The 72,089-nt window shown below is 33.1% G+C and overlaps 4 protein-coding genes and 2 pseudogenes across 6 annotated transcripts; 2 read left to right on the top strand and 4 right to left on the bottom strand.

Moving 5' to 3' along the window:
- Positions 1 to 12,996: 12,996 nt before the first annotated feature.
- On the bottom strand, positions 12,997 to 17,630 carry LOC100794112 (G-type lectin S-receptor-like serine/threonine-protein kinase At4g27290). 2 transcript variants are annotated; one of them, XM_003526098.5, is made up of 7 exons: positions 16,281 to 17,630; positions 15,718 to 15,837; positions 15,385 to 15,539; positions 15,060 to 15,270; positions 14,729 to 14,966; positions 14,499 to 14,649; positions 12,997 to 14,423 (listed from the first exon to the last, which is right to left on the bottom strand). In XM_003526098.5, exons 1-7 carry the CDS (start codon positions 17,587 to 17,589, stop codon positions 14,118 to 14,120), a joined length of 2,490 nt encoding a protein of 829 aa, XP_003526146.1. In that variant the 5' UTR covers positions 17,590 to 17,630; the 3' UTR covers positions 12,997 to 14,117. The 2 variants fall into 2 exon arrangements, with proteins under 2 accessions (XP_003526146.1, XP_006582215.1); XM_006582152.4 differs by having other exon boundaries at positions 13,094 to 14,423; positions 15,385 to 15,536.
- Positions 17,631 to 21,148: 3,518 nt separating this feature from the next.
- Positions 21,149 to 27,985, top strand: LOC113001890 (uncharacterized; annotated as a pseudogene).
- Positions 27,986 to 31,076: 3,091 nt separating this feature from the next.
- On the bottom strand, positions 31,077 to 34,747 carry LOC121175012 (26S proteasome regulatory subunit 8 homolog). The gene is made up of 6 exons (XM_041016167.1): positions 34,677 to 34,747; positions 33,422 to 33,488; positions 33,006 to 33,082; positions 32,699 to 32,834; positions 32,494 to 32,627; positions 31,077 to 31,467 (listed from the first exon to the last, which is right to left on the bottom strand). The coding sequence occupies exons 1-6, from the start codon at positions 34,745 to 34,747 to the stop codon at positions 31,077 to 31,079; spliced, it is 876 nt and encodes a 291-aa protein (XP_040872101.1).
- Positions 34,748 to 46,472: 11,725 nt separating this feature from the next.
- LOC100792537 (G-type lectin S-receptor-like serine/threonine-protein kinase At4g27290) lies at positions 46,473 to 51,838 on the top strand. Of its 2 annotated transcripts, XM_006582150.4 has the most exons (8): positions 46,473 to 47,002; positions 47,264 to 48,051; positions 49,312 to 49,437; positions 50,217 to 50,365; positions 50,475 to 50,685; positions 50,774 to 51,011; positions 51,103 to 51,253; positions 51,325 to 51,838. In XM_006582150.4, the coding sequence occupies exons 1-8, from the start codon at positions 46,473 to 46,475 to the stop codon at positions 51,622 to 51,624; spliced, it is 2,493 nt and encodes an 830-aa protein (XP_006582213.1). In that variant the 3' UTR covers positions 51,625 to 51,838. The 2 variants fall into 2 exon arrangements, with proteins under 2 accessions (XP_006582213.1, XP_040872128.1); XM_041016194.1 differs by lacking the exon at positions 51,103 to 51,253 and having other exon boundaries at positions 51,325 to 51,465.
- Positions 51,839 to 57,484: 5,646 nt separating this feature from the next.
- Positions 57,485 to 61,142, bottom strand: LOC100792011 (G-type lectin S-receptor-like serine/threonine-protein kinase At4g27290). The gene is made up of 7 exons (XM_041016195.1): positions 59,767 to 61,142; positions 59,236 to 59,370; positions 58,749 to 58,864; positions 58,425 to 58,635; positions 58,101 to 58,338; positions 57,869 to 58,019; positions 57,485 to 57,794 (listed from the first exon to the last, which is right to left on the bottom strand). Exons 1-7 carry the CDS (start codon positions 61,136 to 61,138, stop codon positions 57,495 to 57,497), a joined length of 2,523 nt encoding a protein of 840 aa, XP_040872129.1. The 5' UTR covers positions 61,139 to 61,142; the 3' UTR covers positions 57,485 to 57,494.
- Positions 61,143 to 71,096: 9,954 nt separating this feature from the next.
- LOC100790954 (G-type lectin S-receptor-like serine/threonine-protein kinase At4g27290) overlaps positions 71,097 to 72,089 on the bottom strand; it is a 9,371-nt pseudogene continuing 8,378 nt past the window's right edge.

Genomic DNA, 72,089 nt, shown 5'->3' with positions numbered 1-72,089 from the left:
CTGCCATGATCGCCTCCTTAAGCTTCTGGAATGCTTCAGTAGCTGCTGTGGACCACTGGAACTGCGTATGGCATAGTAACTTTGTAAGGGGTGCCGCAAGGGTTGAGTACCCCTTTATAAACCGTCTATAGAATCCGGCGAGACCCAAGAACCCTCGTAGTGCTCTTGGTGATCTCGGAGTTGGCCATCCCTGAATGGTCTGAATCTTCTCTGGCACCGGTCGAACTCCATCTCCCGCTACCACGTGACCCAGATATTCCAACTTTTCTTGAGCAAACATGCATTTGGAGAGTTTTAATGAGAACTGACCTGTCACTAGAATTCGAAAGGCGCTCTCCAAGTGAAAGAGATGATCTGAGATAGTTTTGCTATAGATCAATATATCATCGAAAAAAATGATGATATACTTTCGCAGGCACAGCCGAAACAGTTGGTTCATTGTGGATTGGAAAGAAGAAGGTGCATTACAAAGATCAAAGGGCATTACTCGAAACTCGTAATGCCCTTGATGCGTCCGAAATGCTATTTTGCTAATATCTGCCTCACGCATCAGGATTTGATGATAGCCTTGCATCAAATCAAGTTTCGAAAACCACCGCGCTCCTCCGAGCTCGTCCAATAGCTCGTCCACCGTGGGAATTGGAAAACGGTCCCTCACCGTAACCGTGTTCAGTGCTCTATAATCCACACAAAAGCGCCACCCTCCATCCTTTTTTCTTTACCAGTAGCACTGGGGATGAAAAGGGACTTGAGCTTGGTTGGATGAACCCTTTTTCTAGCATGGCGTTTACCTGGCCCTCTATTTCTTGTTTATGAAAATAGGGGTATCTGTAGGGTTTAACATTGACGGGAGCAGTATTTGGAAGTAGGGTTATGGAGTGATCTGTGGATCATGATGGTGGTAAGGTTGTTGGAGGTTGGAACAACGAAGAATATTTGGTGAGCAAGGATGCAATCACCGAAATCATATGTGTTGTGGGTTGAAGTGAAGTGTGATTTTCCAGGCGAATGTGGAAGAATGAGCTTGTTGGGTTTGTGTGAAGTAAACGACGAAGCTGCGAAGGTGTTACCTGTTCGAGGTCCCTCTCACGATCTCCTTTTAGTTCGATGAGCTTGCCTCCCGTGATGAACTTCATGTTTAATGAAGTGTAGTCAGTGAGTATTGGGCCTAGTGTCTTCAACCATTGCACTCCCTATACTACATCAGCACCGCAAAGTGGAAGGATATGGAAGTCTATCGTAAATGAGTGTCGCTGGATCTGCACCATGACATTGCCACAACGTTGTTGGCATCTAATTTCGTCACCGTTACCCACTGTGACTCGCAGTGGAACTATGTCTTGCGTAGGGAGCTTTAGAGCTGTGACTACCTGATGATGGAGGAAATTATGTGTACTTCCTCCATCAATTAAGATGCTAACATGGAGGTCATTAATAGTGCCTTTCATTCGTAGAGTCTCGGGGGCTAAGTGTCCAAACAATGCATGTAAACTAAGTTGCGTCGGGGGCGATTCAGAGAGCAATTATGGTGGTTCCGGTGGTAATTCTGGGTTACTCCCTTCGTCAGGTACAGGTTCATCGTCATCTGCTATTAATAGGAATAGAGATGATGAACACTTGTGACCCCGCGAAAATTTCTCATCGCAATGGGAGCATAATCCTTTCTCTCGACATCGTGCTAGCTCTTCCGGTGAGAGGCGTTTGAACGGAATCGAAGGACTTAGTGTTTTCTGCGGTGTAGGTAGTAATGGTGGTGTGGAAGTGCTTGACGGCGATCGTGATGCTACCGTCGATGCTGGGAAACGCTGTGACGATGACCTTCGCGCGTCTAGCAATTTTTCTTCCTGTAGTCTCGCGTATGCTACTGCTTGAACCAAGGATACTGGTTGCAGAACCTGCACCTCGCGGCGAATGGCCGGCGTTAATCTTGAAATAAAGCAACTTAAAACAAACTGAGCAGGTATTCCGACTATGCGGTTTGCTAACGACTCGAATTCCGTCAAATAAGCGTTCACCGATGATCGTTGCTGCAACTTGCATAGCAATCCCGTAGGATCCTTGTAAGTTGATGAAGCAAATTGAGTGTGTAGCGCGTGTAAGAATGCTGACCACGACGATAACTGAGCGTTGCGGTGCATCCATTGGAACCACGCCAACACGGCCCCTTCCATGTAGAACGATGCAATCGTCAACCTCTCATGATCTGGCATGTTGTGGTACTCAAAAAACTGAGTTATTTTGAAGGTCCAACCCGTAGGGTCCGAGCCATCAAACCTCGGGACATCAAGCTTCAGGCGATGAGTGGAACCAGTCACAGTTGGTGTTTGTCCCGCCGAAGAAGACGGTGGCGTCTGCGGCAGCTGTTGATTAGCTTTGAGATGTGTCATCCTTTGCAGGAGATCATCTATCTTCGCGTTCATTGCTAGCTGCGATGCTGATAACTTTGCAATGGCGTCTTCCAATCGGTCTGCGAAAACCCTAGAGCGTGTAGCTTCCGCCATTGAGGCTCAATGAAAGCACCAATGTTATGACTTGGAATTCGAGGACCAAGGGCCTCCGTGGGCAGAGAGAAGGAAGGGACGAGAGAAAAGGAATTGCGTTTAATTGCTTATTATTTCATGTATGAACATTTACAAGCTTTTATACTTCCCGTAGTTGAGATCTAACAGAATTTGTTAACTACCCTCACATTCTAACTGAACCTAGAATATTCTCGATACCCTAACAGAAGTGGTTACTCGTTCCCTACTTCCATGCATGAATCTTCACGCTCTCACGCTTCATACGTAGTCCTCCATGTACGTTGGGGCCTTCGTTTTCCTTTTGGGCCTCTCCTCGCGCTGCTGTGCTCTTACTTCCTGCAACCCTTCTTCTCTATTCGTAACAATAGACTACTAAAACTAGAAGGAATAAATTTTTTTAAAGGTACAAGATAAGACAAATAATGAAGATAAAAGTTTGGAATCTTTTATTAATTTATTAAATATAATTACAACTCATAAATGACACTGTGAAATAACCTAGTAATCCAAAATGAACAATTTAATATGGTTGTTTTAAGTGGTAACAATTTTGCTACACTTCCCAACCTCAAGAAGCTTTCCAAACTGGTCTGTTTAAAGTTACAACATTGCAAGCAGTTGAAATATTTCCCTGAGCTCCCTTTGCGGATTGGCTTCGTAACTGATTCATCGTATTGTTCACTAAGAGAAGCAGGATTATACATTTTTAACAGTATAAATATATTCATTAATTACATATTTAAATGTTTTTATTTTAAATTTTATTTTTATAAAATTAAAATTTAGTATGTGCAATGCATGGACTAAAATGATAGTTTCTATGCAATCTCTATTAAATTAAATCATAAAACAATTTGGACCAGTAATTATTATTACATTAAATTAATTAGTAAGTATTTGCCAATTTTTAATTAAAGGTATATTCATTTTTTTTTCTACACGGCTTATTCAATTCGAATTCTAAAAATTTTAAATTTTTTAAAAATATTCAATCAAGATTTAAAAAAAAAAATTTGTGATATCTAGTCAAGATAAATATTTTTTTAAGGAATATAATAAACTTCATCCGTATTTAATTGAGATTTTTTATAATTTATAAAAACTATCATGATATTAAAAATTAAAAAATATATAAATTTGAATGAATTTTTTTTTAATAGAATGTAGTTAATATACAGGCAAACTATTATGTTATTTTGTTTCTGATAGAGTGGAAAGTGTCAAATGCTGAGGTGAAGAAATACGGATATGGCTGGGTATATAAAGGGGACATAAAAGAGCCATCAAATCCGTTGGCTAGGAAGCGCAAATTTGGGGAAATTGAAGAAAATGAAGGAAAAAGAAAGAAAGGAATAATCAAGTTGTTGCAAATTTGGATTATATGATTCCGGTCAACGCAAATTATTTTGATTAAAGAGCTAAATTAACGAACTAAAAAAAATCTTCACGTCAATAAGAAAATAATCTTCACGTTAATAAGATAATGTCATATGATTCGGTCAACAATTAAAGTTTACTTAGTTATAATCATTTCCTTATAATATAAAATAATTTATTTTATTTTTTAAAATTTTTATCAAATTAAATATTTTGATTCCCATATTTAAAAAAATTATTTTCGTCCCACAAATTTGAAAAAAAAATCAGTTTTAGTCCTCATATTTAGTTTGAAGGGACTAAAAATGATTTTGAAAACAAATAATTTTGTCCCTCAAATATACTATTATGTAACTGAAAATATATATTTTTGAATTTGAGAAAATAAGTTTTTAAAAAAAATAATTGAAAGATCAAGATAGGATTTAACCCAAATTTGAGGATTAAATTAAATGTCTAACTTTTAATAAATAATATCTTTTTAAAAAATTATTATTTTTACACATAAAATTGAAACTAATTTTTATATTAAATGATGATGATAATAAACACATAATTAGTTTTAAACTAGTTCTCACTTTATACATTGCAAAAAAAATATTAATTTTACATAATTTTGAACAAATTAATCTTAATCATTATTATAATAACACCGTATAAAAATAATTTATATAATTAATTTAAAAATATATATACATATACATGAAAAGTTCATAAGAAGCGAATCTGTATCATGTTAATGTTGATTAACATGTATCATATGTTTATTTATTTAATTTTTATTCATAGAGATTAAATACAATTGAGGTTAACAACATATGTATACTCTGCTAAATCAAATAAGTTAGACTGAATTCTCTTGAATTTGAAAAACTGCAAAAATCGATTAAGCTTACCCAATAGCATACTAGGCCTCAATTCTCTTAAATATCTGAATCTCTCTTGCTGTTCAAAACTGTACAACACCGAGTTATTAAATGAACTAAGGGATGCAGAGCAATTGAAGAAGATTGATATAGATGGAGCTCCTATTCATTTCCAATCAACATCTTCCTACTCCAGACAACATCAAAAATCAGTTAGTTGCTTAATGCCTTCCTCCCCAATATTTCCATGTATGCGTCTACTTGATCTAAGTTTTTGTAATTTAGTAGAAATCCCTGATGCTATTGGAATTATGAGTTGCTTACAATGGCTAGATTTAAGTGTTAACAACTTTGCTACACTGCCCAACCTCAAGAAGCTTTCCAAACTGTTGTGTTTAAAGTTACAACATTGCAAGCAGTTGAAATCTTTGCCTGAGCTCCCTTCACGGATTGACTTGCAAACTGGTGCAGTAGGAGCAGGATTATACATATTTAACTGCCCAGAATTAGTTGATAGGGAACGCTGCACTGACATGGGTTTTTCATGGATGATGCAATTGTGTCAGGTTTGCATGTTCCTCCTTTGCTCCTCTCATCTCTTTCTCTCTCCTTTTTTGTGTATAGGAATCAGGAAATAACATATAGATGTCTCTACTGTACCAGGTGTTATACTCACATCCTTTATACGTTGTTAGAAGTGTTACTCCAGGAAGTGAAATACGAAGGTGGTTCAATAATGAGCATGACGGAAATTGTGTAAGCTTAGACGCATCTCCTGTTATGCATGATGATAATTGGATTGGCGTTGCGTTTTGTGCAATATTTGTCGTACCTCAAGAAACAATCTCAGCAATGGGGTTTTCAAGTCAACATTGGAGTCATTTTGGTTATATTCGAGTGGATTTTTATGGAGATGTAGATCTAGAACTTGTTTTAGACAAATCAGATCACATGTTGTTATTCTTTCGGAATCGACAAGACTCCATTGAAGAATTACATCTCAATCACAAATATCTTGGCAGATCACATGTGGCTATTTTGAAATGTGATGATAAGTGGAAAGAGTCATATGCGGAGGAGAAGAAATACGGATATGGCTGGGTATATAAAGGGGATATTGAACAAAGGAAGCGCAAATTTGGGGAAATTGAAGAAAATGAAGGAAAAAGAAAGAAAGGAATAATGTCAGCAGAAGGGAGAAAAGATGATGCAACCTCCTCCCAGGAAAAGACAATCAAGTTGTTGCAAAATGAATTTGAAAATCTTAGGCTGTAGAATCATCATTTCTTCTGTCATTTTTAAAGTGGATTGGATGCTTGTGTAGTTTTGTTTGTTGGTTAAGAATATTGTTTTTTCCTTTTTTTGGTTTGAGTATTTTTTTATTAGAGGATGATGCAATTTCTGGTTTAAATAGCTGCTATGCTTTTAGTGTATCCAAATCCATGTTTTATCAGAGAATATTGTTAGCGCAAATTTGGGGAAATTGAAGAAAATGAAGGAATAATATGAGCAGAAGGGAGAAAAGATGATGCCTAAGAAGAAAAGGAGTAAATATATTTTGAGGCAGAGTCACTATATGGTAGTTTTCTTAATCCACCATATCTAAGAATAAAATTCAATGTCTTCTAAAGTCATAAAAAATTTTCGGGCTTTAATCCGCATTTGTCTTTTAAAAGAGAATCTGAATACATTTATAAAGAATGAGCTGTTTATTAGTATTTGTTTTAGTGGGAATTTCTTATAATTAAAAATTGCATAAGTAGATTTTAAATTTTTTTGTGAGTTTAAAATTTTTAATTTTTATTTGTTTGGGTAAGCTTACAAATTAATATATTAAAATATAGCATATACGAATATTAATTTCTTATATTTTACATTAGAGTATTATCTTAATATTATATTAATATTTTTCAATTCTTAAGACAATAGTATTATTTTAGTAATATTGTTTGTTCGTTTTATGTTAAATTAGTATTATTTGTATTCACTATTACTGTTATTTTTATTCAATTCACATTTGATTGAAGATTATATATAAAATTAGTTTATATATATGATTTTTGGTATTGTATTTATTAATCAACTTATTTTTAATGATATTTTAAATAAATTTTATAATATTATCTTAATTTCTATTATTTGTTACGTGTGGCTTTAACGGTAATACACATAAAAATTATTTATAATTTATTTAAATTTTTAATATCAATTAGCACTAATGTAGTGTTATTATTGATGATGATATATATTCCCTCCATTCCTTTTCATGTTATTTTAAAGGTTTTATGTTTTAATCAAAAAATACAATAAAGTTTGATACGAGTGCTAGTGTTCTGTGTCTGGGCTTCGAGGGCCAGGACCTCCAGTGAGGAAGAAAGGTCTAAAATAGATAAAGGAAAGGAATGAGAGGAGTGTAATTGTTCTTATTGATTTTGCTAGTTATTTACATATGTATATATAATGCCTGCTGCTAAAGGAATTATCCATATCTTCTAGGAATATTTGCATAACAGAATTGGTTATGGATGCATCCTAGCAGGGGACAACTAGAATCTAGCAAATCCTGCACTGCCAGCTCAGCTCCTCATCATTTGCATTGCATTTCAGGCGTAATCCCTGAGGTATGCAGGTCTGGTAACTCTCCTCTTTACTTTTGCTATTTGTACTCCTGCATTATCTATTTCCCTTGTTTGCCTTTCTGCTGTTGTTGCTACACTACTATCAAAGTTTGTTGAATATGATAAAATAGTTGTAAAGTTTCTTATTTTATGTCTTTTTCTTTCCACTTCACAAATAAATGCATGGATAAATTAATTAAAAATTAAAAGAAGTAAAATATAATTAATAAAAGAGTATTTGATGTGAACTTTAAGTTTGTAGATGATGAATAAATAAAAACATTTTTATTTTAAAAGATCCAGCAATTAAAAGGTAAAACACAAGGAGTACCTTTTATAATAGGATAAATTTTAATTTTACTCCTTTTGTATGTTGATTATCCAAAGCGAAATACTAACTTTATTGTGACTTATTGCTGCCGACGTGGAGCTTATATTGAAATAAATTAAATGAAGTGAAAAATTAAAAAAAATATCTAAATCGAATTTGAACTCGTCATAAATAAAATAATAAATCATTAAGACATTTTCTTTTTTTAGTTAAATATATAAATATTATTTTTCATCTATCAATAGACAAGAGTTTTTTTTTCAAATTATCAAAAATTTTAAATTAAATTTTTTTGATATATAAATTTAATTAATCTTTATTTTATATAATTTTATATCGTTTTATTTTAAATAGTTTACATATTTTTATTTTTATGTTACCAATATATAATTAAATTTCATAAATTAATATGAAAATATGTACATCGTTTTTTTTGTAAATTCATTTTAATATATAAATTATTTTTACTCTAATTATTTACGTAAAATCATTCATAGAAAATGTAATAAAACGCTTGTTTGGTTTAATTAACTATATTAGCATTATTTTCTATATATCATTAGTCAAGAGTTATTATTTTTTAAATTATCAAAAAATTTTAACAAAAAAATATTTAATATATAAATATTTTTAATTTTGCATAAATAATTTGAGTAAAAATAATATGCACATTAAAATCAATTTACAAAAAAAATATGTAAAAGATTTAGATATTAGTTTATGAAATTTAATTATAAAATGATAAAAACAGATAAAGTGATATAAAATAAAATTAAAGAAATTTATATATTAAACTTTGGTAATTTGAAAAAATTAATATTTGTTTTCTAATTATACGCATAAAAGTGTTAGAGGTCATTACTTTGGCAAATTACTTGAACACATTAGATCTATTTATAATATATATAAAAGCTGATCTTCTTAATATCAAGTTGCTCGGATGTTAGTAAAAATGATAGGGAGAAAGGAGAACATTCTATGTTTTAGAAGTAGAACTCATTAATAATGGTTAATATATTTTAATAAATTCAATAACTTCTCACATTAATAAAAATTTAAATATTTGCAATGTTTAAATTTACATGTTGAATTAATATGAAGGAAAAATTATTAAATAAAATAAATGTAAAAGTTTACACTAATTTAATATTACTATCTATGCATAAATTTATTTATTTTTATAATTAGTCACTTTAAAATATATTTTTTGGAAAAATAATAAATTAAATTCATGACTTTAATGTTATAATATAATATGAAAATAAAAAATATAAAAATTAGATATATATATATATATATATATATATATATATATTTAAATATAAAATTATTAATAGTTATATTCGATGTTAATTATTTAAATTAGAACCAATTAGATACATATAAATAAATGATAGATTAGATTATTTTAATACCACATTGAAGTTACACAATGAATACCAATAAGACTTAACGGTTACTTATAAGTGTGAAATTTGAATTAAATTGATAGTCAATTTTTACTAATAATGATTGCAATTTCTTCACTTGGCTATTGTTTTTAATGAAATAATAAAAAAATTAACATCTTTGCAATTTTTTATAAGTAAAAGTCAAAAGAAGGAGTTTTCAAGTGTTTTAGAGAAAAATTGATGCAAAAAACTAGAAGAAAAAACCTTGGAGAAAAGTTGAAAGAATTGGACATATCGCTAAGCGCATAGGCTAGGCTTAGCGCACATCCTCGCTTAGCGGACAAGCTCAGTCTTAGTGTGAAGAAGACCCATGAAGAAGTCCAAAGACGCGCTTAGCGCGACATTCAACTCTAAGTGTGTGACCCTCGCTAAGCCTAGAAGATGCGCACGTAACAAGAAGTCAGCATAAAACGTAGACTACCTTGAGCCTATATAAGGACGAGGAAGCATAAGGGAAAAACACACCGAGTCTCAGAGCTCTCTATTGAAGATATCCAAATCCTGAGTTTATCCCTTAGGAGAAACTCTCCATCTTTAGCCATTCCCCCTTTCTTTCTCTTAGTCATTCAATCCCTTCTTCCATCCACATTAGCCCTAAAGTGTAAAGTCTCTCTTGAGTATAAAAGGCTAAAACCTCTCTATTGGAAGTTTAGCAGCCAACACCCTTGTAATGTAATTGCTCTTATTATTTATTGAATGCAATTTCTATTTCCATTGCCTCATTTCTGCTCTTCATCTTTATTGTATGGTCTGATCATCCATGCATTAGTTTTAGGGATTATACGTCGAGAAATGATAATTTCTAAAGGATTGGAAAAACGAAATCTAAACAATTCATTGGTAGGGATAGATTGACTTTGTTTTGCCTCTACATACATCTTCATGCTTCATGTGATTTACTATTCAGTCTTTGCAAAGGGATTTGAGGTAGAGAGTAGACAAATTAGGTTATTCATCGTGAGAGATCAGGGTTGAGTGTCTTAGTATATGTGAGTGAAAATTAGGAAAACATTTAACAGAGAAAAACTGTTAGGAAGAAGATGATCTGCCATGGAAACCTGTCATAGGGGTAGTTATCATTCTAGAAGTAGTTAATGTAGTGGATAGTAGTAGTTATCATGTAGTGGATAGAAGTAGTTATCATGTAGTGCAATCATTGGCTATAAATAATTCCCTTTGTATTGAATAAAACACGTAGAAATATATTCAGTATTCTCTCCTTCTCTCTTTCTTGCTTTCTTTGCTTAACGGATATTCCCTTGATCTCGAATACAAGGGCGAGCAACCTAACAAAAACATTAATATTGCATCAAGGGTAGTTAGACATGTTATTAGGACCCAACATATTTAAATACTGAAGTTATCTTTTGCTTTAATCTTGTTTATGTTATTAGTCTTGTCTTTTTAAATTGAAATTTTTTCTTTCTTCTTATCTATATTGCAATTCCTTATCTCTTGCTTACAAATTGAGTATACATCACAAACAAAGTCTGTGTGGGTTCAACACTTCGACTTCCATTTTAACTTTATTACTTGTGACAAATTTTACACTTGTTGCCAACAAGTTAACAATTATATGTTTTAAAATATTATTGAATTATATTATCCAAGATTAATAGGAAACCATTATATATACATGAATGAGTTTTAAGATTGAATTTTATGTAAAATAAATAAATAAATTTAAACTCTAAGTTAACTTATTTATCAAATATAATTTTCAATTAAGTTCATCCATAGTCATTTAAATATATTAACTCTAGTTATATAATTTTGATACTATTTTAAGTAATAATTATCACATTAATAGAAAATTAAAAAATATTTGACTATACTTAATTTCATATTTTTTTAAAAATAAGGTACATTAAAGTATATACTTCACAAAATAGCTAAAAACATTTATAATATTATATACTGTAAAATAATGTATATATTAAAATTGTCTAAGACATTATTATTGTTATTATTATTGTTATTATATATAATAAAGTAATAGAACTTATTATTATATGTTAAAATAGTATAATATATTATTTGTTTCTTGCTTTTTTCGCTTGATTCTTTATAAAAATTTAATATTATTTAAAGTTTTTAATAATGAAATTATTTTTAAAATTAATAATATTTAGAGTCATTGATTATAATTAAAATTATATTATCATCTCCACGTTAATTATCAAATTGATAGTTTCATTTTCTATATAAATTCTATTCCAAAGGGTTGTATATATCCACCCAATTTCTATATAAATTATATTTTGAATTTAGGTCTATTTTTTTTTTTGAAATGATTTTTGTGAGATTGAATAAACATTTGAATCAATATCATGTTTTTATTAGAAAGTTCTTATATGAATTATTTATCAAATATATTTTGTGAGGAATGACAAGTGAAGATTAGATATCATATTTGAAAAGGTATATGATCTTACTTTTTGTCTTTTATCATTATTTTTTTCTTTGTAAGTATCATTCCCGTTATTTTTTCTTTTCTTAATTTTATTGTTATGTTAATTTATGTTTTGATATAATATCATAATTTCTTTTATTCTTCATTTATATGTATGAAATGATATTTTGAACGTGTTATAGATCATCATCAAAAATCAAAATTTAACTTTTTAGATTAATAATGCATAATGTGGATCTATATTCATCATTGATAAAAAATAAATTTGTTTAAATTTTTATTTATAGTGTTTTTATATCTATAATTTGATCTTAGGTCTAATTATTTCTTAAAATATTTTTTGTGAAATTGAATAAACATTTTAATCAATGTCATGCTTTTATCAAAAAGTTCTTACATGAATCATTTTTTTCTGTCTTTCATTTTTTTTTTCTTTTTGCTTTACAAGAATCACTTATGTTGTTTCTTCTATAACTATTATATTATAAATCTTACTTTTACATTATATTTGTTCAAAAAAACATGAAAAGATTTTCTTATTGTGACAATTTTTTATTTTTTTTATCAATCATATTTTGAATAATTCGATTACAAATTTTTATTTTTCCTACTCAAATCACTTACCGAATTATATGAATGATGATTTTTAATGATCAATTGACTAATTTATTTTCTTTAAAATACATGTTATCAATGTAAATAATTTAATAACTATTATTAAAATAATAATAATAATGATGATGATAATAATAATAATAATAATAATAATAATAATAATAATAATAATAATAATAATAATAATAATAATACAACAGTTGTTTATAAAAGGTCCATCATAAGAAGTTATAACTTAATATCCTTATACATTTAGACACTAAAGAATAATAAACATCAAGTAAATATCATTAATTTGAAATAGCTAACATATGTAATGATATAATTATTATTAGAAAGAAACAATAGAACGTAATAGTTAATAATATATTAAAGATTAGTAATAAATAAAAATAATTGGTGATAAGTAAATATAAAATGATATAATTATGTTTAACATAATACAAAATAATTATTTTTATTTATATAAATAAGTAAATATAAAATGATATATATATATATATATAATTTAAAAAAAAACCCTACATCGTGCAACACCATGGGTTTAAAGTCTACATTATTTGTGGCTTAGATACTTTTTTGTCAACCATTTAGAGAATTGATAGGAACCTCTCTGTCAAGAAGACTAAAAAAAAGAAAGACCTGCTTAAATCCGCGTGATTTGAATGGTATGACTTTATAAACGTTGACTGACCATAAACAAAATTCTAAACGTTGACTGATCATAAACAAAATTCTGTAATGGAATGAACTATAAGATTTTCACATAATGTATGCACAGTATAATTGCATAAAATTTTAAATTTACTTTAAAAAGAATATACTTTATTATGTCATCACATCTTTTTTTCATATTAAGAAGTAAAAAACAAAAGCCCAAACAAGTATATAGGAACTGTACAGGCCAAAGGAAGTCCCATTACATCTTTAAGAAGTAAATGCACACACCCATGAGGTAGTGTATGAAGTACATGTAATCCTATATCATGCAAAGTGAACCAAAGATGCTAAATAATCAGCAACCAAATTACCTTCTGAATAGACATGAACAACACAGACTTCCCAATCTTTCACCCACTATTGATGAATAAACTCTACCAAGGACCAATAAGGATGAAGAACATCTCCCAATCCAAACCTTGATCTAATTGCTATAATTGACTAACATTATTATAGTTGTCTCTCATTTAATACATTAGTTTCAGCATTTTGCTTTTACTTCTTATATAGTATGATAATGTTTTTACTTGTTAGGATAGAAAAAATGATTGCTATTGTGTAATTCCTAGTTTGGTAGTTTGTTAAGACTTTTACTAGTCAGTTGAATTAGTTAGCCAACTAACTGATCTATATATGAAGTGTAACCCATTCTATCATCAAATGGAATAATTAATTTTTGTGCCAAATCAATGTTAAATGATTTTTCATTCTGCCAGTTCTTCCCTTTCAGGAATAGTGACAGTCTACATTGTTGAAGCAAGGAGAACTCCACTACTAAATACACGATAGCAATTCACAAAATCCTTGATCGCCCTACAATCTGTATCCTGGACAAAATCCAGGTCTGCTTCTTGTTACACCTCCACTCAATAACCTGAATTATCACACATGGAGCCGCACCATGAAACGAGCTTTGTTATCGAAAAAGAAGCTCAAGTTTGTCAATGGCAGCATTTTGATGCCTCATGATGATGATCCGATCTACCAGAACCCTCACACCTTCAATTGCACAAAACACCATTTATATCGATAATGCGAAGACTCTTTGGGATTATTTATGTTAACAATGCACAAAACATTTTTCCAAAAGTGACCCAAAATGGTCAATCAGGCGACCAAAATGTGATACCTGACAATTCTAAAATAATGCATGGGTAATATAAAATAAGTCCATTTGATGTGTGTAAGAAATAAAATAATTTCCTTATCTTGCATCCAGGATTGAAATGGTTACTCCATTGGTTGAAGAAGAAGTTTGGCTTCTAAATTGTGATTCTTCTTCAATTAAAACCCTATCTATTAAGAAACCAGGTTCCTTTGGTTGGGTTAATTCATTATCACTACTCAGCATAACAACTACAGATGCCATGTTTGGCCGATCATTAGGTTGACGTTGTAGGCATAAAAGACCAATGTGAATGCATCGTAAGGCTTCTGATATGATACACGAGTCCTGCAAACAATTATCAATCAATTCCCCTGGTATGCCTTCTTTCCACAACTTCCATGCCTGCAAAATTCAAAATAAATAATTATTATTATTGCTTGTATATAACAAATGAAAGAAAAGTTATGTGTTACTCACATGCCCAATAAGATTATGACTATGGTATGGATAGGTAATCTCTCTGTTTTTCTTTCCACTTATGATTTCCAGCAACAATATACCAAAACTAAATACATCAGATTTTGTGGAGAATAATCCATGAATAACATATTCAGGTGCCATATAGCCACTGAAAGAAAAATCAGAAGAGTGAGTTTCAAGTTTTCATGTTTCACAAGAAAAACTTTAGCATCATCAGTGATACTTACTATGTTCCAACGACCCTGTTTGTGTTTCCTTCAATTTGATCACCCCCACACATTCTTGCCAGGCCAAAATCTGAAATTTTCGGGTTCAAGTTGTTATCTAATAAAATATTACTTGCTTTTAAATCTCGGTGTATTATCCTTAATCTAGAATCTTGATGAAGATAAAGAAGTCCACGAGCAGTCGCACATAAGATGTGGAAGCGCTTAGACCAATCCAAAATCTTGCTTTTAGTTGAATCTGTCAAGATTGAAATATGTTATTGGGTAGACTCATTTTTGTTCAAAAGTTTTTGAAATAAATTTAACATCTGTAAAAGCATTTCAAGCTAACCAAAAAGAAAGGAATCTAGGCTTTTGTTGGGCATGTATTCATAAAGAAGCATTTTCTCCTCTTCTTCAATGCAACAACCAAGAACTTTAACAAGATTTCGGTGCTGAAGTTTTGCACACAATATAACTTCATTCTTAAATTCTGTTAATCCTTGTCCAGAACTCCTCGATAACCTTTTGACAGCAATTTCTTGTCCTCCTGCTAATACACCCTAAATATCATAGATAGGACAAGTTTGACAAAATGGTGAATGTATGTTTTCAATGGACACATTCATGATTAACTCATTCTTAAAAAATAGTCATATGGTATGGTGCTAATTTACCTTGTATACAGGCCCGAACCCACCTTGGCCTAGTTTGTTGTCAGTTGAGAAGTTGTTGGTGGCATTAACTAATGTAGCAAGATCAAACAATGGTAGTTCCATGCTATGTTCTTGTCCACCAGCTTCATCTTTCTTTACTACCGACACGTTTTCTTCTAGATTAATTAATTAATGATACCAGCATCGATCAGTGTTTTCATTTTTTTATTTGAAACAAAGTTATCTGGAATTAATATCATCTAAGTTTTCTTTATCTGGAATTAGCCTATTAAATGCCACTAATTAATTTCAAGAAGTTTGAAACAATAAAAAAACTGTGCTTAACAAATTTACCTTCATACTTCCGTTTTCTCTTGTAAGAGTAGAAGATTGCCAATAGTATCACGAGAACAATAGGAGGCACGATCGTACCTATCAACAACAGTTCCTTCTTCTTATGGGCATCTTTAGCATCTGCATTTACAGGTTGAAAATTAATTGAAGTAATAATCAGTCCCCGGATAGAGCAAAAAAATAAAAAAGGAAGAGCATTTAATAGTTTTATCTTTTATCATCATTTGGCAAATTTGGTCCTTCCATTTTTTTAGTAAATCTGATGTTCTAGAATTTGAACTGTGTATTTCTTTTTCATTTATCTATTAACTTCACATCCAATATTTAACGAAAATGTTTATGTAACAATTTACTGCACAGCCACCTTAACATTTCTTATGGCTATAAAATGTTGAGTTAATGGATGAACAAGAGATCAAAATCACTGGAAAAAAAGAAGAATGAAATGACAAAATTCACCAAATGAATGAGAGCCAAAAACAGCAACAAAATTACAATTAAGTTAAGAAGAAATTAACAATGTTAGAACTTAATTAATTAGAAGAGCAACGTTTTAATTTCACCTGTCTGTGAATCTGCCATTCGAATATAAAGATATTGTCCACTTTGTGAAACAACTTTCAAATCAATAAGATCACCAAACCAAATGGAACACCCACTTCCTGCTCCTCTTATGTCCAAGTTTGCATAAGCTGTGCACGAACAATTTTCCCAACATTTAACCTTGCATTCCTCGAGTGTCATACTTTTATTAATCCAAGAATGTGTAGTATCCGGAAACTTCAACCCAACAAATTTTCTAAATCCATCTCTCCCTTCCACCTTGCAGCTCCACGGTTCACTTCTCACACACCCTTGTTCCATTGTATCCAAAGATTTCGGTTTGAATCCTTCTAAACACTGACACACCGGCGATGAATCAACCATACAATTCGCGTAAGAGCCACACGGATTATAAGTGTCACAAATGTCTCTCGGTGCGGTTTGGAACAACCTCCATGTTCCATTTTCGGGGATCCAAATGTTGCGTTGGCGACGGAGAAGGGTTTGGTTCATGACAACTATTGAAATCACGGACTTGTTGGTGAGGCTGTATGAGTAATAAACTTCATCATCGTTGTTTATTAATTTGTAAACAAAAAGAGGGTGAGTGCTTAACCTATTTGAGCCACCAAATGCACCACTAAACCGAATACCATTCCAAGGTCCACTCCTATGGTACTTGAATGATCCTTTCCAAAGAACCATTTCAGGGTTGCTGTCAAATGTGATGCCCCAAGAGAAGTTCCCAGGAGAAGGATCATCCCAGTTCTTCCAAGCGATTACACGTCGATTGAGACCGGTTTTTCTGTACCATCCAAGCTTCATTCCTGGTAACAAGGTGTCACTAGGGTAGTCAAAGCTTTGCCATAAGAACCTATCTTCGTTGTTGTTGTTGCTGCTTTTATTATTGTTCTTGTTGTCTTCATTATCGTTGCGAAGTACTAAATTTCCCGTGTTTAAGAGTTGCAAAATGGGCCTTGAGGCCTTTGTTGTTGTGTTTGTTGACCACTGAACTTTGTTATTCTTTGTGAGAAGGACGAGGTTTCCGTCGTTGGTTATGATCAACTTGGTGGAATTGTCTTTGAGAGGGTAGTCACGGTTAGCCACCCACACAACTGTTTTTACTGGGATGTTTTTGAACCAGATTCCGAGGTAACGGTTTGTGGAGTTTCTTAGGGAAAAGAAACCCAGTTCAAAAGTTTCATCTTTGGAAACTAAGGTGGTACCATCAGGGAGAGATTGTGACAGAGTGAGTGTGTCAATTGAGGAAGCTTTTGAGAGGAACAAAAGTAGGTTGGCAATAGCAAGTATGAGAGTGAAAATCGTCATTGTGGTATAATTGATTCCAATGATCACTCTATAGTAGAAGGTGTGGGTTTATATGTGCATTTATTAAGGGAGTTGTGAGTATTAATACGTTGATTGAACAATATCGCGGGCATCAACTTTGGCGGCTTGACTTGGGTTCGTGCATGGGCCTATGAAAAGTACTAGTTTTTGGACGCTCATAATTTAAGGTTATGTAAGGAACTGAGGCATTAATTACTTTTCAATCTTTAATCCAAAAATAACATAAATGTAACTAGTTAATTATGTGTTGCAATTGCAAACATGCATGAATCTCAAAATACGCGTATTTTAGTCAGGATACAAAATTGAATGTTAGTAAAACCGTTTAATAATCAGTAACCAGCTTAGGTTATCAAAACTATAAAGACGTGTTGATGGAGTATCTTGTAATTTTGCTGGGTATTCCTTGCTGATCGAGTAATATACAAGTTTTTTTGCCGAGGAAAAAAAATTGATTGTTAAAGTTTGACACTCCTTATGCATACGGCATCCCTATGACATGCACTCCAAAATGGGACCCTCCTCTTATCCTCTATTTTGCGTGGGAATGCATTTGGACTAAAACATTAACATACTGCTGTAACTATTGATGTCCCCTAGCTTTTATAGAAGGACAAAACTATCTGCTTCAATTGTCGACCTCCACAATTATAAAATGGCAAAACAAATTTAGTTGTATAGGTACTTTGAATTTTCTCCGGTAACAATTAGAGTTAATTTTGATAATATATGTTAATCTTTAATGGAATTAAACTTTTATTGCATAATTATTAAAATAACATTTTTTTTAGATTGAGAGTTTAGACGAGTTGGGATTCTAGGAACTTATCACGGTCAAAGCAGGCTTCAAGACTCAAAGAGCATCTTTACAGAGGTACCAGCAGATTATCCAATAATAAAGTTCTCACATTAATCCCAGGAATCAAACTAACGTCCTTGTGAGATATGAGTATGCTTATTAACAATTGAACCAACATTTGTTTACACTAAAATAATATTCTAATTATACTAAAAAATACTACCAAAAACACTTAAAAACTGTATATAAGAGTTGATCTTCTATCATTTCCACAATGTCTTACAAATTAAATGTTGAGAGACAAAGAAAACAAAATATCTGAGGATTGGTTCTACATTTGGTTGCCATTGAAAGACTATTGAAAGCAACATCACAGGTGATCGATGGACCAATGTGTTTACATAGCGGCCAAAATTTGTGTTGATAAAAGTGTATTTATTGCTAGTACTCCTCTTAACTTGATTTGTATTGTTGTCTTTTCTTATTATTTTCTAAGCAATAAAATTATATAAGTAATCTCTAAAGTATTAAATAACATCTATTTATTCCAAAGGCTTAAATATGTTAGTATTCATTGATATATATTTGAATTTTGTTTTTGATCTCTAATAAAAAATTTCTTTGTTTTTCCACTTTGATATTTAAAAAGTTTTATTTTTAATCTCCGCTGTTATGATTTTTCTGCTAATTGGTGACATGGCCGTTAAATTTTTAAAATACGATTTGTGGCAATTTTAAAACCATCAATGTAACACCCCATTTTTTGTAAAATAAATTAAAAATAATTTTATTTAACAATAGAGTTTTAGTAAAATAATGAGGTTTTTGTAATAAAATAAATATGAATAAATAACTTTATTAATTAAAATAATAGTTTCAAGGTAAATAATATATATATATATATATATATATATATATATATATATATATATATATATATATATATATGTTCTTAGAAAATAAAAAGGATGTTTTATTTATTCATTTGATAGGAAGTAAAATGAAGTTTCTTTTATAAAATAAAAAAATAAAAAAATAGAGTAAATAATAGGCTAAGGGTATCCTAACTATAAATATAAACATATTAGGTCATTTTTATATTTATGATATATCTCTATGCTCTCTCTTTCTCTCAAATTCGTTTTCCCTTCTCCCTCACTCAAAACTCTTTTTTTTCCGCATACACCCGAACCTATCCCAGTAAACCATGATCCAGGAGTAGTTAACCATTGGATTGTCGTCGTAAAATTTGAACACCAAGTTTAGAGCTAATTTGGACACCAGGTTCAGAGTTCATTTGAACACCACATTTTCAAGATAATGTCTGTAGTGAGAGAAATGTCCCTTGTAGAGAGACAGTGAAATGGAAGCTCCTATCGCTTTTCCTTCTCTCTAACGCTTAGAAACCCTAGTAAAACAATCAGAGGAAAAGCTTGAGGAATCTTAGGAAGCCATTAAAGACGTTTCTATCACTACCAGACTACACACGTGAACCCACTTAGAGGTAAGAGATGAGTTTATCGCAATCGAAGTTAGAATAAATATGTTTAGGAATCCTTAGAGAATCAAATTGAGGTTTATTTTAGGATGTCTATTGTATTGTAATTCTTCCAGTATGATTATAATTATGAGATTATTATATTTGATGGACTAATTGATGCTCTGATGCGAATTGGTTGATAAAATTGAGTGCTCTTGGTGTTTTTGACAATTTTAATTCATTTGATTTTGATATGATTATGTGAAATTGTTTGAGGGGTTTAATCATATGAACATAACATATTAATATTATTACCATGTGACATATGCATGAGGTATGATAACGTATTATTTTGAGATTATGGAAGTGTGATGAACTGTGTGTAAGTGATAAGTAGAGTATGTGTTAAATTGTGAGATCACACATGTATTGAGATGTTGTGTGCATTGAGTTATGAGCTATGAAATATATTATCACATGACTATAAGATCCTTTAAGGGTGACGAGTTAATGCATGTCGAGTATTGTGATGAGATTGATTATGGGAACCCAATGAGTTTAATCACTTTGAGGTGCGATGAGTTAAAATTATTTTGAGAACAATCGAGGAGTCGTGTGTTTTATACAGTTCATAGATAAAGTCTGCATGCTAAAATGTTTTTTGGGTTGGACCAGAATCAGGAGGGAGAAACCTTAATGGATTTTTCGGAGACTAGACTTTTGGGGTAAATACACCCGGTTTGAGTGCTCCTTTAAGCATGTGTCGATCCCACATGGTTGAAGCATTCTTAGAAAATAGTGTGACTCTGACTGGTCTCCCTATGATCTTACCTAGTGAGAGTGATCTAACTAACCAGTGTGTGGTCTGTCTTGTCATGTACTCCTAACACTACTATATTTTTATTAATTTACAACGCAGTAACAAAGTCGGTGCATGTAGAAACGTTGTTGAACGATAGCGGTGACAATTTTGTAATTTTTTTTTACAACAACGTTTCATTGCTACATCGTCTTAGTTAACTGGGCAAGGGCATTTTTGCAAATATGAATCACTATTCTAAGACAGTGTATATGTAAACACCATCATAGATATCGTGTCATACAAAGACGGGTTTACCTATACACCGTCGTTAACGTTAGGAAATATAATTTAAATGCGCCCTCATTCGAAAACCCTCTCTCTCTTCTTCTTCAGCTGCCTCGCAAAGGAACCCGTGCACCATGGTGACTTCCGTAGAGGAACCCTAGTACGTGCAAATGAACCATCGTGAATGGCTCATTCCCTAGGTTGTCGCACACCCCTGAGCTCCACGTGGCGTGGTTCTGAGTTTCGAACCACCGTGAATGGCTCGTGCCCTTTTGTTGTCGCGGCCTACAAGTGGCTTCCTCATCCATCATCAGAGGCTCTGATTTCAAATGCATGTTCTCTTTGAGGAACTACAAAGATGGTTTCTGATGTTTATGTTGGTGGAGACACAAGTTTAAGAGTCAATAGCAAGATGTACACCAAATTGGATTCTTGTTTGGTGATACCACCTACCCCAAATCGTGCCAAGCCTCGAGCTATAGTCAAATTCCTGGGTGGTGCCTTCATTGGTGCTGTTCCTGAAGTTACTTATTCGTTTTTTCCATGCAAAGTTTGAATCTTTATCATTAATAGCTGTTTTTTTTCCCATGTTGGTAATGTTTGTTGGAGGTGGGGGCAACCCTGACATCTGGGTTGCCTCAAGCCAATTTGTCACCTGCTCAGCTTGAAGACCTTCCTCTTTTCTCTATTGGTCATAGGTTGGTGGTTTGTTTGATACTTAGTATCATTCTTACTGGAATTACTATGATGAAAAGAAATATATTTCTTGTTTGTTGAAATCTGTAGCAATGGGGCACTTCTTCAAGTACTCGCAGGAAGCTTATTTCCTAAGAAAATACCTAAGGTTTGGTTATTTTTCTTGCTGCTGCAGCATAAGATTATATTTATATATGCACAAAATGATTTTGATAGTTCAACTGAATAGTAGTTTTTATAAAAATTAAATTATTGTAAGAGAATTTTTGTTTGTGGAAGCATATTGTGGATTATGAAGTTTCATTTACTTCAATAAAACTTATAGCAATTCAAGGAGTGTGACGAAAAGGTATATATCTCTTGTGGAATGCTAATGCCATAATCGCATACAACAACAGGCCAGCAACGGAGGCAGTCCCTTACTTTGAACAGGTATTTACACTGAGTCTTTAGAGGCCAATTTAGTATAATGACTGGTTCTTCATTCTTGTGGTTATAGTAAAGAGATATTTTTCCTATAGGCTATGTTTACCTTCCCACCATATCTTTTGTTATGAAATTTAGAATTAAGTTTGGTTGAGGATGCAAAAATTGTGGAGGATTGCTACACTTCGTTGAGGTATAAATACTTTTTGCTTGACATATTCATTATTTGAACTGGATTCCTTGATGTTATGTATTTCACCTGGATGGTATGGACTATTGACAAAATGATCAAAGATGTGATAAAAACAGATATAGGAAAATTAAATACCGGTCATGAATAACTAAACCGAATTTAGTATTTTTTTTCTTTCTCTTTCTACTTATTTGGTATAGCTACAAAAGGATTCTATAAATCTGTTCAAGTAAATGGGAAACAAATAAGCATAGGAAAGCTTCTGGTTTCATTTCCATTCCTTTTCTGATCCTGTTTAAATAATTGGCTAGTAAGCTCAAGAACTGTTTCTCTTTATTCATACCATCCAGTATAGAATAAGAACCGATGAAATCATTTCATACGTCCTTAAAGAGAAAATATGTTCTTGAAAGGCTGTAATATTATTCATATTCATACCGCATTTCAGCTGATAGAGCATCTTTGTAAGTTGTTCATCTCAGTTGTGCTCTAAAACTTTGCAGTGTTGCCCTGCAGTTGGGTCCTGCAGTCAGCCAAATGATGCTAGTTGTGGTGGCAACTCCTTTTTACTCAATAGCTAGAAATGCATCAGGTATCTTCATAGCTTACTTCTTCTGGTTTTGCTTCAAAGGTATGGGGGAGTGAAATTATATGCAGCCTTACCATTGCATATGCAAAGAGGCTATAATAATTGCGTTTGGATTCTCTGCAGCCCCCTGCTGCAGCAATCTCAACCGCAGATGAAATATCTAACGGTTATATAAGTTTAAACATTAAAATAATTAAAAACATAAAAATGCAACCTTTCTTGCCAAATGAAATAAAGTCTTCACCTGCAAATTAGATATTACATCTCAATTTATTTAGTAGCGCAGCTAGCCTAACGTAAGACTTCTTTATTTAAAACTTTTTTTCAATTTTTACTTATGTATTCACTATTCTTTATCTATTACAATTGTTATTTATGTTTCAGATAAGATTTTATTTTTAATTTTCAATATGTTAAACTTCTATGAATTTATTAATTATTGTAGGAATGTAATTTTATTTATTTATTTATTGTTCACGTAAAAAAGTAAATATTTTTATTTTATAAAAAATAAATAAATTTATTTTATATTTTGATAACATGCAGATTTTGTCTCGTTATATATTTAAGCATATATCATTTCATAATTAACTATAATAATTTGTGTATCTATGATGAATGTCACCTGCAATCTATGTAGGAGATGTGCGGAAGATGATGTTGGATGCTGTTAGATCAACTCTACAGGAAATCGATCAGGAAATACTGAATTCATTAACTAAATTTGTTGATCAGTTACCGTCAGTAATGAATGAGGTGTGTTAATGTTGACTTTGGAGATATTTTATGCTATTTCTTTGCTGTTGATTCCTATGCCTCCAGTTATCATGGCAGTGAAGTGACTTAGTTTACATGCAAATAGCATTATTTGAAATACAATTAAATATTCTAAAGTCCTTGCAGGAAAAGAAGATTTTGTAATTAACATAAAAAATGAAATGTTTTCTTCTAAATATTTTCCCTTGATTTACTTTCACTTATTTTATTATTTAAGTTTTTGTTGGCACTTGTCACACACTACTATTGTCTGAATTGGATATTTCTTCAGATAGTTTTGGACACACAATCATGAATAATAGCTGAATCATTAGGATAATGCCCACAAGTTTTAATTTATAAAAAAAGAAAAGACAAGAACATTATTCCACTCATTTGATTGAAGGAAACATGAACTTTTATACAGTTGTATTTTTTTATTCCTTTCCTTATAAACAACCTTACATTTCAGTTTATTCACATTTTGTGGTGCTCCTTAAGAATTTTTATTTTGTTAGTCTTGTTATTAATATTAAAATTAATTTATAAAATTTATATTTAAATATAAATAATTTGTGAACCTATTATTTTGATTTAATCTATCATTTTAATATTTATTTAATAAATAAATTTTACTATTAATATTAATTGCAATGCTAACATAAATTATTTTTATTTTTTCTGATGGGATATCATTGAGAAAAAATATAAATAATTTTAAAAAAACATTTAATTCAAGGACGATGCTTACGTAAGTACCGTCTTTGAAAGTTAGCCTTCTAAGACGGTGTTGACATAAGCACTGTCTTAGAATCCTTACCTTCAAAGACGGTGCTGACATAAACACCGTCTTTGAAATTGAATTCCTTTCTAAGACGGTGATTTTTGACCCGTCGTTAAAATGTTTAATTTTCCACGACATTGGATACAACGACGGTCAATGACCATTGTTGTATCCTATTTTCGACCATCTTAGAAAAGCTTTTTTTTATAGTAGTCTAGGCGTCCGACCAAATTTTTCGCTAACATGGTACCACATTACATATAGGATTGAGTCTTAGTATGTTTGTTGCATAACGCCTGTGTATTGATTGATATTGATTGGTTGAGTGATATTGCATTTTGATCCTTAAGTACATGAATGATGTGAAAATGTGTGAGACGTGTAGTGTTGAGATGTGATGTTATGTGATAAGTGGTGGAATGATGTGAGTTGTGTTTAAGTAAGTTGTATTTCATTTATATGATATGTATATCTTTGTTGTCTTGTTTCTCTCTATTAGTTAGGAATGTGATAACTCACTCCTGTGTGTTGTTTGTTTTTGGATCCTGTGATAATCTCAAACTTTGTGTTCGTGAGAGCAGATAATTAGGAGAATGATTATGGTGAACCTTATACTAGAGGATGCTGGAACACAATGCTCTGATAGGATGTGACATTGGAGCATGAGTTTGTGTATTAATTGCTTGGAGTTTTAAACATATAGTTTTTATCATTTTGTTTCACATGTTGAGTCTTTAGTTTATTTGGTAATAGTGAAGCGAATGTCACCCTTTTACCCATGTGAATTTGTTTACATGATTTGAATATAATTAGTTTAATTAAATTTCACATTTTTATATGTTTTTCTTATTTATATGTATATCAAGATAGAAAGTGTCACAGTTAGTACTGATTTTGAAATTTAAATTATAATTTTTGTCGGTTAAAAACCATCAGAATTAATCACCACTAGAAAATTGACATTTAACATCCGTTATTTTGGATATTCAACATCAGTTTTGAACCAATGTTGAAACTATCATCATTAAAAGTAGATCATTTTTAACATCGGTTATAAAAATCAATGTTGAAAGCCGTTATACACTACTACAAAAATGATCTTCTATGATGTTGGTTTAACAATGGTTCTACAAAAATTGATTTCATTCAAAACTCGGTAGCACTTTTTTGTAAATAATTGCAACTTTAAAATATAATTTTCTCAACTGTTTTTGAAAATGTATTACGACATGATTTTTTTAAAGAACCAATGTTAAAAGCAAGACTTCAATGTCAGTTTTAAAAACTGTCCTGAAAGGGATGTGTTTTCCCTTTTCATTCTCACACAATCTCACTTCTTGAATCCTACCAGTGCTTCTTTCTCGCTTACGCCCTCTCACATTCTGCATAACTGCAAAGCCCTCACCCTTGAGTTGTCGTTGCGTCGCCTCTACCACACCATGGCAATCATGTAGCCTTCTCGTGCTTGACTTCCTTGAACAAGATGTATAGGAATAACTTTCCGGTGTTGGTGGGTTTAGGATTTGAATTTTGACTAGGTTGGGTACAATGCAGCTTGGATCTGGCTCTAAGGTATTTGGGAATCAGAAATTCAACCCCAATTTGAATCAAAATCCTAACCCTAATCTCAGAAAGAAGAGGGATAGGGAAGCAGTGGGGGAATTAATGGCTGCAATCACTACTAGAAAAGCATTTTTTATGACTCCAATTTTAAGACGGTTCTACGGAACTGTATTAGTATACCTCGCGGTGGCAATTTTGTAAATAGTGGAATATAAATTTATTTCTATCACATATTTTCTAGGACGGTTATAAAGAACCATCTTAGAATATCTATCGGTGGTAATGTTGTAATTATGGGGAATTTATAACAATGACGGTTTTTCGGTAGAAATCATCTTCGTATTGTATTCCCAAATAATTAAACTCATTCCCCCTCTCAAACGCGTGCAATGCTCACCTCCGTGCCTGTGTTCGCCGTCTCTCGTGCACTCCGTCACTCCTTCGTGTAACGCCGTCGTACGTTGTCTGCGGTATACAAGTAAGCACAACCTTCTGTCTTGCTCGTATTCTTTCTCCTTGCTGCCACAACTACTTGACCTTAATAACATAGTGCTCCTTAGGGTTATGATTTTCATTATTTCTAGGTTTTTTTTTCAAAACTTATCTCACAAAGGTTTGAAATGGAATTAAGTAGTTTTGAACACAAAAATAACATCATCGAAACACACTTGTTACATATTAGGTGACTACTTACTCTTTGTTGGTTGAGGCCATGGTGGAAGCAGTATCCAAAGCAGTTGTTGTGCATGTGAAGCTGAATCTTTACGAATTCAGAGGCTTTCTAAGGTACATTTAGATGAACAATAAAACTATTATGTGCATGACTTCTGTTTAATTGTTGTTCATGACTTGTGTTTGTTAGCGGCTGAGATCGTTGATTTTGAGATTCTAGTGACTCTAAATCCATATTAGTTGTAGTTGTCTTGTTGGATACATTTAAAAAATTCATGATTGGCCACCTTTTGATTTTAATGCAAGTGGAAATGTACCAAACACTTTCCCTATCCTGTGCTTACTTAGGTATGTGAAGGAACCTAAAAACACACACAAAATGGTTATGTTGAGTTAAAAATAACATTGTTGGATTTTATGAGTACATTACCTATCTAGGAATTTATTAGAACACCCTTAGACTCGTAATAAAGATTAAGGTAACAACACATGTGGACTTAATGGCAAATACAAACCAGTCTCCCTTAGACTCGTAACTCTCCAACACCGAAGAATAAGAACATATAGCCAAAGGTCCTCTCCCCCCCCCCCCCAACTAATTTGAGTGATGCAAGCAATCCCGCTAATACCACAGATGATGTACCCTACATTAAACCAAAGAAGGGCCCAATCAGTAACCTAAAATAAAAATAAGGAACTGTACACAAGTCAAAAAGCTTTAAAGCATGCTACCTGTATATCATCATTGAAAACAAGATGAGATAAGTTGTATTATTCCAGCAGATCAAATGCATTATGATTGGCAAAATCCTTAAACTGAAAAGGAATAACCAAAATTAGGAAAACAATAATTTCAAGCAAACTAAAGCCACTGCAGGTGTTGAATGTGATATATTACCTATATGAGAACTTTCTCCCCATAGTTTTGCTTAACTATGCGCATGAACGCCTCTAGAAGCTCTGCATATTACTAAACCACAATAAACAATTGTCATGTTAACAAAATAGAAACATCACACTCAAATTATTTTTTAAAAACTATATACATTAATTTGTATGTCTATGAGGGCCAAGGATGATCAGACTTTCCCAGTTGCTCGCTTTTGTTTAAGTCCAATGTAAAACTCATCATTGAACAACTTCTCATTATTTGTTCCAACATCAACGGTTATTGACAAACACTACAATCAATAGATGTTTTTATGTAGTATATGTTTTAATTGTTAGTCTTTTATAGTTATTGTGATGGTTATTTTACAGAAATGCAGTTGAGGAATTGGAGCAAAAGATGAGGTTTGATGATTCTCGCTTAGCACACCAGGGCCGCTAAGTGCGCTGAAGTCTTTTAGCAGGAATTTTCCCGCTTAGCCTGAGGGAGCTTCCTAAAGACCCTGAGTAACATGAAGATGCACTCAGTGCCTAATCACTTACTCTCGCTTAGCGCGTGAAGACATGCTTAGCGCGGAAGCTCATAATAGAGTAGGTTTTTAAGTGAGAATCAGGGGGAAGAAAAAGGTATATGAATTTTTATCCAAAAACGACAAAGAACCCTAGAGCTTGAGCAAAAAGGAAGCAACATTCATTGGGAGCCAAAGTCTACCTCCATTTTCATCTTCATTCCTTTTCCTCCATACTTTTTACCTCTTGTGTCATGAGAGGCTAAACTACCCATTGTTGTGAGCTTTCCGTTAAACTCTCTTAATGTAAAGATTCTCACTATCTATTTAATGTTAATTCCATTTTCATTGTGTCTTTTTGTGCTTATCTACATGTATTTGGATTGATCAACCACATATATGGTATGTTTAGGGTTTAGACATTGGAAAATGTTTATACTCCTTAAAACAGAAAAGAGAATCTAATCATTTCTTTGTTAGGGATAGTATGAAGTTGTTTAACCTGTATATGCATCTCCATTAGTCATGCAATTCCATTAATTTTGTTTTTAAGGGATTAAGAAGGAAATTAGGGGAATTAGTCTCTATCACGTGAAGAATTACGGTTAGAGTGAATTAGTAGATATAGGTGATAACTAGAGTAATATTAAATAGAGAAAAATCAATTGTGTTGCATCAAGAGTAATTTCAGTAGGAAAGCCCCAATATATTCTAAACTTGCGTTGACGACCTTTCACCATTCCTAGTGTTTGTTTTTCTTACTTGATTATAGTTTAGAATATTATAGTTGTTTATTTCACAAAATGGTTTGAATGCATTTATTAAATCTATTCATTAATTGCGTAAAAGTTGGTTATACATCGCCTAAAGTACAAAAAAATACATGTGGAATTGATACTCGATCTTACCATTTTTAATACTACTTGGACGAATTAGTGCACTTGCCACAGAGTTAACAATATCTATAGATTTCATTTATAACATTAAAATCAGAGAAGATCCAAATAAAAATTTATAATTGATAAACTATAAGGGAGGGAAGGGAAGGGAGAAGAAATAGAGAAAATAACATTTAGTAGTTCTAACACATGAGGGGCGGACACCTCCTAAAGTCATATGAAGATAAGGTTTCCTAAACAGGAATTCCCATTCCCTAACAAAATTTTAGAAAAATTATATTATTGTAATTGTCTTTGTGTGTAATGCAGATTTAAGAGACTAACACTAGTGTTAGTATAGAGCAATAAAAGAAGAGAAAGAAATAAAGGGAAGAGAGAAAAGGCACAAAGTTTTAACGTGGTTCAGCACACAATGAATATGCCCACGTCCATGACTACACTAGGAGAACTTTTATTTCTTGCACATAAAAGCTTACAAGGTGTCTCTATATATAACACTAATGAGATACAAGTTTTTACAAACCAAGCGATGTGAGACTAAGACTACAAAACTCTAACAATCTAAGCGATGTGGGACTAAGACCACAAAACTCTAACAATTCTCCCACTTGTGGTCTAAGTTCCAAACTCTAACAGCTCCTTGTAATCAATGAGTTCATCGACTCTTTACCTAGTGTAGCACCTTCATCTTCAATTATCCTTGAAGGCCAACTGAGGCAATGCAAAGCCTAAGTTTGTCAGTTGTAACAACTTTAATCAATATATCTGCTGGATTCTCTGATCCTAAGATCTTCAACAAAGATAAGTCTCCATCATTTATCAACTCCCTGATAAAATGGAAGACTGGATTCTTACCAAGACTTATAGCACTTTGGCCGTCACTAAACATTGGAGCATTATCTTGTTCTTTCCCTAATTTATTGAGAAAATTCTTTAGCCAAATCATCTCCTTAGCTGCTTCTGAGATAGCTATGTACTCGACTTCCATGGTTGAGAGATCAACTCTATTTTGAAGTTTAGACTTCCAACTCACAGCAATACCTCCCAAAGTAAAAATGTAGCCTGTGGTGCTTTTCTTGGTATCAAAATCTCCTCCCAACTCTGCATCTGAAAATCCCTGTAAAGTGAGATTGCCTTTTCTGAAGCACAAACACATCTCTGGAGTACCCTTCAGATATCTGAGTATCCACTTTACACCTTCCCAATGCTCCTTTACTAGATTTGATAGGAACCTACTGACAACTCCCACTGCATGTGCTATGTCAGGTCTGGTACACACCATAGCATACATCAAACTCCCAACTGTTGATGCATATGGTACTCTTGACATGTAGCATTTTTCTTCATCTGTCTACAAAGATTGCTTCTTTGAAAACTTCAAATAAGGTCCCAAAGGGGTATTCCTGGTCTTAGAATCTTCAAGGTAAAACCTCTCAAGCAACTTGTGTATATATTTCTCCTGAAACAACTTCAAAATTCCTTCTGATCTGTTTCTAAGAATTCTCATACCAAGGATTTGTTTAGCTGGACCAAGATCCTTCATTTCAAAGTTTTTTGCCAACTGCTGCTTTAACCTGTTAATTTCTGCCATACAAGATCCTGCAATCAACATGTCATCAACATACACGACAAGGATAACATAACTATTAGTATATTTCTTAACATAGCAGCAATGGTCCATGTCACATCTTTTGAATCCTCAGTTGCTCATAAACTCATTAAACTTCTTGTACCACTGCCTCGGTGCTTGTTTCAAGCCATATAAACTTTTGTGAAGCTTGCACACAAGATTCTCCTTGCCTGACACTTCAAAACCTTCTGGTTGGGTCATATAGATGTCTTCCTCTAAATCCCCATGCAAGAATGCAGTTTTAACATCTAACTGCTCCAAGTGAAGATTCTCTGCAGCTACTATACTCAGAATAACTCTGATGGTAGTCATCTTTCCAACTGGAGAGAAGATCTCTGTGAAATCAATTACTTGTTTATGCTGAAACCCTTTCACCACAAGTCTCGCCTTGTATCTTCTTCTACCGTCAAATTCTTCCTTTAGCCTATAGACCCACCTATTCTGTAACGCTTTCTTTCCTTCTGACAATTTAGTTAAAGACCACGGTTTATTCTTCTAAAGGGATGTCATCTCATCTTTCATCGCTAGCTCCCAATCAATAGTGTCATTCCCCTGCATAGCCTTACTAAAACATTCTGGCTCACCAGCATCAGTTAACAACAAATAATGCAATGAAGGGGAATACCTATCTGGTGGTACTGAAATTCTGCTAGATTTTCTTGGAGGAGTTGATGGTTCTGGTTCTGACTCAACCTCTATGCCTGTACTCTGGTTTCTGTTGGCTACATCACTTTCTGAAATTTCTTCAAGTGTTACTTTCTCAGAAATTTCTGACAGTTTACTTGCACATGTAGATTCTGCCGAAAATTTGTCCTTATAAAATAAGTTCTCATTAAAGGTAACACTTCTGCTTCTGATAACTTTCTTGGTTTGATCATCCCAAAACCTGTAGCCATACATGTGAGATCCATAACCAATAAAATAACACTTCCTCGCCTTCGGATCCAATTTATCTCTCTCTACTATTAGAGTCTATCAGTATATATGAAACACAACCAAAAATTCTCAAACGTGAAAGTTTTACCTCCTTTTCAGACCATACTTCTTCATGCAACTGATAATTCAAAGGAACTGATGGTCCTCTATTGATGAGATATGTTGTTGTGTTTATTGCTTCTGCCCAAAATGCTTTAAACAAGCCAGATTGGATCCGCATACACCTCGCTCACTCGTTCAAGGTTCTATTCATCCTTTCTGCAACACCGTTTTGCTCAGGTTTCAACTAAGCGATGTGGGACTAAGACTATAAAACTTTAACAATCCAAGCGATGTGGGACTAAGACCACAAAACTCTAACAACTAGCAACCAAGATCTCCAAGTCCTAATATACGCTCACCATCGATCACAACCATAACTGATAAATTTTTTATTCAAATGTGATTCTGAACAAATTTGTTACAATATCAAATCAAGACATGAATTAGAAAATAAGTGATAGAAAATTAGAGACAAACTTGTGACAATGTTATAAATGAAACCTACAGACATATAAACTTACATGGATCATGTACAAACTACTTTTTTCCATGGTCATTACATGAGGAAACAACCATAATGGATCTATAATAGAAAAATTATGAACAGATTCCGGAGTTATTCAAAACTATTGCAGTGAATCAAAAGAAAATAAATTCAGCATTTTGCGCTTCTAGAACACATACTTATCTTTCTCAAGGAGACTCACTGTAGCATCAAAATAATCAAAGAAATCAGGTGTTATTTCCATGCCATCTGAGATTGGATATAGTTGTTGTATTAGCTTCCATGTTTTTACCAATGATAAAAAGATTAAAAAACTTCAAATTATTAATTTCATCCCTTAATTATATTGAAAAGCTCAATTAGATTAATCTATTTCTAAATGCTCCAATCATGAAAAGAAGAAAAGAAGTATTTTTTTTTTAGACAAACCCATCATCAAGCACTTTTTTCGCACAGCACAAAGACAAGAGTTGAACCTTCAAGAATATAGCATCTACTTTGCAGGAAATTGGTTTTGCTAATAATGTCTTCCTAGTTCTAGGAGCTCCATAATGAAGAACACCCTGTGAGAAACATATTCAGTACCTTTTCCTTCATCAAAACATTCATACAAAATATTTTAGAACATCCATACCTTGGGGAGTTTCATTCCAATTCCAACTCTGAGAAAAAGCTCAAGATTCGTTAAAGGTTGTTCAATCGATTCCCTGAGTTGCCGAATCTGATCTGAAAGTCCTTCAACTACAGGGCACTTAACATGTTCTGGCCCCCTTCAAGTTCAAGTTCAATTACATTATTCACAACATAGTTAACCTGTCAAATGATGAATATAAATACTAGCATGTCAACAATGTATGATAGTAAATGATTCTATACTTGGCGCGGAAGAATTCACATAACGTACCTTGAGATTAAGCTCAGGAGGCATTCAGTCAATTCACCGTGTTAGCTTTCTAAGTGCAGAGTAATTAGCATTTGTCGGGTCTTTATGAAGCATATTATACAAAAAAGGGTCAACCTGTGAAATGATGAATAAAATAGTAGCATGCATGTCAACAATAGTAAAATTAAAAAATGCCACAGACACAAAGTTCCCAAAATCCAAATTCACCTTCTACTTCATAAACTGAAGTTAGCCTTGCAATTTGTTCACCTTATATTAGAGGCATATGCGTTAATTGCACCTACATTTTGTTCATTCTTAGTGTCTCATCAAACTCTAGCTGGTTGCAACCAGACTAAGGTTTCTTGGATGATGGATCAGAACTTCAGAAAGCAGATGCAGAAAGTGTAATTAAAAAAGTAAAGAAAACACCATAAATAAGATTGAGCTGAAAACACCAGAAAGTGTTCACACCTTAAATGGTCCATTGTCTGTTCTGAAGCTGATACCTGAAATGTCCATGAGCCTAACAGGGAAACCTCTGAAAAATGAATAAGATTGAGCGGTTTAGAAAACTAAATTAATAATCATGATTCAGATAGCTGAACAATAAATTTAAAAGCATGGTTCAGAAAACTCAAGAAAAAACATATTGGGAAGTTTTTAATAGCTCCCTCTAGTTTAAAATCTATAGATAGATCTATAAATAGATCTCCATAAATAGGTCCCTCTAGTATAGGGACAAGCATATGATAACAGTAGCATTCCTCATGTTACCTGTGTAGTTAGCAGTGGTCATAATTTAAAATCATTGAATTGTTAGAACCAAGTGATAACCAATAAATCAAGCACATTGTTTAGCACCATATATGATCATTGTGATTAGTAGCATAAATTAAGAATGTAAGTTGAAAATGAACGTCTTAAGCTTGATTTTATACCCTTGTGCAGCACAAGCCAGCTTCAACAGAGATCAAAATCACCATGAAAGTTATAACTATTCTTTTTTAAAAAGGCTTAAATATGTTTTTAATCCCTAATAAATATCTGATTTTTGTGTTTGTTTCCCAATAAATTAATAAATTTTATTTTAGTTTGTATTAATAATAAATGGAAAATATTTATCATGGAGAAAATACAAAATTTGTTAATTTATTTGGGGCTAAAAATAAGTGTCAATGACCAAAAAGAAAATTATTGTTTTATTAGAGACTCGCCTCAAAACAAAAAAATTTATTAGGGAGTAAATGCAAAATTGAATAGATATTATAGATAAAAAAAAACATATTTAAGCCTTTAAAAAATAAAACAAATTTCAAAATAAAAAAGGTGCACCAAGAATGAAAAGTAATTAATTCCTAGGAATCTAACTATCAATTTCAGCATGACCAAATGTTGATGGATTAACAAGTGCATCAATTTGTCCCAAGTATTAAAGTTAAAACGAAAGTTCAGATGTCAAATCCACAAGGACTTTGTGATAACTGCTAAATATGAGCTATTTTTTTATAATAAAAATATATTTTAAAATATTTATTTAGCAATTATTTTTGGCTTAAATGATAGGAATTGATTTTTTTATTATTTATGTCTTGCATATATGAAAAGAAAGGATTAAAAGATAAAAAGATTGAAAAAATATGTATAAGATTTTTTGCATCAGACCCAAGTCCGCTCCAACAACAACTATAAAAAGGCAATCATGCCAAGGAAAAAAGACACCACTCACACAACACTGAGTCTCAGAGCACTATCTAATACACACTTAAAGTCTGAGAACTCTTTCTTCTCTTTCATCATTTTCTATTCTCTTTTTCCATTCCTTTTTTTCCATCAGTTCATATACCCCTTTTCTATTGTAAGGCCCCTTATGGCTATGAGAGACTAAACCCTTAGTTAGAGCTTGACAGGCCTAAAAAGCCAAAAGATGTATTGTACACTTCATATTTATCAATGCAAACAGGTGTTTTCTTTCTTATTATCCTTTTTTTACTTTTAATTTCATGCATTATTCATCCTTACATCATCTTTGAGGGTTAGGTGCTCGAAAGAGGCTAATCCTTAATAGAAAAGAAAGATTTTGCATGCATATGTTTTAAGAATTAGTCGCTCGACATAGGGTAATTTCTAATTAAACTAAAAGGAAGAGATATCTTAATAAAATCATTGTTAGACATAGAGTGATTGCATTATGACCATGCATCAAAGCAAATATCTAGAATTAGAACTTCATACATTTTATCTATTGACTATTTGCAAAGACATTTGGGAGATAGATAGGTAAAATAAGCTTGTCTTCCTGAGACATCAGGGGCAAGTATTCTAACAAATGTGGGTAAGATAAATTCACCTGACTGATGGAGAAAAATCACAAATAATACATTTTAGGCAAATAAGGCATGTTAGGTCCTAACATTCTCATCCCATTGAATTCCCTATTATTTCTTTTGTTTTCTATTAATAGTTATTATTTTATACTTTGTTCTTTTAAATTTATCTTTTATACCTTACCTTATCTTTTTCTCTTATAAATTAGAAATTATCCAACACAAGTACAAAACAAAGTTCCTGTGAAAATCGACACTCAGATTTCTGAGTCTTTATTATTTGGACATTTGGTACACTTGTCAATCAGTTAACACTTTGTTTGTACTTATGTAGATGAATATTTATTTAATAAAAGAATAAAAAAATTGATTTGAAAAGAATACGAGAAAAGAGAAATAAATTAAATTGGTAGAAAAATAAATAAGAAAAGAAATTTAACACAAATTTAAATTAATTAATTAAAAACATAAAAGATAAGAAAAGATAATTTTATTGTAGAAGTAAATTCAGAATATCAAAATATTAAGGACTTAGCCTATCAGAACTACTCTTGATGATGTAATATTAATGATTTTTTTTATTTATACTTATTTCAATTCACAGCTACATCTTATGTACTCTAACCAAGATCCCTCAAGTAAAAGAACCTAATTTATCTATTTTTTCTTCCAAATCCCTTTGTAGAGATAAAACAATAAATTGGATTAAGAATAAAGATGTATAACATACTAAACAAAATCATTCTATCTCAAGTGATGACTTTATTTAAATATTATTTCTCAATTGTATTAGAAAATAATGTTTTCCAACGCAACCCTTAAAACTTACCATACAAATGGATGATCAAGTCACAAACAATAATATTAAGCACAAGAAATGATACTACAAAAGTGATAATATTGAATAGATAGAAAGAAAAATTACATAAAAAATAGTTAGTTGTCAAATTTCAAACAAAGGAAGATTTAGCATCTCTTGTTATAGAAGGCTTTACGATTGGAAGATGAGAATATTTAGTAGAGGGGAATTATAGCAAGGGAATGGAGGGACAAAATGGTTTTCTATGCTTGTTTCTCCTTTTTCTAGTCTTTGTCTTTAATAAGAAATTGTATTCAATTAGAATTTCTGTATTTTTTTCTTCTTTTATAGTTGCAAATCAGGTTAGTTTTCACGCAACTTCTGCGCTGAGCGAGCACACTTGCCACGCTTAGCGAGTATGGTAGCAATCTCGCACTTACGCGCTAAACACACCTGGCCTCTTTCCTGAATTAACCCGCTTTCTTAAATTAGTCTCGCTTCTTAATACTAAGCGTGTTGTGCCCACCGAGCATGTGCCTTGCGTTGAGCGCCTAGGGCATGCTCAGCGCGCATCTTCAGATTTCACATTTGCTCTCTTCTGTGTCAATTATTCACTAAGCATCATAAATTTATCAACTTTTAAAATTTTATACATAAAAACTTAAATGATGTTAAAATAACAATTATTTGCATAAAAAGGATGAAATAAGAAAGAAAAATTATTGATTCCTATATAATTTAATCCCAAAATATACCCCTACATGGCAGCTATCACCAAACAAAAATGATAATTCATAAGGATTATCTTTGAATAATAAGGAAGCACATAATTAGTTGCAAAAAACCTAATTAAGCTTGCACGAGAAGCATTAAGTTGAGGGACACAATCCTTGGATTCTGGAACAAATGCAGCTACATGGGACCTTAGTAAACTAGAAAGCTCAGCATCAGCAACTCCGGAAACTCTTAACTGACAAACAACTCCTTTCGAAAAATCCCAAGTACAAGAAAATTGTACCTCATTAGTTGCCAACCGACATGTAATAGCTTCATTAGAACTAAACTGAATCTAAGACCTGAAAATCAGAAAAACAGTAACAGTTATTAAAACATAAACCATAACAAGAATGTTAAGCATTCGTTGATAAAACATTTGCATACAAACACAACACAAGAAAAAATCTCAGTTCGAAATTTGCTAAAATTCGTCGTGCCACTGTTCTAGTCTTTTAAAATTTAGAGACGTTAATTAATTCAAAATAAATTTGAGGTTCATACATTAACTTGAAAGAATATGATAACCAAAATTACTGAAGTTAAGAAACTTACCAACCCATTCATAGCTTCAGCTTTGTAATTATGTGGATACTGTGGCATCTTCTTTCTTGATATGCATATTAGGCGAGGCAACTCGTCAGAAAGGCCATCCCTGTTCTCCTATATAACCTGCCCACACATATTGTATATTAGTCTTTCTAGTTGCTTTGTTGTTTCTTCTTGAAGCAGGCAACAATGGCAAAAAAAAAAAAAAGATTTTGAAAGATGAATGCAGATGCTCATAAATATAAGAGGTTCACATAAACTAAAAGTATTAATAATTTGAGTGTTTATATTGCGGTGTTCAATATACACTTCAAATGATAAAACTAGTTCCACAAATTCTAATAGGAGCAGATAAAAACAATCAGTGATGAAATATAAGCATAGCACAAGCTCTAGGTATCAAGCATCGAAAACATCTATACAATGAGATTAGAATCAGTACCCAAAGAAAGCTTACTCATCACTTCCGTGCAGAAGCACGCTTAAAAACTACAGTAATTCCCCATAATAATCAATGGAAATTTGAATCTTTTCATGCAAAAAAAATGCAACCATAGACTTGTGCTCTGCATCTTCCTCCACAAGCACTTCATCTATGTAGAGCATCTTTGTATTCAGATACTTAGAAAACTTGAATCCAGTTATATTCAATAAAAACCATTTCTATAATATAAAGAAAAGGCTTTCCTAGAAAAAGGGGGAAATTAACAAAATAATCAATAGCATTGAAACAACACATCCATTGACTTAATTAATTAGCTCACCAACACGAAAACAAATTAATTGAAAACAAAAAGGTATAGTAAGTTGGCCTTAAAAAATTAGAGGTGAGGGAAATGAAGAAGGAAAGTGAGAGTGACCTTGATGGTGAGATCGGGAGGAAGGGGCCAGGAGAAGGAATTGTGGTTGGAAGCACATTTGCGAGAGGAATGTTTGGTGGTGTCGAGGAGGAGAGAGGCCATTTTGAGGGTGCGATCGATGAGATCAAAGTCGTTGCTGGAGGGAACTGATTGGAGAAGCCTCTCAAAGGAGAGATCAAGGGAGAGAGAAGCCACGTCCGAGAGGGAGAGAAACAGTCGACGCTCCACCTCACCCATATTCTCCGCTCTAGGGTTTTGTGAAGGACACAGACGTTTCACCGTTTCACCATTGACGACAACAACATCATTGAGCTGATAACAAAGGAATGGGAATCCATGGTGTAGTAGCAAGCACACTATGCACCAACACAAACGAGTGATGGTTTCATTTCATATATTAAAAAATAGCCAACATCAGTTTCATTTAAAAACTAATGTTATCTACACATTTGATAACATCCGTTTTTAAATACTAACATTATACTAGTAACATCTTTTCAAAAAATTGAAGTTAAGTTTCTACTAGCAACATCAATTTTTTGAAAATTGATGTTAAGAAGTTCCATTGATTTATAGAAATGTCACTATGAATAATTTAACGTCAATTTTTCTTGTAAGTGATGTTAAATTTGTATATTTTGTAGTGATTAATTAAATGAGGAAAAAAGATCAGATATCCATTTTGTAAAAAATTGATTTTGACGTTTTTTAGCCACCAAAAATTATAATTTTAATTTCAAAATGAATATTAGTAATTTTAAAACGAACACAAATCATATTTTTAAAAAAGCTAATGGTCACGTCACCAGTTAATAGAGAAATCTTAAGGACAGAGATAAAATAATAAAAATGTTTAAATATCAAAGAGTAAAAACAAAAACAAAAATTAATCAGAGACAAAAATGAAATTCAAATAAAAAACAAAAGCATATTTAAGGTTTTTCAAAATTTGATATATTTTACTAGCTTTAAAGGATTAATTTGAATGACTTTTTTTTATACTTAATTTGTTTAATACAATTAAAGGATTATTTAGGAAAGAGAATAATATTCCAATGATGAATTTGATGGTCTAATTATTCTAATTCAGAGATGAAATGTATATAATAAACATAATCACTTCCATCACCCCATATTCACACTACCAATAATCATAATTATACCACGCCAAAGTATCTCTGCCTTCTATTGGACCCTATTGCCACAAATCCAATTCCAAGACCAAACATCACAACCAGAGAGCAAAGTGAGTGAGGCCGAGAAAGAGTTTTGGCGCGCATAAATTTAAAGCTTAGTGTCAAGCTAATGCTAACTACCATGACATACTAAATGCTTCGTTCTTTGCGTCATCTCTTGGACTAACACAAATGTACAATTATAAAAGGAAGATATATCATTACTTGGAATTATAAAAGGAAGATATACAAAATGATTCGTATTTCAATGGTTGTGATAGACTAACGTCACACAACCGAGAGTTGTAGCTGACCCTTTCTAAAGAATCCAAATTAAAGATTTTGCAAGCAAAAATTCAATTTTGTTTTCTGAGATGAAACCTTGTTTATTATAATAATTATTATTATTATCCTTATCTTGACATTAGTTTCTTTTTTCGAATTAAGAAATGTACTCGTTTTTGGAAGACGGACATTGTTGACTCTTTTTTTGTCAACTTTACATTACATCACAGTTATTTTTTTAATATTTAAATATGTTTAAAGTCATTGATAAATGATTAAATTTTATTTTAAATTATTAATAATTTTTTTTTGTAATGAACCTTCTATCTATTAAAATTTTGTTGAATTTTTACTATTAATTAACTGATAATGTATCATATTACAAATTGATTTTTTTAACATTATCATTAATTATCATGATACTACACCATTATTAACTAATGCACGATCCAAAATAAAACTTTTAATATATTATGGGCTGAAAATATTTTTTTTATTAAGGATAAAAATAAAATTTGATAATTTATCATCCATCTTAAACATATTTAACCTTTTTTTAACAAGCGCTTACTCATATTTCATTAATTGAAGATCCTTAATCTAGAATCAACGTGAAGACATATAGAAGTCGTCATACAATTGCAAACAAAATAATAAAATGGATAGGGCAATCGAAGTTTACTTTGAATCTGGTAAGATTTTCAAGACTAACTTGCAAACAAATTAAATGATACTTTTACTATACTAATTACCAAGATTTTCATGCAACCTTTCCCAATAAAAAAGGAATCAAGACTAATTAGTTCAGCACCTATTCATATATAAAATAACGTGTTCTCCTCTCCTTCAATGCAACGACCAAAAAATCTTAACAAGATGGAAAACATGGAATCTCCACCCCAATTTCGGAGTGGATCCATAATATGTAAGAGGTAAAAAGAGCAGAGAAGGAAGAGAAAGAAAGAAAGTTATAGATGAAAAGTGATGTGTTGAACAACTTTTATTTTATAAGCCAAATTTTTGTTGATGATAAAAACTTAAACTGAGCACAAGATGTGTCTAACTTAAGCCACTAACAGAAAACTAAAGGAAATGAGACAAATAAAATTGGTATAAAATTCTTTATTCAATATATCAATGATTACATTATTTATAATAATGGGAATAGAATGACCTAGAACCTAGGAGGATAAAATGGAATCAAATCATATTCTCATAAATGTAATATATATGCTCATAAATATATGGAAGGAAAAAAAAGGAAAGGAAAATAATGTTATGCTGTCAAATAATTTAAGCTAGGATTATATGTTTCCTTATTTAAATTAGGATTATATGTTTCCTCTATTATGTAGCATTTAAGCTAAGATTATATGTTTCCTTATTTAAGCTAGGATTATATGTTTCCTCTATTAGCCCCCCACAAGCTGGAGGTGCAAAAATGTTTTGTAACTGCAGCTTGGAAAGATAGGTGTTGAAGGATTGAGGAGGGACAGCCTTTGTGAATATATCCGCAAGTTGATTTGAAGAAGGGACTGGGAGCAGTAACATGAGTCCAGCTTGGGACTTTTCACAGACTAGATGACAATCAATGTCCAAGTGTTTGGTGCGTTCATGAAAGACTGGATTGACAGCAATGTGAAGAGCACTATTATTATCACAGTAAAGTACGTGACTCTTGGAAAGGGGAATTCGTAGATCTCTTAGAAGGTAAGAAAGCCATAGTAATTCACAAGTTGCAGAAGCAAGTGCTCGATATTCAGCCTCAGAAGAGGAACGTGATACTGTAGTTTGCTTCTTGGTTTTCCATGAAACAAGCGAATTGCCTATAAAGAAGCAATAACCAGTAATAGAGCGCCTAGAGTCAATACATGTTGCCCAATCAACATCACTAAACCCAAGTAGATGAGGAGAGCAAGTCCTTGGAAAAAATAAGCCTTTGCCTGGACACCCTTTGAGATATCGAAGAACGCGGATAGCTGCAGCATGATGGGCTTTTGTTGGTTTGGACATAAATTGACTTAGTTGCTGTGTAGCAAAGGCAATATCAGGGCGTGTGCTTGTCAAATAGACTAGTCTTCCAACTAGGCGTCTATAAGATAGTGGATCATCAAGAAAACCAGAGGAATCATTATGGAGTCGAAGAGAACTATCCATAGGAGTGGAGGATGGCTTACACCCAAGCATACCTGAATCTTTCAGTAAATCCAAACAATACTTACGTTGGCATAATGAAATTCCTTTATCAGAATGTGCAACTTCAATCCCCAAAAAATATTTCTGTTTCCCCAAATCCTTAATGTGAAAATTAGTGTGAAGAATATGCTTAATGTGTTCAATCTCAGCAAGGGAATTACCGGTCAGCACAATGTCATCAACATATACAATTAAAGCAGTAAATTCAGAATTATGAGCCTTGATGAATAGACTATGATCAGCATGGGCATTTGAATAACCACAAATCAGCAATAGATTAGATAATTTTTCATACCATTGTCTGCTGGATTGCTTTAATCCATAAAGTGATTTCTTCAATTTGCAACTCTGACTTGATGTGTAACCAAGCAAGCTAGGAAGGATCTCCATGTAAACATCCTCCTTGAGGTCCCCGTGTAAGAAAGCGTTGCTAACATCTAATTGATGAAGGTGCCATCGATTAATCGATGCTAGAGCAAGAACAACTCTAACAGTGGCCATCTTAACAACAGGGGAGAAGGTTTCAAAGTAATCTATGCCCTCAATTTGAGAGTATCATTTTGCAACAAGACGAGCCTTGTGACGCTCGATACTGCCATTCGATAGTCGTTTGATTTTATATACCCACTTGCACCCAATTGGTCGTACATGAGAAGGGGTTTGAACAATGTCCCAGGTTTGATTTAACTGTAGAGCCTTGATCTCACATTTCATGGCATCACGCCAACATTGATGTTTCACAGCTTCATGAAAACTGGTGGGTTCGTGCTCAGATGACAGAGTCATAAGGAAATCGCGATGAGAAGGAGAGACATGAGTGTATGAGAGGAAACTCTGAATTGGATATGTGCATGTTGATGATGATTGAGCAGACTTGAGGGAAGGAATTTGAAATTGATAATCAGAAAGGTAAGAAGGAGGATGAGTGTCGCGGTTGGAGCGACGTGGTAAAGCATGGTTAGATGGTGGTTCTTGGATGTGTTGATCAATGATGTTGGGATTTGGTGTGTCGATTGTAGGAGGAGTTGAAGGATTTGGGAAAGGTGATGGTGAGCCATTGGGTTGAGGAATTGTTGGTTCAGTGTTTGTTGTGATAGGTGTGGATGGGGTAAATTGGGGTGGTGTAGGTAGCGTATATGAAATTGGGTCTATATGTAGTGTATGTGAAATTGGGTCTATATGTGAATGTGGTTGGGCTTCGCTAGTAGAGAGATTTTGGTTTGTGTGGAAGGGAAAGAAAGATTCATGGAAAATAACATTTTTGGAAATGAATATTTCTCTTGTGTTAATGTCTAAAACAACATATCCCTTGCTACCATTTTGAAAACCTAAGAATGCCCCTTTTCTTGAATGAGGTTGAAACTTGTGAGTTTGATTATGAGTTGATGCATAGCATAAGCAACCAAAAACTTTGATCATAGAAAAATCTGGGTGAGTTTTGTATAAAAGCTCAAATGGTGTTTTATAAGAAATAACAGGAGAGGGAACACGATTTATGAGGAAAACGACATGTTTTATAGCATAGGACCAAAAATTTGTTGGAAGTTTAGATTGAAACATAATGGCCCTAACTACGTTAAGGATATGTTGATGTTTGCGTTCCACTCTTCCATTTTGTTGAGGGGTATACACACAACTAGTTTGGTGAATTATACCCTTTGAAGAAAAAAAATCTTTAAGAAAAAATTCAGGACCATTATCGGATCGAATGCATTTAATTTTTGTTTCAAATTGATTTTCAATCAAATTAATAAAATTTTGAACATGTGTTTTCCCTTCACTTTTTGATTTTAATAAAACCATCCAAGTATATCTACTAAAATCATCAAGTACAGTTAAGACATATCTATGTCCATGAATTGATGATTTAGAAAATGGTCCCCAAATATCCATATGAATCAACTCAAAAATTTTAGAGCTTCTACTCGAACTAAGAGAACAGGGCAATCATTTTTGTTTAGCTAAATGACAAATGTCACAAATTTCATTAGAATCTTTTGAAATAAAAGGGAATTGTTGATTTAAGACATTAAGATGATTACCAGATAAATGACCTAATCTAAAATGCCAAAGCTTGGAGGTATTGGTGTTGGTGGTAGTGATATTATTGGTAGATGGACTTTTATCCTTTCCAACTATCAAGTGAAAAAGGCATTCCTTCAAGTCAACAAAACCAATCGTCTTCAACGTGCTCATGTCCTGTATTTCACAAGAAATTTTAGAAAGATCACTAGAAAAAATAATACGACATGGGAAAGTATATAATAACTTTGGGATAGACAAAAGTTTGAAGCTAAAATCAGGGACAAAAAGAACATTATGGATGATAAAATCTGGAGTGAATTTTATGCTGCCCGAAATGTGGGATTGGACAGTGGATCCATTGGGTAAATGAATCTTTACTAGTGCAATGGTAGAATATGTATAAAAACAATATAAGGAACAAGTTATATGGTCTGTGGCTCCAGAATCAATTATCCATGGTGCCGTGTGTGAACTAAGAGTGTTAAGTGTGTGTGTGCTAGGAATAGAAAAAACAAAATGACTACCAAAACCAAAATTATGAATTTGATTTGGGTTAGAATGAGTGAGGTTGGTTCGTGTAAGAGTAGTCTTTGAGCTTGCACCACCAGGTCCAGAGGATTTGCTGAGAAGATTCATCAATTGTTGGTATTGGGCCATTGTGATGTGAGACAAGGAAGGTGGTGGTGGTGGTGGAGTAAGATCGTCCTCACTAGATGAGCCGGAAATAGCCATAGGAAGATGGCGACTGGAAACTTAAAAGGCTCTTGATACCATAACAGAAAACTAAAGGAAATGAGACAAATAAAATTGGTATAAAATTCTTTATTCAATATATCAATTATTACATTATTTATAGTAATGAGAATAGAATGACCTAGAACCTAGGAGGATAAAATGGAATCAAATCATATTCTCATAAATGTAATATATATGCTCATAAATATATGGAAGGAAAAATAAGGAAAGGAAAATGATGTTATGCTGTCAAATAATTTAAGCTAGGATTATATGTTTCCTCTATTATGTAGCATTTAAGCTAGGATTATATGTTTCCTTATTTAAGCTAGGATTATATGTTTCCTCTATTAGTCACCAGTAAAATCGGTAACAGCCAATGGAAAAGAAACACCCCTTATACACATAACTTCAAATGCTCTAACACTTCTCACTAAGTAAGGAACTATGTATAGGACCCTGCAATACAGACTTGAAGATGCTGAAGTATTTACCATTTCCACACACGTATACACTCTTTCATCACGTAGTATATAACAAGTTGCTCAATCATTCCCATGAATATAATTCACGAACACTTGCAATCCATGACCAACACCCAACCAAACATTCCTCTAAGTAACCAATTGGATAGCTGGTGCCACCCAAAGAGGTATACAAACCCCCCTTCTATTGATAATGAACACTCCACACACTGCATGAGTAATCATGTGTTAAATAAGAAATATCATGTGTGCGAGTCAGAACCATCAGAACCAACTGCAGTTGGTCCTAATGTTTATTTGCAATTAATTGGAACCGACAGCATCAGAACCACTTTCACTGAACGCTATCCCCCAAGGAAGGAATAACCAAACTAGGAAAAACGTAAATATTAGTGTCTACAAATTGATGATTCATGATTGTGCTGGAATCCCTGTATAAATATACCGATCATAGACTCATAATTAAAAATAAAAGTGAGACTTTTTCTTTGTTGGTCAAATGAACTAATTATTTTAAGCAAGGAAAGGTATAAGATGTACCCCCAGAAAAAAACGTTTTACAAGATGTACCCTGCAGGAAGATTAATGAAGTTCAGTCACACCCAGAGACTTTCTAGTGTCGACAATACACGCAAGGTCCATATCATATGAACACCTATGTCAAAAAAACTCTGCCACGCCCCTTCATTATCTGCACACCATTACATACTTTCCAGACACTTCCAAACTCTCGTGGCCAGTTTTGTCCTTATTCATAGCTCCCTAAAAAGCCTTTTGATTAAAATCTCATCTGTGTAACTCTAGCCATGTACCTTTTGTAGCTGAGAAATTTTAACATATAGGTCATCAGTTTTCTTTAGCCTACTAACAACATGAAGCTATTGAGAAAAAAAAAAAACGAAGAAAAACAGGAAGGTTGTAAGTATAACTCTGACTAATTAAGAAAAGAATAAACAAAATTTATTTTTACTCTTTGACATTTTTTGTCATGTAAATGTAAGAGTATGCCAAAAGTATCACAAGGACCGCTGCACCAAGGTATTAGATTGTAGATGCGAATTCATTGTAATATATCCTTGACATTGCACAATTGCAATCACGGTGTGTAAAAAATCTGACATTGTGGCGGCTAAGACTGTATAGTTAAGGACCATTTTTTAAAATTGTAATATTTATTAAAGTCAACTGGTGCACAGTGAACCGACCAATGTGGCTGCGCTGTACCCTTCCTCTTAATATTACCCAACATTTCTTCAATTCAGTGCATATTTCATTTCCAATTGCGATTCCATGCGCAGCACGCAATTAACACAAAATGGCCATTCAACTACCTTTAATGCTTCTCATAGCCATCCTACTTCTTCTCTTCTCATCCAAAATTTCCTCTGAAACGGACACACTCACCCAGTTTCAGCCACTTTCTGATGGAACAACCTTGGTTTCCAAAGAAGGAACCTTTGAGTTGGGTTTCTTCAGCCCAGGTAGCTCCACCAACCGCTACCTAGGAATCTGGTTCAAAAACATCCCAGTAAAAACCATCGTTTGGGTTGCCAACCGCGACAACCCAATCAAAAGCAACACCAACAACACCAACACCAAGTTAACCATAACCAAAGATGGAAACCTCGTCCTTCTCACCGTGAACGACACCGTCCACTGGACAACAAATGCAACAGAAAAATCGTTCAACGCCGTAGCGCAGCTTTTGGACACAGGCAACTTGGTCCTAATAGATGAGAAAGACAACAACTCCCAAAACTATTTGTGGCAGAGCTTTGACTATCCTACGGATACACTTTTACCAGGAATGAAGATAGGATGGGAAGTAGCAACGGGTCTCAACAGGTACCTCACTGTTGAATTTTATATAAATAATAAAAAAGTGTTTTTTTTTCCTTATACTTTCGTTTAAAGTTAGTTTTAGTGTTCTTATGCTTTCAAACTGATGAATTAGTCCTCCAACTTTCAAAAATATGTGAATTTAATTAATCTTTCTATAATGTTTAAAATTAACATATAGCGAGTTTTTTTGAGCACCGGAAAGTTAGAAGAGTGACTAAATTCACATGTAAGTTAGAAGAGGGAAGTAACAACGAGTCTCAACAGGTACCTCACTTCTTGGAACAATTGGGAAGACCCATCTTCTGGTCACTTCGCTTATGGCGTGGCGAGAAGCAACATCCCCGAAATGCAAATATGGAATGGCTCATCGGTGTTCTACCGAAGTGGCCCTTGGAGCGGCTTTCGATTCAGCGCCACACCGACATTGAAACGCCGTTCGTTGGTGAATATCAATTTTGTGGACACCACCGAGGAGAGTTATTACCAACTTTTCCCGCGGAATCGCTCGCTGGTTATAAGAACGGTTGTTAACCAAACCGTTTTCGCTCTACAACGCTTCATTTGGGATGAAGTAACTCAAAACTGGAAGCTTGATTTGCTCATTCCGAGAGATGATTTTTGCGGCTACAACCAATGTGGCTCTTTCGGGTTCTGCACGGAGAAGGATAACTCCTCAGTGTGCGGGTGTTTGCGGGGGTTTGAGCCAAAATCGCCACAAAACCGGGGTGCAAAGAATAGCACTCATCAAGGGTGTGTGCAAAGTAGTAAAAGTTGGATGTGTAGGGAGAAAAATATTGACGGTTTTGTTAAAATGAGTAACATGAAGGTGGCAGACACAAACACATCATGGATGAATAGAAGTATGACAATTGAGGAATGCAAGGAAAAGTGCTGGGAAAATTGTTCTTGTACAGCTTATGCTAATTCAGACATCACTGAGAGCGGAAGTGGATTTAGCGGTTGCATCCTTTGGTTCAGTGATTTACTGGATTTGAGGCAGTTTCCAGATGGAGGGCAAGATCTATATGTTAGAGTGGATATTTCCCAAATAGGTACGAAGTTTTATTTATTTTTATCTTGGTTTAGAGGAACTCGAGGGCATTGGCTAAGTAATTTAAAATATTTTTTTAATTGAAATTCATGTTGCAAATGTATTAAAAGTCATAATAGATATATATTAATGGTATTAAAAATACATGAAATACAGGCGTACAACACATTATTTTAGTTGTAGTTTAAAAATCTGATCAATGGTTGATTCAGTTGAAATACGACACTGCATTTATGGATCATTTGTCAAACCAATGATTCATTAGTTGAACAAAAAAATGGGATAAATAATTTAAAATATACATATAGGTATTAATTATATTAAGATAAATAATATCATGATAATTTAATGATAAATTAATCTATTTAATAAATTTTATATTCTTGATTTACTTTTTGAGTGTATCATATTTTTTTTTTTAAAAATAATTAATTTTGATTCTATCCGTTCAACAAATTAAACTGGTTGATTGATTCAACCCGACCGAGATCATTTGATTTTGGGCCACACAAGTTAGACCAAATTAACTACAGGTTCGATTTGATAGGTAATCCAATTCAGCCAGATTTGTTGGATCGTTTTGTGTCTAAAAACAACGCTTTTAATCACATTCTTATATTAATTTTGTATCATCTTATCATCTTTGGATACCTCCCATCATGTTCCATCACATCGGATATCGATTACCCAACCCATGATACAAAAAAGAAATCGCTCGTTCTTTGCACCTCTGTTATAGAATATATCATCAGTACATCTCTAAGCAAAAGATTATATACTCAGAATTTTCCTGTTTTGAATTTAGTATTATAATTAAGGAATAAAAAACCCTAGAATTTGACTTTATTTTCTGTATCTAAATTATTCAAATACGATCCACCAAAGATCAAGGGATATGATCTAATCATACATCACCCTCGAAGAATAATATATAACTCATGTTAGACGTAGAGAAAAGGTAGATTACACACTCATGCTTTGGAAAGAGATACTCAAACCCCAAAAGAAACTAAACATAAACAAGTTTAAATTTATTTAAAATCATAATTTTTTAATGAATTTTACTTATTATTTAATGACTTTATCTTATGATCTTGTAATTTTAATAAATTTAAATTAATATAAAGAGCGTGGGAGTGTATTAAAGAGTTTGTAACTAACACAGCTCATATTATTATATTTATTCTGTTTCACATGCTTTTAATTCTTTTTCTTTAATTTCCACGATATTGCCTATTTAATTCATTTCGCTGTCAAGTAGATAAAGATGCTAAAGATGGATCAAAGATAGCGGTGGTTGTGGTCGCAAGCATTGTTCCGTCAATTATTGCTATACTTGTATTCACGTTCTTTTACCGGAGAAGTAAGACCAAATTCCGAAGCAAAGGTATTCTATTTTAATCTGATCTGATTCCCTTTTCACAATTATTACTTTTAAAATCATATTATTTAAACAATACTATTTTTTCTTTATTGTATATATATAAAAAATTCATTTCTATCACTTTCAGTCTCGTTCTGTTTACCATGTGTCACACTCTCAAGCTGTTGTTTGGTGGCATGCGTATATGTCAAATTTCACATTAATTTAGATATGTTTGAAAAAATATTTTTCTATTGTTTTCAAGTAGAGTTGTTTGGCCCAATATATTCACACTGATATGTACCAAAGTGCAACTACAAGCATATTGTATATATAAAATTGATTTTTACTTCTCTTTCCCCTATGAATTTTACGGTGAGAAATTAATACTAATCAATATAGATTAATGAATTTTTCATGGTTTCATGTACAAATGTTTTAAAAAAATAAAACAAGGAATTATTTTATCATTAAAAAAGAAAAAAATATTTATTTCAAATCAAATAACTTCTAAAAAAATTTCTTCAATAATTTTCTTACCACCATTCAACATATAATATATTTTCTTCCATATTGTAAGGCAAAGTATTGTTTCTTTCTATAAATTGGTAAACTTTTATAAACAATAACATTCCATTCAATTTTTTTAATGAAATATAAGTAGGGAATTTTCATATGTATTTGATAGATTAGTAAAACAAAATTTAAAGAGCATGTAATTTCTTTTAAGGTAGCCTAAGGCCAAGCTTGTAACATGGGATGCTAATCATTTTTACTAATCTTATATATTTCAAATGAAATAGTGATCATCAAGACAAAGGGAAAAATAAATGAGAGCGAAGAAGAAGATCTAGAGCTACCTTTGTTTGATTTTGAGACAATAGCATTTGCTACTAGTGACTTCTCAAGTGACAACATGCTTGGGCAAGGTGGTTTTGGCCCTGTATACAAAGTACGTATGCAACTAGTTTCTTTGCAATTAAAAGCTAAGAACAAACAAAGAACATAGCCTGACCTTTTCTGTTTGTCATTTACCTTCTTTGTAAATGTGAATTTTTAAGGGCACGTTACCAGACGGACATAATATTGCAGTCAAAAGGCTTTCAGATACATCGGCACAAGGATTAGATGAATTTAAGAACGAGGTTATATTTTGTTCAAAACTTCAACATCGAAATCTTGTCAAAGTCCTTGGCTATTGCATTGAAGAGCAAGAAAAATTACTCATCTATGAATACATGCACAACAAAAGCCTAAACTTCTTTCTTTTTGGTAAGTGATCTTGCAATATTATTTGAAATTCTGTTTCATTTCTACATTTATCGATTAATAAAGGTATCATAAATATATAATTTCTCAGATACTTCTCAAAGCAAACTTCTAGATTGGTCTAAGCGGTTAAACATTATAAGTGGAATTGCTCGAGGACTTCTTTATCTTCACCAAGACTCTAGATTGAGGATCATACATAGAGATTTAAAATCAAGTAATATTTTGTTAGATGATGATATGAATCCAAAAATTTCTGATTTTGGAATAGCTCGAGTGTGTAGAGGAGATATAATTGAAGGGAATACAAGCAGAGTTGTTGGTACATAGTAAGTATCTTTGATTTTCTTTTGATAAAGTTAAATTGCATACAAATCAATCCTAAAAAATGATTTACATGTAATGATTTCTTAATTTCAGTGGTTATATGGCACCTGAATATGCAATTGGTGGACTATTCTCCATCAAATCTGATGTCTATAGTTTTGGTGTTATATTGCTTGAGGTTTTAAGCGGAAAGAAAAATAAAGGATTTTCCTTTTCAAGTCAGAACTATAATCTTATTGCACATGTAAGTATAACAAGTAACTTCGATTTCTATATAATGAAGTAAGTGTTAATAATATTTATGCATTGTTATAGGCATGGTGGTGTTGGAAAGAGTGCAGCCCGATGGAATTTATCGATACTTGTTTAAGGGACTCATACATTCAGTCAGAGGCCTTACGATACATTCATATTGGACTTTTATGTGTGCAACATCAACCTAATGATAGACCGAATATGACAGCTGTAGTTACAATGTTAACTAGTGAAAGTGCTTTACCACATCCAAAAAAGCCTATTTTCTTTTTAGAAAGGGTTTTAGTTGAAGAAGATTTTGGGCAAAATATGTATAATCAAACCAATGAAGTAACTATGTCAGAGATGCAACCCAGATAAAAAAAAAGTGATTTGTTTCTTACCACAAGCACCAATGATAAGGGGTTGTGTTATGTCCTACCAAATTTATGAATTATTGTTTTGCTAAAGTTTAGTGTACTTATAGCCAATTTAAATCTTGACAAAGCCCTAATCTTATGGTCTTTGTGTGTCTTAATTTCTAAACTAATAATTTAGGCTCAATTGAGCTTTAGTTTACTTTCACTATTTTCTTTTGGCTTTTATTTATTAAAACTCTTGATTTATTTTGCTTTTTTGTTTGTAAGCAAGTTGCTTTATGTTAAATAATTATTGTATGGTTAAAAAAATTTATTTTGAATTTTTTTATTTTCATTAATTAAAATCATCACAATCCTCACCAAATTCCATTCGATGTCATCATCAAGGACAGGAAAAGCATTTGATAGCTCAAAAGGACTATGCACACCATAAACTTAATAAAGATCCTTGTAAAACATTGTAATCATGTCTTCAGGAGTGATTGGATCAACCACCCAATTTCCAACCTCATCTTCAAGCGTATCATACTTATTTTTTCTTCTAATTGTTGTAATACCATGAAAATACTTGGTGCTTCAATCTCCAAACTCCAACCATTTGGCTTGAGACTTTTGGGACCACAAGATTTCCTCCTCTGTCAAAACTTGTTCATGAATTGTCCACACTTGCATATATTCCTCATCCACATAAACATCAAAGTTGTTGTTTTGTCTCGAATCAAGCCACTCCAATCTGCACAATAACTCCCTCTCTCTTCTATGTATGCAACCAAAAACCTCTTAATTCCATATTTTCAAGTTTGTAGTGATATTATGCATTGTAAGGACCAAGATGAATAATGTGTACCTCCCTCCCGCTGTATTCTAATAAAGTCTGGGAAATTCGTATGCATAACCCAAGTCACTTCAAAGCGAAAAGGTTGTCTGTGCCTATTTTGATGCAGAGATTTTTGCATCCTCAAAAGCAAAGGATGAAGGTCAGATTTAAGCCACCAGATGAAATAAAGATGCTTATGGGAACTTAAGTCTCCAAGCAATATTAATCAAGCATATCCAATCTCACCCCCAAATGCCCTCTTTTCTAAGTCATGGCATCGCCCTGGAAACCCATATCTATTAGTAATCATGCAGGCTAAGTGTCTCGAAAGGCCTCCATATCCCGATGAGGTTGGGATCCTGCACAACTTTCGTGCAAGCCCTAGGTGCAATTAGGATTGTGGAAAAAAATCCTAATATATAAAATTAATCCATATCCAATCCACTTTAAATCCAATTAAATGGTCTGGTTTCATGTCTAAATCCAATTTTTTGGATTTTAAATCCAATCCAATTAATAGGTCATGGATTAGATATTTGTTTGGATTTTTAAATCCAATATAATTTTTGGGACGATGACAACTAGGTCTTTTTGGCCAACTTTGGTAGGATCTATTTTTTGGTTGATCTCATCTAGAGTTATTTTGGACAACGTCAACTGATGATGCTTTTAAACCGTTGTTAGTGAGATTATTTTTTGGTTAACGTTGGTAAGGATTTTTCGACTAACATTGACCGAGATTATTTTTTTGGCCAATGTCATTCAAAGTTTTTCTGGCCAACATCACTAGAGGTTATTTTTTGGATGATGCCGGATAGGTTTTTCAATTGACATTGGCCAGGGTTTTTCAAACAAGACTTTTTTTGCTGACGTTGGTTAGAATTTTTTTCGCTGACATCGACCGAAAAACATCATCGATCAACATCGGTGAAAAAGAACTTAGCTAACATCGGCCAAAATATTCCTCCAATTGACGTTGATTGAAAAAAGCCTAGTTGATGTCAACAAAAGATATTCCTAGCCAGCACTAGCCAAAAGAAATAGTCATGGTCAATTGATAACTGTTAAATAAATGTGTTTTTGATAATGAAAAATAAAGTGAAATTGTCTATAAAAATAATTATTTAACAGTTATCCATGCTTAATTATTAGGAATTGATGTTTTTTTGTTTACACCTTGCAGATATAAAAATTGGAGGGATTATAAGCAAAAAGATGGAGAAAAAACGAAAAAAGATGAAGATTTGAGTATCAGGCCTAGCCCAAGACGTGCTCAGCGCGTAGTGCGCGCTAAGTGTGGAAATTGTTACCTACGCTAAGCGAACAGAGCGTGCTAAGCGCGAAAACAAACACCTGCACTAAGCGAGCAAAGCGCACTGAGCGTGAGTACGCAAACCCAAATCCACTCTAACAACTATAAAAAGGGAGTCAAGCCAAAGGGAAAGGATACACCGAGTCTCAGAGCACTCTCATACCTATCCAAAGCCTGAGAACTCTTCCTTTGGAAATTCTCTTCTCTCTCTCTCTCAACATTTTCTCTATCTCTTTTTTCCATCCCTTCTCCTCCACCATTTCTTATACCCCCATTTCAATGTGAGACCCTCATGGCCATGAGAGGCTAAATCCCTAGTTAGAACCTGGCAGGCCTAAAAAGCCAAAGCGATGTATGATGTACTCCATATTTATCAATGCAACAGGTGTTTTCTATCCTATTGTCTTTTCTATTTATATCTCATACATTATTCATCTTTACATTATGTTAGGGGTTAGGTGCTCGACAGAGGATAACTCTTAATAAAAATATAAAGAAGATATGAGTGCATCAGTTTTAGGGGTTAGGCGCTCAACAAAGGATAACCTCTAATAGAACAAAAAGAAAAGATATCCTAATGTAATCATTGCTAGACATAGGATGATAACATTATGCCCATGCATTAAAGCACACATCAAGAATCAAGGCTTCATGCATTTTATCTATTGAATCTTTGCAAAGGCATTTGAGAGATAGGTAGGTAAAATAGGCTTGTCATCGTGAGGCATCAGGGACAAGTAATTGAATAGATGTGGGTAGGATAAATTCACCTAATTGATAAAGAAAAATCCAAAAATATACATCCTAGGCAACAAGGCATGCTAGGTCCTAACATTCTCATCTTATTGAATTCCCTAATTAATTCTTTTGCTCTCTATTGTTTATAGTTATCTGCTATTGTTTAGTATTTTTTACTTGTTCATACCAGTCTTTACCTTAACCTCTTACAAACTGAAAATTATACAAAAAATGTGCAAAACAAAATCCATGTGGAATTTGAAACTCGAACTTCCGAGTTTACTACTTTGACATTTAGTGCACTTGTCAAACTGTTAACAAGTTTTTGGCGTCGTTGCTGGGGATTTTGTCTTCCTACTAAGTTGCCATACATTTTCAATTTATAAGCAATAATTCTTTTATTCTTTATTTTACAATTTTTCTTCTCTATTCTTTTCTTCCATAATTTGCATGGTAGTGATTGTTTTTGAGTATGCGAGGTAGAACTGCAGGTGGAGATTTAACTCCTATCAACTTGGAAATTAAAGCCACTTGCAGGCGTAACAACGCTGCAAGAAAAAGAAGGGAGCAAGAAGCACAAGGAAGTAGTCAAACCTGACCTCCTCCCTCTCCACAAAGCTACATCCAAATGGAAGAGGAACATGCACGACGAATGACACTAGAGGACTACTCTAGCACCGCAACTCCACAATTCTTCACAAGCATTGCAAGGCTGGAGGTTCAAGCGACCAACACTTCTTATCCTTACTTTCTTATACAACTAATACAAGGAAACCTCTTCCATGGTCTACCAAATGAGGACCCTTATGCTCATCTAGCCACATACAGAAATTTGCAACACGGTAAAAATAATCGGTGTCCCTGAAATTGCTACACCCCAACATACTATGCCCCACCACCTGTCGTCCGTCGACAACCGCCACCCACCTCAATCCTGATGGACCAACATAGTCAGATGCTTCAGTCCATCTACCAAGGCCAACAGATCATTGTCCATGGCCTTTACTGACTCTCCATACACCTGGGGGATGGACCCACCAGTGACGACCCCGGAGGCCTTAATCCAACTGGTTGGTTGGCCAGGAGGCCAACCCTCTACTAATTGGGTGGGTGGGGGGGGGGGGGGGGGGGGGGGTGAGCCCTTTGAGGTCAGAAAGACTATTGAGGCTAGAGTTGGGGATGACATCATGACAACACTTGAGCTGCTGATTGAGTCCCATGACTAGATTTGGGTTGAGGAAGCAAAATAAATAAATAAATAAACTTGGTCTGTAAATAATTTTCATTTCAATTCAGCCACTATGTCTTTAGTTTTATTTTCTCACAAATAATTGCATGATATTTATGAAGTCATTGTTTCTAAGGCTTTTTCTGAAAGGGCTCAAACACTTGAAATACTACATACCAATTTTATGGAAATGTTGGTTCCATGAAGGCAAGCGTCAATCAAGTAGTGGAGTACAAATCACAACAAAGAGGAAAAAGGTTAGCCTGGTTGAAAGAAATCACGATACGGTAAGCCAACAACTTTATCTTGTCCTAGTGAGTTGTGTGAACTTATTTGTGAGAGAATGTCTGTTTTATGTTGGCCAACAAAACCCAACTACGCCAACCAAAAAATAGTTTCAACCAGATTTAGCAAAAAAAAAAATTAGCCAACGTTAATCAAAATATAGTCCTAGCTAATGTTGGACAAAAAATATCAATGATCGTCATCAGCCAAAAAAATCTTACTGATGTTGGCCCAAAAAATCATAATCGATGTTGACAAAAAACCAATCAAGGTCAACGCTGATTGAAAACCCCGAGTTGATGTCAACCAAAAAAATTATTGATTGACATTGACGAAAAATTCTGGCCAACCTCAACCATAAAATAATCCTACCTAAGATTCACCAAAAACATCATTGACCGACGTCAATCGAAAATGCATTGATTGACATCAACCTAAAAGATGTCCACGTTGACGTCGTTCTAAAAATGTATGGGTCAATGTCAGCCCAAATTGCCCTAATTGAGGTAGATAAAAAATGTCTTAACCAAGATCAATAAAAAATAATCTTGACCAAGATCGGTTAAAAATAACTCTTAAATGTACATGTGCTAAGTTTTCAAGTTTTAACGTTTAATTAGTAAAATTTATATGAAAAAAATCCTTATAACATTTAAGTGGATATAATTGGATATGACCAAATCCATATCCATTTAAATGGATTGGATCTTGAATCCAAATTATTTTTTAAAAAATATGGATATAGATTTAAGATTCAATCCATTTAAGTATATATGGATTGGATATGTATTAGATTCTTAAAAATAAATTCCATACCCACCCGTGTTCAATTAGAGTCCCCAATATATAACTACCCAAGTCTCCGAAAAACCCTGCCATTTCTACCAAGTCATCCCATAAAACCTGCCTCCAAGCAACTTGAGGTGCAGCATAATCTGCCATTAGAATCCAAGGAGCAGAACTCCTCCATTGTTGGACTCTCATATGCACAGCTCGGCGAAAGACCTACCTTCCAATTCTCCTCATCCCATAAACACCAAATCCTTCTGGCGACGTGTCCACCAACATCCTCCACAAATGAGCCTCGTAGACCTATCCGTTTGATAATTCCACGCACCCAATCTCCACTTGTATGAGTCTCCATTAATCATAGAACTAAACCCTCTTCCCTCCGTCCCACATTTTTCTTATCTTATTGAATGAATTTGAATATTTGATAACCACATCAAATTTCGCTATACATTTTTTTCGTTTGCAAATCACGATCTTAATCAAATTAAAGAATTAAGATTTTGACTGATATGCATGTCATGAATTGAATGCTAAATGTTGTTGGCTTACCAAAACCCTTAAAATGATTTTGATTCTAAGCCCCATTATTTTTCATTTAGAATCAAACAGTGAAGGCTTTTTACATTGAGACGTAGAGTTGAAATACAAGGACACAACCTAGCTAGCCCTTTATCATTCATGCCTAATAGAACAATTTCTTTATCTCGGTTCCAACTCTGAGATAGTTACTTCATTGGTTGGAGAATTCATGTTTTGCCTAAAATCTTCCTCAACTAAAACTCTTTCCATTAAGAAAACCGGCTTTTTTGGTTGTGGTAAAACACTTTCACTACTTAACATTGTAACTACAGATGTGGTATCGGGTCTATCTGTAGGTTGATGTTGCACACATAAAAGACCAATATGAATGCATCGTAAGGCTTCAGATTGAATGTAGGAGTCCCCCAAACAAGCATCGATAAATTCCATTGGGATGCACTCTTTCCAACACCTCCATGCCTACAACAATGCATAACAATTATTAACAACCAAATCGTTAATTATATCAAAATTGAAGAAATTTTGTTACTTACATGTCCAATAAGATTATAGTTCTGACTTGAGTAGGAAAACTCTTTGTTTCTCTTTCCACTTAAAACCTCTAGTAATATAACACCGAAGCTAAAGACATCAGATTTGATGGAGAACACTCCACCAATTGCATATTCAGGTGACATGTAACCACTGAAAGAAATCATTATATGTAAATCATTGGGAGATTTGATTTGTGTGCAATTAAACTTTACCGTTAGTAAAGATACTTACTATGTACCAACAACTCTTCTTGTAGTCCCTTCAATCTGATCACCTCTACACATTCGAGCTAATCCAAAATCAGAAATTTTTGGATTCATATCATCATCTAACAAAATATTACTTGATTTTAAATCTCTGTGTATGATCCTCAATCTAGAGTCTTGGTGAAGATAAAGAAGTCCTCGAGCTATACTGCCTATTATGTCTAATCGCCTTGGCCAATCTAGAAGTTTGCTTTGAGAAGTATCTGGAAAATTATATATTTATGATACCTTTATTAATAAATAAATATGAATGAAATGGAATTTCAAATAATTTTGCAAAATCACTAACCAAAGAGAAAGAAGTTTAGGCTTTTGTTAGACATGTATTCATAGATGAGTAATTTTTCTTGCTCTTCAATGCAATAGCCAAGGACTTTGACAAGATTTCGATGTTGAAGTTTAGAACATAATATAACCTCATTCTTAAATTCGTTTAGTCCTTGTACAGATGTATCCGAAAGCCTTTTGACTGCAATATCCTGCCCGTCTGGTAATGTGCCCTTAAAAATGACAATTACAAACAAGTTAAATGGCGAACAGAAAAAGTCAAGCTAGCTATATATGTTTTCTGTAATTAAACTATTAATTACAAAGTGTCTAATTGCACACATACTCTGTATACAGGACCAAAACCACCCTGGCCAAGCATGTTGTCACTTGAGAAATCACTAGTAGCACATACTATTGTATCAAAGTCAAAGTCAAACAAAGGTAGTTCTAGATCTTCATCTTCACTCTCATTTGTTTTTCCTTTTGTCTTGATGATCACTATTTAATTTGAAATATAAAAGATTAGTAAAAATGTTTAGCATCCAATGTTATAAGACGGCTTTTATTTAGCATCCCAAGTTACATGCTCTTTAAATTTTGTTTTACAAAGCCATCAAATATTCATGTGATATAGGCCCCCTCTAGATTGAGTATGTAAATTATTTTTATAACTCAATAATAATGGAAATAATCATCTTGGTTTTCAAATGTATAAATTAATTGATAATAATTTAGTCTCTAAAAAAATAAAAATTCTTATTCAATCTAGAATGTGTAAAAAGTGTGACAATGTCTCTAAAAAGTAATAATGGTGAAAAGGGAATCTGCACGTTTAGAAAGGTTACCTTCGCTTCTAAATTTGGTCTTATTTCTCCAGTAAACAAACTTCAATACTACAAGCATGGCAATAATAGATGAAACAATGCTTGCGACAACAACCATCACTTTCTTTGATCCATATTTATCTGTTTGACAGATAAACGAAATAAATGGGCAATATAATTGAAGGAAAATAAAAACATGTGAAACAGAATTTTTTTTAGTATTGACCATAGGTATTTTTTATGAGTAATGATGCATAAATCATTCTTCATTTTAAACACCTAACCAAAAATTATTATTTCTCTCTTTCTGTCTTTTCTTTTCACATCACAAACTCTCATACATATATTTTTTCTCTTTTTTTCCTCCCTCTTTCTAGGTGCTAGATAGCACATTGAGTGTTTATCAAACATTTATCAATTTCTATTGGAGAAATACAGTTTGAGCCACGTAGAACCTATGAAATGGTATAAACCACATGTGAAAAAGCAAAATTAATATAATATATAACAATTTCCATTTTTAACCAAAGATGAAACAATAAAATCCCATACCTACTTTGAAGATATCGATTCTAACATATAGATCTTGCCCTGCATCTGGAATCTGTCTCAAGTCTAATAAATCACCGAACCAGATGATGCAGCCGCTATAACTACTTCCACTTTCAGTGATGTCTGAATTAGCATAAGCCGTACAAGAACAATTTTCCCAGCACTTTGCCTTGCATTCCTCAATTGTCATACTTCTATTCATGCATGATGTTTTTGTGTCGGGGACCTTCATGTTACTAATCTTAATGAAACCGTCATTATTTTTCTCCTTACACATCCAAGTTTTTCTGCTATGTACACACCCTTGAGTCCAAGGCGATTTTGGTTCAAACCCAGGTAAACACTCGCACACTGAGGAGTTATCCTTCACGGCGCAGTACCCGAAAGAGCCACAGTGGTTATAGCTGCAAAAATCATCCCTCGGAATAACTAACTCCAGCTTCCAGTTTTGGCTTTCTTCATCCCAAAAGAAGCGCTGAAGAGTGGAAACGGTTTGGTTAACAACCGTTCTTATAAGCAATGACCTATTCCTCGGGAAAATCTGATAATAACTCTCTTTGGTGGTGTCCACAAAATTAAGATTCACCAATGAACGGTGTTTTGGAATGGGTGTAGCGCTGAATCGAAAGCCGTTCCAAGGGCCACTTCTGTAGAACACTGATGAGCCATTCCATAGTTGCATTTCGGGGATGCTGCTTCTTGCCACGCCATAAGCGAATTGACCAGAAGATGGGTCTTCCCAATTGTTCCATGCAGTGAGATACCTATTAAGATTAAGAGCCTCTGTTGTTACTTCCCATCCAAGCTTCATCCCTGGTAAAAGTGTATCTGAAGGATAGTCAAAGCTTTGCCACAAGTAGTTTTGAGAATTGGTGTTGTCTTTTTCTTCTCTTAGGATCAAGTTGCCTGAATCCAAGAGCTGTGCTACTGCATTCACTGATTTCGTTGTTGCATTTGTTGACCAGTGATGGGTGTTGTTTGCGGTGAGAAGGGTGAGGTTTCCATCTTTGGTTATGGTTAACTTGGTGTTGGTGTTGGTGTAGGTGGAGGTGTTCTTGTTGATTATTGGGTAGTTGCGGTTGGCAACCCAAATGACGGTTTTTAGTGGAATGTTTTTGAACCAGATTCCTAGGTAGCGGTTTGTGGAGCTACCTGGGCTGAAGAAACCCAACTCAAAGGTTCCTTCTTTGGAAACCAAGGTGGCTCCATCGTGAAGTGGCTGCAACTGAGTGAGGGTGTCAGATTCGGAGGAAATTTTGGATGAGAAGAGAAAAAGCATGGCTATGACTAGCATGAGAGATAGGGGAATGGCCATTTTTTTGTATGTTAAAGCACAACTGTTAAAATAAATATGCATTTTATTGTAGAAATTTTGACAAATATGAAAAGGGTATAAGCCCTAGCTAGTTTGGTCTCTTCACTGTGCATCAGTTGATCACCGGAAGAAATACAAGCTATGGTTTTAAAGGTTTTAAATTGTTCACAACAGTTTTTGCACCACAAAAGTTTTTTTTACTCACTGTGATTGTAACTGTGATCCGTGATTTTAAATAGCATTCCTTAATCACAATTGCTGTCGCAATGTGAAGATATTTCAGACTCATCACAACGCAAATGCAATTGCGACTAGCACTACATCAATCGTATTTTCTCGCAATTGTCTGTCATATAAAAGGTTTCAAAACAACCACAACCACGACGTCAATTTAAAATTATGTACGGATCACACATTAGGTGCATTTTCTAACAATGTTAAAGATGGCAACAAAATTGTAATTGCAATTAAAAGCTTTGATGCAAGTACAAAATATCGTTTATTCTTTCCCATTCCACCTAACAAAATCATCCCTAAGGTACATGGCTACACTATCAAGTTAAATAGTCATTTTTATTCATGAATATATAATTTAATGACAAATAAATCTTTAAAAGGATGAAAATATAAAATTTAGTCCCGAAAGTCTAAAAATTACTGACATTTTTATTTAATAAAAAAGTATTGATATTTACGTCCAAAAATGATATTTTACTCACATTTTCGTTTAATTTAGTTAGCATGATCGTGTTAACAATCATTTCAGTGATAAATTTGTTTTTCTGTGTCACATAGATTATTTTATTAATGATAACAGACAAAAGTTAACTGTCGAATATATTTATTTCACTTTTTACACTTTCGATAATTAAATTTTGTGTTTTCATCGTTTAGAAATGTATTTGTCGATTAATTATATATCTAGAGATAAAAGTGATTATTTACCCGACAATTAATCATTCATGAGATTGTAAATTTTGTAGGAAGTTGTTGATGAGAATAAAAAAAATTGGGGATTGGAATTATGTAGAGTAAATGCAACGGTGTGCATATAATGAAGGGGTGTGGGTGTGGCAGAGTTTTTTAACATAAGTGCACATAAGATATGGACAGTGTGTCGTAGAACTGTTGGAGGTATCTGACGTGGTAGCCTTTCATTGGTCTCGCTTTCATTTCTATTATGGGTCTACTGTACTTAGCGTATTTATATAAGCATTACCAGCACAGAGTCATTAATTGAAGTACCAACATGCATGGTGCTTCACCCATGACGGAGAAAAATAAATGTCTGGCTCCTCTGCATTTATAAGGGAAATATAATGAATCAACTACTAAAAATAGGTGCTTATAAAGCCATATTCCATCCCTTGTTTATTTGATGCAAACTTTGATTCTACCTAAATATATCAAATTCCAGAGTTTATATAAATTTATGAAAGTTTTATAAATTCGACTGTGAATTTAACTCATACATTCGTAAGAATACACTTCATATAAAAATAAAATATTTATAAATAATATAACAATTAAACATTTCAACTATATAATAAAATAAAATAGTAAATGATAAATTTCACAATGCTTAAATAATCAAGTCTAGTAATGCATCATTATTATATAATAACTTGTAGATGTTATAATAGTAGTAGATCATTTTTATCGAAGATTTGATGTTATTAGATAATAAAGGTTTTATGTTATTAAATGTAAAAATTAACACACCAAATAAAGTTATGTTGAATAATAAACAGACAAAAAATAACCCAAAATAACTTACATTTTGATTTAATCTTTTTAACTTGTTGATTCGGTGGTAAACTCGAGAGTCTATCGAGTTTATTTAGAGTTTATAGATTCTAACAAATTAAAAATTTACTCATGAGTCAACTCACTTGACTCGTAAACTCGTAAGAATTAACGAGTTAAGTCGAGATTTTAATAATTATGATTGTACCCCAACATCATGAAAATCATCTGTGTAGCGGACTTGAGGTTGTGTTCCGTTGGTACAAGGAAACTTGTAGATAGTATAGGATGGATTTATCTCCTCCACCCTGTTTAGTGTAGGGGAAAATTTACGTGGTATCCACTCAAATGTTCCAACTGGGTGTCAAATTTTTCGTTCAGTGAATACATTGTATATATTTTGAACAACTTGGGTGTAATACATTGCAAAATTGTCTTAATACAGATGTAGAAATTATCCATTTCTATAAACTGGGTTCTTGTCATTTGTTTGTTTGGAAACAAAAGGGTGGGAAAGAGAATGAAAGGGACGTAAATTAGCAATGATTTCAGTATTGATTGTTTTGCTATTGATTTAGTATATTTTTTTAGTAAAATCTGCAAGAAGTTTTTTGCAGGTTTTGAAATTCCAACGTAATTTTCCTACGATTTTAATACCTGAGGTAATTTTTCTGTGTTTTTTATTTTTGAAAAAGCACAATAACCCAGGCACGGTGTTAAATTTATAATCTACAATTAATTCTTTTATATTATTATGATTTTAATGTATTTTAGTTTTTAAAATTTTATATAAATATATATTCATGTATATATAAGCAAAATTATTATTTCAATTATTAAAATTATGTATTTCATTAATTAAGGAATAAAATAAAAAAAAATAGTATATCATTTGGGCAAAAAAAAAAAAGAAGAAATAATTAATGTAGTATCGTTACGTGACATTTACATAAATAGCAAAACATTCTTTTATATTTACAAAATTGGAATCAGTTATTGGAATCATGGCATTACTCCAGTCATAAAAAGTAGGGTAAATGATGAATTTAATTTGTGAAATTTGTACACGTTGTCAATTTCATTTTTATAGTATGAAAATTATCTATTTAATCAAAAAATGTTGTGATAATTTGATCTAATCGTTAAAATTCTTCTTTATCTATTAACCAGCGTAGCCTGTGTGGCTCACACTTATGCACATGGTTGAAAGAAGGGAATTGGGAAAGGGAGGGGTCCGGGTGTTTTTAAAAACAGAGGAGGGGAATTTGGTACAGTATTATTATATATATGTAAAAAAAAAAAAAAAAAACGGTGCGTTTCAGGGAGATTGGTTGTATTCTTTTCAAGACTTTCTCCCCGTCGAAACTGTTGATAAAATTTGTCCTATGCCTCCCCCGAGCTCGCTACAAGGTCAGGATATTTTAGCTTTGAAATATACATCTGATGGAGAATTTTCCTTAGGATCGGCTTATGATTCACTAAGGAAACTTTAGGTTGAGGAGGGTGTCACTATATTCATATATTGAGACATGATTTGCATTGGTAAAATATGACATTTGTTTAGTCTCAAATTTTTTTAATGAGCATGTGTGTTTGTTTGCAGTTTCACAATCTATGAATATTTCTTGTGACCTTCCCATTTTGAAATGTGATAATTATAAGGTTTGGAAGGAAAGAGTTCTCCTTCATTTGGGCTGGATGGATATTGACTATGTTATAAGGAAGGATGAGTCACCGACTATTACTGAAACTAGCGAACCTGATGCTGTTGATCTTTATGAAAAGTGGGAGAGATCTAATCGTCTCTCCTTTATGTTCATAAAAACCAACATATCAGCTAGTATCCGGGGTTCAGTTGACCAACATGATAAGGTCAGAGATCTGTTGAAAGTCATTGATGAACAGTTTACGACCTCTGAGAAGTCGCTTGCTAGCACACTCATTATGCAATTCTCTTCCATTAAGCTTAATGGAACGAGAGGTGTGCGTGAACATATCATGCGCTTAAGGGACATAGTGGCTCAGTTGAAAACCCTGGAAGTTACCATGTCTGAATCTTTCCTGGTACATTTCATGTTGTGCACCCTACCTCAAGAGTATACACCCTTCAAAATCTCTTACAACACACATAAGGATAAATGGTCTATTAATGAATTGATAACCATGTGTGTTCAAGAAGAGGAGAGATTGATAATGGAAGAGGGTGAGAAGGTAAATTTGACTACTTCTACTTCTGGAAAGGATAGGAAGAAGTCTGTAGGCACCAATAAAGGAAGGATTCCGACTCAACCAACAATTAAAAAGGAGTCAAAGTGTTTCTTCTGTAAAAAGAAAGGACACATGAAGAAGGACTGCCCCAAATTTAAGAGTTGGTTTGAGAAGAAAGGTACACCATTCACTTTCATTTGTTATGAATCTAATATGATTAATGTGAATCATAATACATGGTGGATTGACTCTGGTTCTACAATCCATGTTTCTAATACCTTGCAGGGTATGGAAAGCCTAAGGAAGCCAGTGGGAAGTGAGTTGTGCATCTACTCAGGGAGTAGGATGAGCTCGCATGTAGAGGCCATTGGAACGTGCATCTTAGTTTTAAGTAGTGGCTTTAAATTACATTTGGAGAAAGTTTTTTATGTTCCTAGTTTCTGTAAAAACTTAATTTTTGTTTCTAAACTTGCACCTTTGGGATTTTATTTTAATTTTACAGACTTTGGTTTTAATTTACTAAATAAATCTGAAATTATTGGTTGTGGTCAATTGGTTGATGGTCTTTATTCGATTGAATGGAAAAACGACGCTACTTCTATGCATGTTTCTATTGGGTTAAAACGATGTATTGTGAATGAAGAATCCTCTATGTTGTGGCACCGGAGATTAAGACATATCTCTATTGAGAGAATCAAGCGATTAGTAAATGAAGGAGTACTTAGTACTTTAGATTTCACTGATTTTGAGACTTGTGTAGATTGCATTAAGGGTAAGCAAACTAACAAGTCTAAAAAGGGTGCAAAGAGGAGTTCTAATTTATTAGAAATCATACATACAGACATATGTTGTCCAGACATGGATGCAAATAGTCTAAAATACTTCATAACCTTTATAGATGATTATTCACGATATATGTATCTCTACTTACTTCATTCTAAGAATGAAGCTTTAGATGCCTTTAAAGTTTTTAAGGTTGAAGTTGAGAAACAATGTGGAAAACAAATTAAGATCGTGAGATCAGATATAGGTGGGGAGTACTATGGTAGATACACAGAGGATGGACAAGCACCAGGTTCATTTGCGAAATTTCTTCAAGAACATGGGATTGTTGCCCAATACACTATGCCTGGTTCTCCAGATCAGAATGGTGTGGCAGAACGAAGAAATCGAACCTTATTAGACATGGCGAGAAACATGAGGAGTAATGTAAAGCTTCCTCAATTTTTGTGGATTGATGCTCTTAAGACGACTGCGTATATATTAAATCGAGTTCCAACCAAGGCTGTCTCAGAGACACCTTTTGAGTTATTCAAGGGTTGGAAACCAAGTTTGCGACATATACGCGTTTGGGGATGCCCGTCTGAAATAAGAATTTATAATCCACAAGAGAAGAAACTAGACCCTAAGACTATTACTAGGTATTTCATTGGATATGCTGAAAGGTCTAAAGGGTATAGGTTCTATTGTCCATCCCACAACACTAGGATTATGGAATCAAGGAATGCAAAGATTCTTGAAAATGACTTGATCAGTGGGAGTGATCATTTTTAGAACATTTCTTCTGAAAGGGATCACTATGAAGCTGAACCTTTTGGGACAAGTAATAGGTTGGTAGTCATTCTCATCCCTCAAGTTAAAATGGGTGTTAGACAACCAGTGATTGAAATTCCACAAGTTGTTGAAAGTGATCATGTAGATCAAGTTGTTTGTGAGGAACAACATGATGATATTGAACAAACTAGTGAAGAACCAGTTGAACAAGTTCCTCAGCAAGATGAACAAACAACATTAAGAAGATCTACTAGAGTAAAAAAGACAGCAATTCCTAGTGATTATGTAGTGTACCTACAAGAATCAGACTACAACATTGGAGCCGAAAATGATCCTGAGACGTTTTCACAAGCCATGAGTTCTAAGGAATCAAATTTGTGGTATAATGCTATGAGGGATGAGATGGATTCTATGGCATCTAACCAAGTTTGAGATCTTGTTGAGTTGCCTATTGGTTTAAAAGCCATCGGATGTAGATGGGTCTTCAAAACAAAGAAAGACTCAGAAGGCAACATTGAGAGACATAAGGCAAGACTTGTTGCTAAAGGATTCACTCAAAGAGAAGGAATCGATTACAGAGAGACCTTTTCCCCTGTATCTAAGAAAGACTATCTTCGAGTAATTCTGGCCTTAGTAGCTCATTTTGATCTTGAGTTGTATCAAATGGATGTGAAAACGGCGTTCCTGAATAGTGATCTAGAAGAAGAGGTTTACATGAAACAACCTGAGGGATTCTTATCTAGTGTTGGTGAGCACTTAGTCTGCAAGCTTAATAAGTCCATCTATGGATTGAAACAAGCCTCCCGCCAGTGGTATTTAAAATTTCATGAGGTCATTTCTTCATTTAGCTTTGAAGAGAATGTCATGGATCACTGTATATACCAGAAGGTCAGTGGGAGTAAGATTTGTTTTCTTGTATTATACGTAGATGATATTATGCTTGCGACTAATGATAAGGGTATGTTATATGAGGTGAAACAATTTCTCTCAAAGAACTTTGATATGAAGGATATGGGAGAGGCATCTTATGTCATAGGTATAAAGATCCATAGAGAAAGATCTCGAGGCATTTTAGGCTTGTCTCAAGAAACCTATATCAACAAAGTTTTAGAGAGATTTAATATGAAAGATTGTTCACCAAGTGTAGCTCCCATTGTGAAGGATGACAAACTTGCTTTGAGTCAATGCCCCAAAAATGATTTTGAGCAGGAACACATGAAAAATATTCCATATGCTTCAGCAGTTGGAAGCCTTATGTATGCTTAGGTTTGCACTAGACCTGATATTGCATTCGCTGTTGGAGTCTTGGGAAGATATCAAAGTAATCCAAGTATTGACCATTGGAAAGCTGCAAAGAAAGTGATGAGATATCTTCAAGGAACAAAGGATTACATGCTCATGTACAGACAAACTGATTGTCTGGAAGTGATTGGCTACTCCGACTCAGACTTTGTTGGTTGTGTTGATTCACGAAGATCAACTACATCTGGATATATATTTATGTTAGCCGGTGGAGCTGTATCTTGGAGAAGTGCCAAGCAAACCTGAGTTCGTTTCTTGTTTTGAGGCTACCTCGCATGGTGTATGGTTGAAAAGTTTCATATCTGGCCTTAGAGTTGTGGACTCTATTTCTAGGCCATTAAAGTTGTATTGTGACAACTTTGCTACAGTGTTTATGGCTAAAAATAACAAAAGTGGAAGTCGAAGTAAGCACATCGACATCAAGTACTTAGCCATAAGAGAACGTGTTAAAGAAAAGAAAGTGGTCATTGAACATGTCAACACTGAGTTGATGATTGTTGATCCTTTAACTAAAGGCATGCCACAAAAGAATTTTAAGGATCATGTAGTACGAAAGGGACTTGGTTCCATGATGTAATTTCATTGTACGTACATTTGTTATTTTCAATGAAACTCTTATTCAGTTAGATATTTTCTCACATGGTTTTGTGCACATATTTATTTATTTCGAGAAAAATCATTCAGTTTAGATATAGAATAAACATATGGTTTATTCATTAAGTTGAGAGCTAGTGTTGAGAGACTTGATATATTGTGGTACATGGAAGATACTACTCATCATCAGAGGACCTATCGTCATGACTCATATATTATGTTTCTTGTTACGGTTGATGTTGGGTTAAATGGACCAAGTGGGAGAATGTTGGAAGCGCCCACATTCACGTTCCGCGCCCACGTTCACGTTCCAAATCTTTTATTATATTTTATTTTATTATTTTGGAACATTTAGTTATTTTGAATCTGGTCCATTTTCCATCCACATTCAACCCATATCTTTTGCAATATATTTGCAACCACCTTTAGTAACAAATCGCGTACCCATCCTTTATCTCACGTACTGATAACTTCTTATCTCACGTACTGATAACTTCATATCTCACGTTCTGATAACAAGTTGAGCTCTGTGATGGACAGACTCTATAAATAGGATGGGATGCTCTCAGTTTTGTATCACAAAACCCACTTCTCTATTCAGAAAAATACACTATCTATTCAGAGTGAGTAAGGGTCTGGAAGAACAAAACTGTCTTTCAGGTTCGTGTGTGCGCCACTTCGCGTTTAATTTGCAATGGCTGGAGGTATGCTCGTAATATTTTTAAGTTCCGCTGTTTGATCTGAATATGTCATTTAAAATTGATTTGCATGTTTAGATCAGCATATGTATATTTTTACAGACCACTCTTCTGGTCTTTAAGGAGATTACAAATTTCAAGGGAGTCAAAAGAACAAAAGATTTTCTTTGAAGACCAAGTCACTCGGGTCTATCTCAAGATGATCTTTGTCCTCGGTGTGGCTGTGGAAGAGAGGTTCTTCTGCATGCATGATTGGCGCCAGTTTCTCACAATGGTCTTAATTAATGCTTCTTGTGGAGGTGTTGCTCATGATGAGCATTGTGCTTTCTTGTGTGCTTTCTCTAGATTCTTGAGCTTGTGCTCTGTGATTTTTGCGGAGTTATGGGGAATCTATATCATGGGTTGAAGCTGGGGACAGAGGGTTTTGAAAGATTAAAATTCATTCAGACTCTTCATTGGCTTTGAAATTGTTGACTCAAGGATGTTGTTATTCTCTTCCCTGTTACCAGCTTGTTAAAAACATTCATGATATTCATGGTTTTGAAGCCTCAATTCAGTGGATTCATGTTTTCCGGGAAGCAAATCAAGTTGCGGATATTTTGATGAAACATGAACTAAGCTTATCTGCGTCTCATGTTTTTGAGTTTCCTCCTAGTTTTCTTTGTAATTCCTTGAACGTGGATTACTCGTGTATTGTTTTTCCTAGAGGCTTTTAGGCCTTTTTAATGAATGCACTTCACCAAAAAAAACTAGAGTGCATTTCTTAGTGCAACATGCCTGACACATTATTTTTATCCGCAAACACGATATTAGATTTTGAATATCACTTAAGTATGACTTAATACTGGATTTTTACATGCTCGGTGTGTAGGTTTATAAATAATTGTATATGATGTAATTTGTACATATTAGAAATATTTTTTTAAAAGAAAAGAAGAAAATATTATATTAAATTATAAATAATCATAAAGTATGTGTTGAAACTATAAGTAAAATTTAACACATATCTGTCAAAATCATATTAATTATATCAATTATTTATAAATTTATATTTAACAAAAATTTAATTTTCAAAATAAAATATTTACAAATTATACATAGATCGAAAACATATATAATTGTTAAAATTTGGAAGTCAAAACATTTTCTAAATTGAATTAGACTTTGTTTTACACATAAATTGTATATTGATTTACATAGAAAATATTAGACTTTTTAAAAAATTGAATTAGACTATGTTTTAAGTAAAAAGTGATTATTTAATTATATTAATTCATTATTCAATCAGTTTGTTATAAGATTTAAATTTAATCCAATCTAAGGATCGGATCAGATTTTTTTTTTACTCTTACTTTACAAATTCATTATTCAATTTTACTTTTTTTTTTCCAAAGAAAAGTACTAAATAAATATACATAATAAACATGTTTATAAAGTAAATAAAATATCAAATATCCAATCTATAAGTCATTATATTGGTAATAGTAATATAACTCTTCAAAGAATATTAAAAATAAATTTACACATATTCTTAATTACATTTATATACCTTTACTTAAATAGTTACTAAATAATCACTTTAATTAAATCTATTTTTCACGAGTAAATATAATTTGTGTCGATAAAAAACTAAAAAATAACAACTATCATTTACCGATTAAAAAATAATAAGTATAATTTATGCAATAATTTTATAAATATATAAGAAATAACAATATAAATACCAGTGGCATCAATGCAAAGAAAAAGATAAAAACATATTTTAACCATGATGTAAAGTATGCAACCCAAAAATAGTCATATTTCACTGTAGATAACTATTGACTAATGGATATTTTAACTGTCAATACTACTTCAAAATAAAATCATATACAAATGTTTGAATAAACTAATTTTTTCTATCTAGCATTTAAAACTGAGATAGTTACTCCGTTGATTGAAGACTCTTGCCTGCCTCTTGATTGCTCACCTTCAATAAGTGAAATATTGTTGGTTAAAAAATTAGCTACCTTAGGTTGTGATAAAACATTATTGCTGCTCCACATTACAACAACAGATATCATATTTGGCCTATCGTTGGGATGATGTTGCACACACAAAAGACCAATTTGAATGCATGTTACAACTTCAGATACTTTACATGAATCCACCAAACAAGCATCAATCAATTGCTCTGGAGTGCCATCTTTCCACAATCTCTATGCCTATTCAATGCAATTACTACGTTCAGTTTGGTCATAGGAACATTAATTTCTATATTTTTGTTTATGCTACTCCCCTGTCCGATAAGATTATAACTGTCATCATATGTAACTGTTCTGTTTTACTTTCCACTAACCATTTCTAACAATAATACACCAAAGCTAAATACATCTGACTTTATGGAGAATAATCCGTCAATGGCATATTCAGGCGCCATGTAACCGCTGAAAGCAACCACATTGGAATTAATTTTGGTCTTTTTAATGAATGTTGTTAAAGTTTAACATTGATCTATTAAGATACTATGTTCCAAAAATTCTGTTTGTATTCCCTTCAACTTGATCACCACATATTTTAGTCAAGCCAAAATCTGAAATTTTTGGGTTCAGATTATCATCTAATAAAACATTACTTGCTTTTAGATCTCTGTGTATAATCCTCAATCTAGAATCTTGATGACGATATTGAAGCCCTCGAGCAATTGCACACAAGATATTAAAGCGCATAGGCCAATCTAAAAGTTTACTTTGAAACGAATCTAAAAAGATTTTAACTTGGTTAGTCTTTTCTTTCAAAAATGATTGGAAATGAACCAGACTCATACTATACTCATCATTACCAAGATTTTCATAAAATAATTACCAAAAAGAAAAGAATCCAGGGTTTTGTTGGACATGTATTCATAGAGT

Source organism: Glycine max, chromosome 6, assembly GCF_000004515.6.
Source record: "Glycine max cultivar Williams 82 chromosome 6, Glycine_max_v4.0, whole genome shotgun sequence".
In the NCBI taxonomy this organism is placed as follows: Eukaryota; Viridiplantae; Streptophyta; class Magnoliopsida; order Fabales; family Fabaceae; genus Glycine; species Glycine max.
Note: the sequence above shows the minus strand (reverse complement) of the source record. Positions and strands in the feature narration are given on the sequence as shown.

What these genes read in the sequence shown, in the direction of transcription:
- LOC100794112 (XM_003526098.5), bottom strand. Translation starts at nt 17,589, where the DNA reads ATGACGATTTTCACTCTCATACTTGCTATTGCCAACCTACTTTTGTTC. An exon ending in CCTAGATTCCTTTCTTTTTG is followed by an intron (nt 14,967 to 15,059) that starts GTTAGCTTGAAA and finishes CAATCTTGACAG; the next exon opens with ATTCAACTAAAAGCAAGATT. An exon ending in GTCATAATCTTATTGGGCAT is followed by an intron (nt 14,424 to 14,498) that starts GTGAGTAACACA and finishes TGAATTTTGCAG; the next exon opens with GCATGGAAGTTGTGGAAAGA.
- LOC121175012 (XM_041016167.1), bottom strand. Translation starts at nt 34,747, where the DNA reads ATGATGAAAGAGAAGAAAGAGTTCTCAGACTTTAAGTGTGTATTAGAT. An exon ending in GCTCTGAGACTCAGTGTTGT is followed by an intron (nt 33,489 to 34,676) that starts GTGAGTGGTGTC and finishes TTCATTTTTCAG; the next exon opens with AGGTTTCCCTGTTAGGCTCA. An exon ending in GCACTTAGAAAGCTAACACG is followed by an intron (nt 32,835 to 33,005) that starts GTGAATTGACTG and finishes TTGAACTTGAAG; the next exon opens with GGGGCCAGAACATGTTAAGT.
- LOC100792537 (XM_006582150.4), top strand. Translation starts at nt 46,473, where the DNA reads ATGGCCATTCAACTACCTTTAATGCTTCTCATAGCCATCCTACTTCTT. An exon ending in CCTAAACTTCTTTCTTTTTG is followed by an intron (nt 50,686 to 50,773) that starts GTAAGTGATCTT and finishes ATAATTTCTCAG; the next exon opens with ATACTTCTCAAAGCAAACTT. An exon ending in ACTATAATCTTATTGCACAT is followed by an intron (nt 51,254 to 51,324) that starts GTAAGTATAACA and finishes GCATTGTTATAG; the next exon opens with GCATGGTGGTGTTGGAAAGA.
- LOC100792011 (XM_041016195.1), bottom strand. Translation starts at nt 61,138, where the DNA reads ATGCATATTTATTTTAACAGTTGTGCTTTAACATACAAAAAAATGGCC. An exon ending in CCTAAACTTCTTTCTCTTTG is followed by an intron (nt 58,339 to 58,424) that starts GTTAGTGATTTT and finishes ATAATTTTCCAG; the next exon opens with ATACTTCTCAAAGCAAACTT. An exon ending in ACTATAATCTTATTGGACAT is followed by an intron (nt 57,795 to 57,868) that starts GTAAGTAACAAA and finishes GCATTGTTGTAG; the next exon opens with GCATGGAGGTGTTGGAAAGA.